We start from the raw sequence: 72,089 nt of genomic DNA on the forward strand, positions 1-72,089 counted from the left end.
AGGGTAATAAAAAGTTATAGGTGTTGCCTGTGTCTTTGATGTTTGATATGGTAAAGAGTTTATGGGGTATTACTGTTCCCTGCTTTGGGGTGACAAAATTAAGTTTTTCTGACATAACCCTATGTTCCCATACAAGTGCAAATATTAGGGAAAACTATCTGTATGTGTAGAAATGAATCAGCATTACTTGCTGATCTGTGGTTTTAACATAGTTTACAGGGGCTAAGGAGTAGATAAGGGTGTCAAATTTTAGGAATTAAAAATGTAATTTCATTTTTGCATTTACCTTAAGCTACCAATTTTAATTTTTGAATTTCACAAGACTGCTGCTTCCCAGGCAGAGAGATATTGGATCGTCGGTGTTTCCGATCACAGGAATGGTATGCAGATCTCTATTTACCTTATGAGGCATGTTGTTTGCCTAACCTGAACCATAGTTGTGTGAGGCTGTCCATCCCTCTGTTGGGCCATGGAGTGCATGATTCCAGGATGTCCTTAGCTAAAACCTGACTGACATAAGCCCTTTTTGACAGAACACCCTTCTGATGCAATGAGCACCAGTTTATTGATTGGGCCTGGTTGATTGACAAGGGATAGCACTAAATCTTTCTGGAGAGAAGGTGGTCCCTGGGGCCTCACTATCCATGGCCTTGGGTGAAATCATAGCACATAAGTATAAGGAGGATAATCCAAAACGTATTTTCCAACTCTTGTTTTTCACCTTGGCACAGAACCTCAGAAGCAGAACCCCAGGGCAAAAAGTTTTAGAGATCCCCCTGACATGTACCCATTGATTTTCATTTCCTGCTCCTGCAACTTCCCTTTCTGCATGGAGATTAACAGATCCTACCTGTTTCCAGAGAAAGAAACCCAGTGTATTTAGGGATAAAGATCTGACTATTGTGGGTTTTCTTTTCCCCCTTTATACATTTCTAACATACATTAGATTGGCTGAGCCTATCAAGGAAGTCTATTTGCAACAGTAAGTGCCTTTTTCATTACTTTCTGCATCATTGTTATGATGAGCGATGCCTAGTCAATTTACAGATGGCTGGATCAACTGCTCCACATTATTGTCCATGCCTTCCTACCTGCTCACCCACATCCCAGCTAGTCCTTAAACTTATGACTGATTTTTCCTTTCAAAGGAAAGTGAGACTATTCTATTTTTCTTCATTTTAGCCCTCATGACTTCCTCTTTTCCAATTCTGGAACATAAGGGATATATCCTTCTCCACCAAACTCCCCTCTCCTTGCCTCTCCTCTGGCCTTACCTGCCACCAGCAGTGGATGAATTTATATTTCTTAGAAACACAATCCACTGACATTAGGGCTTTGCTAGGAGGGTATAGAAAAATGCACCTCTTCCCCAAAGTAAGGGTCTGCTAATGATTCTTTCCCCTAGATATAATTGCTAATATTCCTACAAAGATGCCACAGATATCTGGGGTTCACTTGCATGGACAGATTTCTTACTGTTGACAGCTGGTTATACTTTGAAATATCTTTATATCATAACCTGCTTGTTATCCTCTCTGCCTCCTTGAGCTGCCAGACAGGCCAAGTTTAAAAGATGAAGGATCTGTGTGACATTTTCCACTCCAGCATGATTCTGATTCATTTAGGTATTTAAGCTAACTAGGTTTTTAGATTTATGTGAATGCCATTTCTTTAGCCAATGGTCTAATTAATGAACTGATAAATTAAAACCTCAGGGGAACAGGTTTCAAAATTTAAAAAGGTTTTTGATGCGATTCCAAAGGGTACAATCAATGATATTTGTATAATCACATGGTTGTGTGTTTATCACTTCAATAATTATTAGAGCATTTTCATTATTCCAGAAATTGTAATAATAATAATAAAAGGAAATAATGGGAAAACTCATCACCTCTCAGTCTTTCTATGCTTCCCATGCCATACCTAGGTGCTCTTCTATTTCTGTCTATCCAGTTTATTTATATTTACATTTTGTAAAAAATGGTCTTATACGTGCAATATTACCCATATTCATATTTCACATGAGGTTTTACTATGTTTTATAACCAAATGTTAAATTTTTTTAGCTATCCTCTAGTATTATACATTTTCCTATATTTTACTTTTTGTCCTTTATCTTATCCATATAACTCTGCTAGTTACTAACACTATGATGTGCATTCTCCATTTCTATTCATTTCCAAAAATTTACAAGCACCATTTTTACAATTCTGCCAAGATTAACCATCAACTATTCATTCTGTACTGTCACTCCATTTTCTAATTATTAACTCCATGAATTTGCACAACATAATAGCACAATCATACATTATTTCTCCTGTGTTAACTTCTATAGAAATTTTATAGATTTGTTCTATCTTTGCAATACTGTTTTTAAGACTTTTGCATTCATTGATAGAGATTTATAAACTTATTCACAGGAGACACAACAAATTTTAAATCTATTGCTATCATACATATTTTCCCAAAAAGCTTTTATAAGCTATTTCTGTAATATTGAAAAGCCATTGACTGTTGTATTTATTTGTTTGATAACTGCCTTATCAATTAAATTTCCTATTCACATTTTCTCTTGGATTTCCCATTTGAACCATCTTATCCTCAGCAAAATACTGTGCTCATTGCTCTTTCCATTTTTTATTACCTGTTATTTTATTGCTTTATCTAATAATGAGCAGTTTCCTTCCATTCTTTCAAAGATGTTGCAAGATGCTCCACAGGTCTCCAGGGATCCCCAAACAGAAGCCTTAGATAGTTCTGCGTTATTACTAACTGTTCTGTAGGACAAGCTGACACTTGGAGCTCCTTATTTTGCCACCATATTGCCCTATCTATCCTCCATTCACTTTTATTTCTTTATTTTATTGGATGCTAATAATAAAATCGTGTTATGAAGCAGGGTTCACATAGGTTCATGGATGCTCCCTAATTTGGATATTCTGTCTTTAATCTTTGGACAAACTTCCTCACAAAATGATGTCTCTTTCAGCTGCACCCATTTCTAAAGAACATGCAATTTAAAAATCCTGCTGGTGAGCAAATGAATTTGGATGAGGCAAGGAAATTGGATGCCTGGTTTGACATTATTAACTTTTGGAAATTTCCAGAAGGTTTTGGTCTTAAAGCTAAGGTAGGACAATTTGCCTTAGATGTGTCACAAAATCAACAATATTTTGTATCTGAGGAGATGATAGAGTGGAACGCAGGATTTTCAGAGGTGAGTATGACCAAATCATCATAGTTTATGCATAAAGAAAATCTCTTTATGGGGGGTTACTTCCTCCTTACTGCTCAGTAAATGGCCACATCTGGGTATTCAACAACTTACCTTTCAATTTCAAAATTTTTCTTACCCATTGTCAAATGGATGGAAAAAAACACATTTATTCAAAAATATATTTATGAAATATTATTTATTTCACATGTACAATGAAAATGGTATCCTATCAAATAAACTGATTTATGTATTTAAAATTTTAATTTGTGAATAATTCTATACCCCTAACACTGTAGTTATTGGAGAGTTAAAGTCACAGTTACTAAGACGTATTTGATTTTCTCCCTGGACTCCCCACTCAGAATGCAGTGAGAAGTGTGTTTCTGGATTCATGAAAACCTCTCAGGAGGTAAAGCCTGCCTCCTGCTCTTCGTACTGTGTGCCCAGAGAATGAGATTTCCAATGAGACAGATAAGTTCATGCCCAGAAGAAAGTCCCCACTTCTCCTTTATATCTCCCACTCATACAAGATATTTAAAATTATTTAGGAAACTGCAGAGTCAAAATTCATCCTTCCTTTATTTAGCAATTTAATTTTATAATCAATAGTATTTTCCATTGATATGATACCCCTTCTCTGCACTTATCTAGCTTATTTGATAAGCTTTATACCCATTGCTGGCAAAGTCATCTCTAAGAAACACTTTTCTTGACTCCATAATAGTAAACTATGTTTCATCCTTATATTGTAACTAATACATTGTTACCTGCTTTTCATCCTGTTTGAAAGGATATTTAAATTTTATCAAAAGCTTGGATCTTAACAATTTTCATGACTTACACTGAGATGAAGAACAGATGCTCAGAAAGTTTGTGATGATTTTTAGAAATGTGTATTTCTAAAGTGTGCCACATGAGGACAATATAATGTACCCACAATGAATGGGTTTCAGTTTCTGTTCTCTCATATTTTGCAACTGATTGAGGAGACAAAACATAGGGACACTTTGTATCCATCCTTAAAACTGTAATTTGTGCATGTACAGAAACTTATGGGGCAGCAAATTCATAGGTTTGAGTGGTTCCACAGAGCTTTTCATAGAGACAGTAGCATTAGTATTATGTAAGATGAATGAAAGGCAATAAATTCTTGGCAGAATTATTAATGACAAAAAGTAAATCACCACTGAATGTAGTATTCAGAGATTCAGAGAACTGGAAAACAAAGGTTCACTGTGACTAGCTCACAGAGAATATTGGGAATGGAGACTGAGACATGATATAGAAATGGAAGAGAAAATCTTATGCCATGTTTCTTTCATAATATAATTTCTGAAATTCAACATATTCCTGATACTACATGCATATTCATGATATTACATACTGGAATAACATCTATTGTGGGAAATTTCTTATTTTCATTTCTTGATTAATATGTGGTTTAATTTTCTAAAATACTATTATTTCATTTTTTAAAGATGTGTTGAGATTAATGATATAACCTTGCAGTGAATCAATTTGGGAAAATGATCCATGTACACATTAGTACAAGATAAGTTCAAGTATATGTTCTACATGTGCATATAAAGAATACTGTAACCATGAACTACAGCTCCCACATGCTTGGAGATTAAGAAATATAATTTTCAACAACTTATTGTTTAATTTAGATAATATAAAAGTTTTTATAAAAATCTTTTGAAATTGAAAATGCTACATTTAAAGTCTTATTATGGGATAGAGTTAAGGCTGTCTTTGGAGAAAATATGTATAATCCTAGAATATATAATTTTAAATTATTTAGTACATATATTTAAATGAAAAAGCTGAACTAACTATTCATTGAAAAATTAATAAGAGCAAATAAAACCTAAAGAAAAGAGAAGATAGAAAGTAATAAATATAAGAAAGAAATTTAATAAAGTGCGACAGCTTGCTCGGTCGGTAGAGGTGGGGTCTGGCTGCGGACGAGGGGTCGGTCCAGCTCTGGACGAGGGGTCGGTCCCAATTCGGATGAAGGGTCGGTCCCACTTGGGACGAGGGGTCGGTCCGGCAGCAGACGAGGGATCGGTCTCACAAGGGGTTGCGCGGTTCGGCTGACGGGGTCGCCTGGCAAAGCCGGCGACGAAGGGGTCGCCCGGGGAAGCAGACGACGAACTGGGGACGAGGGAGGCCAGGCCCTTGTCGGGGGCTCTCAGGACTGGAGGGCGCACGGCAGAAGAACTACCGCGGAGACAAGGTAAACACGCAAGTCCACTTTACTGAGGGAGAGGCAACAGTTTTATAGGGACTGGGGAAGGCTGATTGGTCGAAGCCACGCCCTGTTCTGATTGGTTGCCGGCGAAAGGTCAGTGGGCAGTACTGGATGGGGGAGGGGTGGTGGTTAGGGATTGGCTGTTGCTGTTGCTGGGGGAAGGGGCAGGGTTTAGGGATTGGTGGCTGCTGTTGCTGGGGTAGAGGGCAGACTTGAGTTTCCCACCCACACCTGGCTGTTGCTGCTGTCGGGGGAGGGGAAAGGGCAGACTGGATTTTTCCGCCCTGCGCCTGCGCAGGGAGAAAGAAGGCATCGTGCGGCGCTACCCGGGAGGAGGGGCGGCCTCAGAAGCATGGCTGCCGAGAAGGGGAGACCCGAGGACACTCTGCGCCCATGCCGAGCTCCCTTCGGGGGTGGCGGTGAGTCCGACCTGCCACCCTATTATGGGGGCAGCAGCTTGGCCTGCCGCGGCTGCTCCCCGGCCAGACCAGCAAAGCACACTTCAGCCCGAGGGGTGACCGCAATAAAGGACAATACAGGTAGGATAAAAATGTCAAAGTGAACAGCAGATTTAGAAAAAAATATTAATAATCCCTAGAATGGTACATTAAGAATAAACAAAAAATTGCAAAATAAATAATACCAGGACTTAAGAATGTGCCCTCTGTGCAGAATTTTGCACCATAAAACTTAGCATAAATAATTACAGGCCCAAACATTTGAAATTATGAATCATATTCACCTATTCCTAGAAAAATAAAAGTTGCCAAAAAATATGCCCCCAAAATTACAAATCTGAAAAGTTTCGTATCTTATTTAGTTATTAAATCCATAGCTTAAAACATTCTCATAAATTTTCAAATTGACCAATGGCCTTACTGGGGAATTCCACCAAACTTTCAAGGAAAAAAGAATACTTATTTACTCAAACTCTTCCAAGGAATAGGACAAAAATGGGAAAACATCTCTATTCATTTATGATTACGGCTTAACATTTGTATCAAAATCTTATAAGGCCATAAAAAAATAAGAAATTTCAGGTTTCTAGCTTTTTTAAACATAAGCTCATATATAATAAAAAAATAATCTGCACTCTAATTCCAGCAATATTTTATAAAGAGGATTTATCATGACAAAGCAAAGTAATTCAGTATATGTGCCCCCTGAACAGTAGAAACCGTCATCTCAGTGAATGAAGGAAAATATTTAATAAAATTCAATGCCCACCAGTGATTTTAGAACAAACAACAAAAGCATACCTTATCAAGTAGAAATAGAAGAGAACCATCTTCATCTCTTAAAAGATACTTCCTGAAAACTAACATAAATTTCACACCATATTGAAGTATTTCATGACTGGGAGATCAATAATGAAACAAAAATCTTCAATATTAACACATCTAACAATGCACTGGAGATCCTTCCCAATGCAATATTGGCAGGAAAAAGATTGGAAGGAATAATTATTTGGAAGGATAAAGTAAAATTGACATAATTTGGAAAGGATTTTATTGCATAAGTTGAAGATCTGGAAGATTTTATAAACTCAGTTTAATGGTCTGAATACAGGGGTAATATAAAAGCTTCTTAAATATGCAAGTCATAGGGCTTTCTAAAATGAATCTTACAAAGATGATATTTGCAATATCTTGAAAGTATTAAATGCCTGAAAATAATATTTAGGAAAGTTTGGAAAGACTTCTGTATAATAAAGTTATTGAGAAAAATTTAAAGAAAACTAAATAAATGGAGGGATGAACCATGTTCATAGTTGAAAGGACTCAAAATTGTAATGATATCATTATTCTCCAAATTGATTGACTGAGTCAATGCAATTGTTATCACAATCACAACTTTATGGGGCTATGACAACTTATTAAATCATTCCTATGAAATCAAATGCAAAATCTTTGCTAAGACAAACTTCAAGACAGAGAGTGAAATGGGAGTGCATATTCTACTTGTTTTTTTAAGTCACAATAATGTTGTTTCATCATAAGGATAGAAAAGGAAATAAAATGAACCAAATGACATATCTAGAAACAAATTGGTCACATACAAATTCATCAATATCAGGAAAATTGTAATTCTAAATGTAAAAATAAAAACCTTGAAGAAACAAAAAGGAGAAGAATGTTTTCATTTTCAAAGGAGAAAATTTCTTAAATAAGACATATATCATCTTATATCATCAACCTTAAAGGAAAAGTTTAATGAATGTTAATTACACTAATACAGCTATTTTCTGTTAGGCAATGAATGGTCAAGCCACATCTGGAAGAAATTATTTAACAAAGATCTAGTCAATAATGAATTACATCAAGAGTATACAGGGACTGTCTACAGAAACAAGATAAGCAGAAAATCCACCAGAAAAAATACGATGTGTGGACAAGAAAAGATTGGAAGCTCAACAGTAAATAAATTACACTGTTATCAAATTGATGGACTGAATGTTTAAAAGAAAGCCAGAGGTCTAAGAGAAAGTTTAGGGAAAGAAAAGCAAGCACATTAAAGCACATGGTTATTTAAAATCATCACAAGCTGGACAAATTTGGCTGAAATTGTCCAATGTTATTCTTTTGGGTCCAGTGAATAAGTGAGAATTACTGAACATGGCCTGATGACACTTTGCATTTCTCACCAGATGTAGAACACTGTGTGAAGTGTCCAGATCATCAGAATGCAAACAATGAGAGACCTCATTCCCTCCAAAAGACCCTTTGGGGTAGACTCTGGTCTGCACAGCTCTTTGCTTCTCTTTCCTTGCTACTGTTATTCTTGGGGTCTTTGTGAAGCACCAAGACACTCCCATTGTCAAGGCCAATAACAGGATCCTCAGCTACATCCTGCTCATCTCCCTTACCCTGTGTTTCCTATGCTCCTTGCTCTTCATCATTTATCCCAACACAGCCATCTGCATCTTCTGACAAATCACATTTGGAATTGTTTTTGCAGTGGCTGTGCCCACTGTTTTGGCCAAAACAATCACTGTGGTTCTGGAATTCAAGGTCCTTGCTCTAGGGAGAAGGATGTGGCAGAGTTTGGTATCAGGGGCACCTAACTTTGCTATTTCCATTTGCTCCCTAATCCAGATGATACTCTGTGGAATCTGGTACAGAACCTCTCCCCCATTCATTGATAAAGATGCACACAATGAGCATGGTTATATTACCATTGAGTGTCTTAAGGGCTCAGCTACTGCCTTCTACTGTGTCCTGGGATTCCTGGGCTGCTTGGCCCTCTGCAGCTTCAATGTAGCTTTCATGGCCAGGAACCTGCCTGACACCTTTGTTGGTGTTCTGCAGGGTTTGGGTCAGTTTCCTCTCTGTCTACCACAGCACCAAGGGGAAGGTCATGACAGCCATTGAAATCTTCTACAGCTTGGCTTCCAGTGCTGCATTACTAGGCTACATCTTTGCTCCAAGGTGCTATATTATTTTATTAAGACCAGATAGGAACACTCACCGTGGATTATGGTATAGAACATATTCTGTGGACATTAAGACTTCTTAAGTTGTAACTGAATATTGTCCTGCAGTAAATAGAAGGCCTGAAGAAAATCAACACCACGCTTGCATTTTCCTTCACCAATTAAGAAGTGGGTTGGGGGGGGTGGGGTTGAATGGGACCTCATATATATATTTTTAATGTAATATTATTACAAAGTCAATAAAAAAAAAGAAGTGAATCACATTTTTTCTCTAATAATGGCAGGAGAATGACAGTCACATTATCCAACTTTTCAACATTAAATTACATTTTTTGTCCTTTTTCATTACATTATATATAACATTGAATATTCATATTGTAGTTAATTTTATATGTTTGAAATACATTTGAATAGACTTCCACTTTGGTTTTCAGTTTTTTGTTTATAAATTTCCTTTTCCTAATTATCCTGGAAGGCATGATAAAAGTTTCCCTCCTTTCTTCTGTCTGTGGTTATTGCAAAGATCCAACAACATTTTGGCAATATTCCTTATTTTTCCACATATTTGAATTGCTATATTTTGAGGATAATAAATACCTACATATAAGCTCTGTTTCAGGACACATTGTAGCAGTTTGATATTGATTATGAATTCCAAAAATAGATGTTAGATTTTGTCTGTGAACTGGTCAGCTCCTCTGGGCATATTAGATTAAATTAATTCAGAGGTTTCACTTTTACTTGATTGAATAATGAGCAAAGCTTTGATCAGGCCACATCTGTAGGACACTGGGTGTCCATACCTTTGTTTTCTGAGATTCCAGCTTTTGGACTCAGAAACCAATAATTCCACAACATCAGAATAGTTTGCAGTGCAAAAAATGCACAGATGAATACCCTGTTGCCCCTAGCCCTAGAGGTGCTCGCAGTCAAGACATGGAGACCAAGCTGATACGTAAACTTTAACTGACTTCTGTACCAAGAAACACAGCATTTTTCCATCACTAGAGGCTGCAGAAACAATGGCAGGCAGAAACAAGTAGTTCATTGAGGAAATAGCACAGACCAGGTGTGAAAACCACGTGGTGTATGAATGGTGGATTGGACCATTGTATAGCTCTTGTCCAGTCATTTTAGGTATCATATTAATCCATTTTTTGTACCCCTCTCTCACCTGAATGCATTAAAAATGAATATACTTGCTTACTAGAAGTAATAAAGTGGAAGATGAGATCAGATTTTTAATCACTCTACTTCTGAATCACATTTAACCTGTACAATTTATAGTCACTAGTACTGGATTACTGGACATGAATTTACCCCTACATGAAATGGCATTATGAGTTTTACTCTTTAAGTCTTCAAAGGAAATGTTTCCTGTGCACAACACCTTGTGCACACTAGACATCAATATGTTAATTGAATACATTTGCGAATGTATAAAATTGTGATACTATGTGTGTATTTCATTTGTGTGTGTATGTTCATTCATTTAACATGTCTGCATTAATACATCTTAAGTATTTATTCCATGAAGATACAAAATTGAATACCATAGAGCCAGAAACTGTCCTCATTAGTCTAATCGAATAGTTCAATTGTTGGCATTGGACTTTGAAGGGCGATTCAGGATGCAAGGAGAAAATAGAATGGGATGCCCTAATCTGGATATGGCAATAAGAAAAACCCTTCCATGGTAAGGAAATTAGAGAAGATACCTCGAGGAGGAGCAGGAATTGAGATTAGGAAGGGAAAGGGGACATAGATGTAGAAAATGATTTTACAAGAATGGGGACAAGCTGAGCATAGACCCCAAATTTGACAGGTGCATTGAAGAAGACAGAGGCTCTGGATTCCAATAAGGAGGGAGAAGTGAGAATAGATAGGCATGAGTCAGACTGTTTAGAATTTGTAGTTCATTTTAGGGGGAGTATGAACAATTTTATGCTAATTTTATGCTAAAAAACTAGACAATGTAGATAAAATAGAAAAATTCCTAAGAATGTACAACCTACTGATGCTCAAAGAAATAGAAGATTCATTAAACCAATCACAAGTAAAGAGATTGAAACAGTCATTAAAAAGTTCCCCACAATGAAATGCCCTTGACCAGACAGTTTCACAGGTGAGTTCTACCAAGCATTCAAAGAAGATTTAATACCAATGTGACTCAAGCTCTTCCAAAAAATTGAACAAGAAGGAATGCTACAAAACTCATTCTATGAAACCAATATCACGCTCATGCTAAAGCCAAATAAAGCTATTACAGAAAAATAAAGTTATAGACCCATTTCTCTAATGAATACAGATGCAAAAATCCTCAATAAGATACTTGCTAATCAAATCCAACAACACATGAAAAGAATTATCCTTCTTGATCAAGTGGATTGTATACAAGTCATGTAAGGCTGGTTCAACACAAGAAAATCAGCATAATATACCACATTAATAAATCACAGAAGAAAAATCATATGATCTTATCAATGACACAGAAAAGGCATCTGACAAAATACAGTATCCTTTCTTGAGAACAATACTACAAAAAAATAGGAATTGAAGGAAACTTCTCAACATGATAAAAGCCATATAAGAAAAACCCACAGCTAACATTGTATTCAATGGTGAAAGACTGAAAACTTTCTGATTGAGATCAGGGAAAGGACAAGGATGCTTACTAACCCCATTGTTCTTCAATGTAGTGGTAGAGTTTCTAGCTAAAGCAATCAGGCAAGAAAAAGAAATAAAAGGCATCCAAATTGGAAAAGAAGAATTAAAATTTTCACTATTCGCAGATGATGATTATATATCTAGAAAGTCCTGAAAAATCTACAACAAAGCTGCTAGAGCTAATAAATTATTTCAGTAGAGAGTCAGGATATAAGATCAATAAGCAAAAATCAGTAGTGTTTCTTTACATGAATAATGGACAATCTGAGGAGGAAGTCAAGAAAAACACTCTATTTACCATAGCAACAAAAAGAATCAAATATTTAGGAATAAACTTAACCAAGGATGCAAAACACATGTATTCAGAAAACTATAATGCATTGCAAAAAGGAATTTTGAAAGACCTAAATAATTGGAATAACATTTCTTGCTCATGGATTGGAAGACTAAATATCATTAAGATGTCAATTCTACCCAAATTGAGATACAGATTCAATGCAATACAAATACAAATTTCACCAGCATTTTTTTTTAGCAAATGGAAAACACAATTATCAAGTCTATCTGGAAGTGTAAGAGTCTCCAAATGGCCAGAAACATTTTCAAAAGGAAAAGTGAAGTTGGAGGACTCTCACTTTCAGACTTTAAATCATATTACCTAGCTACAGTGGTAAAAACAACATGATATGGTCATAAAGATAGACACATAGACCAATGGAACCAAATTGATGGTTTATAAACAGACACATCTATGGCCAAGTGATTTTTGACAATCCTGTCAAGCCCTCCCAGTTGGGGAAGAAAAGTTTATTCAAAAATTTTTGTTGGGAGAACAGGATATCCATAGCCAAAAGAAAGAAGACCCCTATCTCACATATTATACAAAAATAAACTCAAAGTGGATCAAAGACCTGAATATAAAAGGAAGTACAATAAAGCTTCTAGAAGAATATGTAGGGAAACATCTTCAAGATCTGGTGGTAGGTGATGGATTCATAAACCTTACACCAAAATCACGAGCAACAAAAAACCATGGGTAAATGGGACCTTCTTAAACTTAAACATTTCTATGATTCAAAGAACTTCATCAAGAAGGTGAAAAGGCACCAAGTCAGTGGGAGAAAATATTTGGAAACCAGTTATCTGATAAGGGTTTGATTTCCATGCTACATAAAGAGATCATACAACACAACAATAAAAACCAAGCAATAAATTTAAAAATGGACCAAGGATTTAAATAGACATTTCTCCAAAGAGGAAATACAAATGGCCAAAAAGCACATGAATAAATGTTTCATATCACTAGCTATTAGGGAAATGCAAATTAAAACAACAATATATCATCTACCACCACATAGAATGGCCATTATTAAAATAAAAAAACAACAGACAACAATATGTGCTGGAGAGGATGTGGAGAAACAGGAACATTCCTGCACTGTTGGTGGGAGTGTAAAATGGTGCAGCCTTCATGGAATACAGTTTGGAGGTTCCTGAGGAAGATAAATATAGAACTGTCACATGATCCAGCAATTCCTCTACAGGGAATATATCCAGAAGAACTAAAAACTAGGCCATGAACAGACATCTGCACACCAATGTTCATAGCGAAGTTGTTCACAATTGCCAAAAGATGGAAACAACTCAAGTGTCCCTTCATGATTGAATGGATAAACAAATGTGGTCTATACAAACAATGGAATATTATGCTGCAGTAAGAAGAAATGAAATTGGGACATATGTGATAACATGGATGAGTCTTGAAGAAATTATACTAAGTGAAGTAAGCCAGACACAAAAGGACAAATATTGCATGGACTCATTAATATAAACTAAATACAAATAATAAACACATGGAATTGTATATGTTATTAGGAGATAAAAGGAGTTTTGAGAAGAAATATAGATGCTTAATAAATGTAGAAGTTTTTTTTCTTTATTTTCTTTTAAATGTTACATTAAAAAAATAACAGGTCCCTATATACCTCCCACCACCCTCACCCCACTCCTCCCACAACAACAACCTCTTGCATCATCGTGGCACATTCACTGCACCTGGTGAATACATTTTGGAGCACTGCAGCACCACATGAATAGTGGTCTACATAGTAGTCTACACTCCTCCAGTCCACCCAGTGGGCCATGGCAGGACACACAATGTCCAGCGTCTGTCCCTGCAGCATCACCCAGGACAACTCCAAATCCTGAAAATGCACCCACATCATATCATTTCTTCCTTTTCCCTAACATCAGCAGCTACCGTGACCACTTTCTTCACATCACTACTACAATTTCTTCCCTTACTTATCACAATAGTTCCCCGGTAGAACACCAGTAAGTCAACTCTAATCTATATCCTATTCCTCCATCCTGTAGACCCTGGGAAGGTTCTGTCCAGTCCACATCTACATCAAGAAGGGGCTTACATTCCACAAGGATGATGGATGCAATTCTCCTGCTTGCAATTGTAGGCACTCGTGGCTCCCGGGTGTGGTGGTTAACCTTCTTCACCTCCTTGTTAGCGGCCAGGATAAGAGCAATAAACCAGAGGGTAGGAGTTGCAAGCCTGCTGAGGCTCAGGGCCTGACTGCCACATAGACAGTCCAGAGATTCAGGTCAACTGAGTATACCCGAAACCCAAAGCCAACTACAGGTCTGGTAAAAGTAACAGAAGAGGCATGTGTAGAAAGATCACATCTGAGTCCATCTCCATCTCACTCAGCAACAGAAACTCAAAGTAGGGCCAACTGACATGGCACTGAATTCCAGAGCCATCTGCTATGAACATAGCGTCTCTGCAGCCCTCGGGAGAACCAGTACCTGGGTTTCTATCTACTTTGGCTGTCTCTGGGACCCTGCTGAGATGTGCATAAACGTTACTGCTCTGATGACGTCCCAACTGTTTTTGGAGACTCATAGCCATACAAACTCATTTGTCCTTTCCATTTCCCCCTTTTATCCAAAGACAAAAAGCAGTTGTTAACACTTGATATTACATGTAGGCTGAGATATTCTGCTGGTATGAGCTGACCCTTTTATTCAAGGTCTTTTTCTAGTTACGTCATCAACTGGTGCTTGGTAGAAATCCCTTGGCACCAGGGAGGTTCATCCTCAGAAGTCATGTTCCATGCTGGGGGGAAGGTAATGCACTAAATGCTGAATCTGGCTTAATGACCACATTTGAGCAAAATGGAGGCCCTCAGGAGGTAACTCTTTGGCACCCTGAAGCTCTACACCTAGTTCATATCTCAGGCACACAAGCTCATAATTGTAGCCATCAGTATCAAGGGCTCATTTCTGGGCCGTCCATCTTTATTGGTCTTTGACATTGCACTTGGAGTATTGTTGCTGTTTCATTGGGGATGTGATAGAGCTCCCCTGGATAGGAACTAACATTCCCTCAGTTGTCATTTTTAACTGAAACCACTATGAAAATATCCAAACATTTTCATGTACCCTGTGTACACACCCTGGAGTACTCTCTCCCAACCATGTGCTCCCTTTCAATAACACACCACACCAGTGTTCCTCCCCTGACATAGTTGAACCCTTCTGTAGTCCAAAACTTCTTTAAAAAGGAAGACTAATATTTTGCCAGATTACATAAATAGCAAAATGGAATATAATGATGGGTTTAAAGGTCAGATATAGAATATATACTAATTTAGAAAAATTAAATAAAGGAAGAATAAATTGGAGTATCAAAAAATGAAAAACTGAAAAAGTTTTGTTTTGACATTTTGCTTTTCATCACTGCTGTATGTGATGCCCTGTATGTACCGTGGCCAGGCAATTTCTTCAATTTCTTCCTCAATGTCTACATACTTTCTTTTTCTTTTTCTTCCAATTATTAAGTTTCTTTTCACATAAGTTTTACATTACAGTAATTCACATACACAATATATGATACTCCCACATATCCAACATCAAACCCTTTCTCCCTTCACAATGATCTTTTTACATGTTCATATTCTATTTGCTGCAGCTCATGTACAGATATTGAAACAATAGCTTACAAACATGATTCCATTTGAGTTTCCATTATGGCTTATATTTTAGACTATACAGTTTTCTAAATTTTTAGTTATATTATGTTTTACATTATCATTTATATTTTAGCCTTTAGACTTTAATACATTTTTGGTGTAATTTAACATATCCTATATCCATCATTGCATGATCTTGAGGAATACTTCCATTGACCCACAGTTACACAGATTCCATCTATTCAACACCTTTTTCCCCATCCCCTCAGGGCCCACTGTGACAATCAATCTTCATTAAATGAAGGACCATATTCAGAGATACTTGCAACAGTGTTGAGAGCTTGATATACTCGAGTGCCCTAACCCACTGGGAGCCACCAATTCTCTCAAGAGATAAAATTTCCTCTATTTGGGAACATCAGTTCTCCCCAGGATGTGGGTATACGTTCACCCTCATTGTATGGGTGTCCACCCAATAGTATAAACCATTATTACAAAATGAACCCTCACACTCTCCCTAGAAGATTTCCATGTGTCAGAATCACCCCCCCTTTAAGCATCCTGAACAGATAACCTTTTATAGTATATTTTCTAAAGAGTTTTCTCTAATTTGTAATTTCAACCACATACCTGACAGTCTCCTATGTTCAAATGTTCTGCCTACCGTCCCCCCCAAAAATTGGGCCATCTAATCGATCCTTTCATCTCCAGGCCCCTCATGCCCACAAAGCCCTGCCCCAAGGTATACTTATGCCCCCATTTTATCCCTCCTCTGTAGAGATACTTATCTCCAGCTTATCATAGATTTCACCCATGTAGGTGTCAGCTTGCAGCCTTTCTCTACTCCCCAACTACCTTTAAGCATATCATCCAGTCTTTAGCTCTCTGAAACATCTTGGTTTACTTATTTCTTATCAGAGAGGTCATGTTGTATTTATCCTTCAATGCCTGGGTTGCTTCACTCAACATAAGGTTCTCAAGATTCATCCATGTTATCACATGTGTTTGTAGTGTATTTGTTCTTAGAGCTGAGTAGTATTCCATTGTATGTATACACCACATTTTATTTATCCATTCATCACTTGATGGCATTTGGATTGATTCCAACTTTTGCCAACTGTGGATAGTGCTGCTATGAACATCGGTGTGCATATATCAGTTTGTGTCCTTGTTTTCAGATCTTCCGGGTATATACCCAGCAGTGGAATTGCTGGTTCATATGGTAAATCTGTATCTAGTTTTTTGAGAAACTACCAAACTGTCCTCCAGAATGGCTGGGTCCTTCTGCATTCCCACCAGCAGTGGATGAGAGTTCCCATTCCTCCACATTCTATCCAGCATCTGTAGCCTTCTGATTTTTTGATAGCTGCCAGTCTTATGGGAGTAGGATGGTATCTCATTGTGTTTTGACTTGCATTTCCCTAGTAGCTAGTGATTTTGAGCATTTTTTCATGTGCCTTTTAGCTATTTGTATAACTTCTTTTGAGAAGTGTCTGTTCAAATCTTTTTCCCATTTTTTAAATGATTTGCTTGTCTTTTTATTTTCAAGATATAGGAATTCTTTATAAATGCAGGATATTTCTCCTATAAGATATATGGTTACCAAATAATTTCTCCCTATATGTAGACTCTTTTTTCATTTTCTTGACAAAATTCTTTGAGGTGCAGAAGGCTTTAATTTTGAGGAAGTCCCATTTATCTATTTGTTCTTTGGCTGCTCATGCTTTGGGTGTGAAGTTCATGAAGCCGTTTCCTATTACAAGGTCCTGTAGATGCTTCCCTACATTACTTTCCAAAGTTTTTATGGTCTTGGCTCTTATATTTAGGTCTTTGTTCCATCTTGAGCTGATTTTTGTATAAGGTGTGAGTTGGTAATCCTCTTTCATTCTTTTAAATATGGATATCCAGTTCTCCAGGCACCATTTGCTGAAGAGGCCATTCTCTCCCAGTTGAGATGTTTTGGTGGTCTTGTTGAATACCATATGGCTGTTTATTTGAGAATCTATATCAGAACCCTCATTTCAAATCCATTGGTCAGTGTGTCTATCCTTGGGCCAAAACCATGCCATTTTCACTACTGTAAGTTTGTAGTACGTTTTGGAGTCAGGTAGTGTGATTCCTCCAATTTCGTTTTTCTTTTTCAATATGTCTTTGGCTATATGGGACCTCTTTCCTTTCCAAATAAATATCATAGTTAGTTTATCTAGTTCATTAAAGAATGCTGTGTGGATTTTTATTGGGATTGCATTGAATCCATAGATCAGTTTTGGTAGGATAGACATTTTAATGATATTTAGTCTTCCTATCCATGAGCAGGGAATATTCTTCCATTTATTTAGGTCTTCTTTGATTTCCTTGAGCAGTGTTTGTAGTTTTCTGTGTATAAGTCCTTTACATCCTTAGTTAAATTTATTCCTAGGTATTTTATTTTTTTATTTACTATTGTAAATGTTATTTGGTTCCTGATTTCATCCTCAGATTGATCATTATTGGTGTACAGAAATAGTGTTGATTATTGTGTATTGATTTTGTAACCTGTGACTTTACAGAACTCATTTATGAATTCTAGAACCTTTTCTTGTAGACTTCCCAGGGTTTTCTATGTATATGATCATATCGTCTGCAAATAGTGAAATTTTCACTTCTTCCTTTCCAATTTGGGTGGCTCTTATGTCTGTTTCTTCCCTCAGTGCTTGAGCATGTACTTCTAAGACAATGTTAAATAGAAGGGCTGATAGTGGGCATCCTTGGTTTTTTTTTTTTTGATCTTAGAGGGAAAGATTTCAGATTTTCACCATTGTAAATGATGTTAGCTGTGGGTTTTTCATATATGCTCTTTATCATTTTGAGAAAGTTTCCTTCTATTCTGATCTTTTGCATTGTTTTTATTAGGAAAGTGTGCTGTATTTTGTCAAATGCTTTTTCTGCATCTATAGATATGATAATGTGATTCTTTTAACTTCAGTCTGTTTATATGGTGTATTACATTAATTGATTTTCCTATGTTGAACCATCCTTGCATACCTGGAATGATTCTCACTTGGTCATGGTGTATAATTTATTTAATGTATTGTTGAATATGATTAAGAAGTATTTTTTTGAGGATTTTCATGTCTAAGTTCATTAGAGGGATTGGTCTGTAATTTTCCCTTCTTGTGGCATTGCTATTAGAGTAATGTTGGCATCAAAGAATGAGTTAGGCAATGTTCTTTGTGTTTCGATTTTTTGGAAGAGTTTAAGCATGTTTGGTGTTAGTTTTTTCCAGAATGCTTGGTAGAATTCACCTGTGAAGCTGTCTTGCCCAGGGCTCTTCTTAGGTGAGAGGTTTTTAATGACTGATTCTCTCTTTACTTGTGATTGGATTGTTGAGATGACAGTTTCTTCTTTCATTAATGTAGGCTGCTCATGTGTTTCTAGGAATTTGTCCATTTCCTCTAAATTGTCCTTTTTCTTGGAATATAGTTTTTCAAAGTATCCTTTTATACTAGTCTTTATTTCTGTGGGGACAATGATGATATCTCCTTTCTCATTTCTTATTTTCCTTATTTGCATCTTCTTTTTTTCTTTGTTAGTCTAGGTAATGGTTTGTCAATTTTATTGATCTTCTCAAAAAACCAGCACTTGATTTTGTTCATTTTTTCAAGTGCTTTCTTTTTTTCTATTTCTTTTACTTCTTCACTGATCTTTGTTATTTCTTTCTTCCTTCTTCCTTTGTATTTAGTTAGCTTTTTTAATAATTCCTCCAATTGTGCAATTAGTTATTCAATTTTAGCTCTTTCTTCTTTTTTGATGTATGAATTTATGTCTATAACCTTCCCTCTCAGTACTGCTTTTGCTGCATCCCATAAGTTTGGATATGTTTTGTTATAATTTTCATTAGTTTTAAGGTAGTTACTAATTTCTTTTGTTATTTCCTCCTTGACCCACTGTTTTTCTAAGAGTGCTGTTTAACTTCCAAATCTTGGTGCCAAATCTCAGTCTCTGTCCCTTGCAAATTTCCAGCTTCATTCTACTGTGGTCAGAGAAATTATTTTGTATGATTTCAGTCTTTCTGAATTCATTGAGATTTTTTCTGTGGCCTAGCATGTAATTGGACAAGTATATGTCTTGGGGTAGGCCTGTTGGAATTTATGCTGTTTGGAGTGCATTGTGCTTCCTGGACATGTACATCCATCTCCCTCAGTAGATTTGGGAAGTTTTCAGCCATTATTTCCTCCAACACTCCTTCTGTCCCCTTCTCTTCTCCTTCTGGGATGCCTGTAATGCATATGTTTGTGTGTTTTGCATTGTCATTCCGGTCCCTAAGTCCCTGTTGGAAGTTTTCTTTCTTTTTATTGATCAGTTCTACTATCTGTTTGATTTCAGATATACTGTCTTCCACACCACTATTTCTTTTCTGTGCCTCTTCGAGTCTGCTGTTATTTGTCGAGAGTGTATTTTTGATTTCTAGAATTGTGCTGTTCATCACCATCACATCTGTTATCTTTTTGTGTATGATTGCAATTTCTTCTGTATTCTCTCTAAGTGTTTTCTTCATATTCTTAATCTCTTCCTCCACCTCATCAAATTTGTCCCTAATATATGTTTTGAGAGCTTTAATTACTTGTTTGATGTTCTGTTACTCTTCCTGGTTTTAGTTTGTTCACTGGATTGGAGCATGTTTTCCGGATTATTATTTTTGTTTGTAATTTTTTGTTGCATCATTTTATCTTTTTTTTTTATTGACTTTGTAATAATATTACATTAAAAATATATATGTGAGGTCCCATTCAACCCCACCCCCCACCCCCCCTCTCCCCCCCCAACAACACTCGTTCCCATCATCATGACACATCCATTGGATTTGGTAAGTACATCTTTGGGCACCTCTGCACCTCATAGACAATGGTCCACATCATGGCCCATACTCTCCTCCATTCCATCCAGTGGGCCCTGTGAGGATTGCATCATTTTATCTTGATGGTTTTAATCAGTTGCTTATCTTCTTTGTCTAGTTTGGGGTTTAATTAGTTTTTTTGCATGTGTTTTAATTCTTCTCTTTGTCACTTTGTTCTTCTTATTCTATTTCCTTGTTGTTGGTTAAGTTCAGTTGAAGGAAAATATAAGGGCAGGGAAAGCCAAAGAAGTAAGAGAAGAAAAATGAACAATAGTAGCATTGATAATAAATATTAAGAGGAACCATGTGTGATCTAGGAGAATGGATATTTGGCTCATGTAAGGTATGTATACTTACAACAGTGCGAAAAGTAGTGTATGTATAATGAGACAGTAACTAAATATGGGGAGGAATATAGTGTTAATTAAAAGGCCAGTGTGTTCAGGAGAGAGGGAAAGAGAAAATAAAGGACAATAATATAAATAGTGAATATAAGACAGAAAACAGAGCAAAGGTATTAGAAATAAATTCAGAAAAATAGGGGGGCAAACAAAGAGATGTGTAATGTAAGAGAAACAATAAATGATGGAGGATAGAAAGATGTAGAGGAAATGGGATAGTGTTGGTGGCCCAAATCAATATACACACAAAAGTGGAATGGAGGATGAGGAAATACAGCAAATGTGAATAACTCCCTGCAGCACCTAATATAAAGAAAATAAAAAAAGAAGGCAATGAAAGAAAGAAAAGGGAAAAAAGGAACAAAAAGGAGGGCATAAGTAAGCAAGAAAAAGAAAAAGAGAAAAAAAGAAAAAAGAAAGAAAAAAGATCCTTGGGGGATAAAGAGAAAGCAAAAACAAAAACAAGAAGACAACCCAATAAAATGCCAGACAAAGTTTTAAGCAAGGTATCTCTTTGCAGTCAAATAAAATGCTTAGGGATTTGACATATCCCCTTTTTCCCCTCTTTACTTCCCTGTCTCCCAGGGCAGCAAGAAAGCTGCCTGAGAGGTCCAGTAGGAGATTCAAGTGGGTCCTTGTTGAACCAGCTCTACAAAGAAAACAGTGACTTTTATTTCCAGAGAGAGCACCCACAGCTCACCAGGAACCCCAAGTATGCTACTGGAAGCTTGGAAAGGACCTCCTACAGTCCCTCTCCTTTAGGTGTGCTATGAGAGGGCTAGTTGATTTTCTGACTCCACCTTCTCCCAGACCAAGTTTCATATCACAGGGTATTTAGGTGAATTGGGTTTTGTCAGCAGATTCACCACTCCTTTCTTCCCAGGCTCTCCCCAAGCCAGCTGGTATGCTCCTCGAAGTACAAATATACAGAAAATGGAGGGAGGGAGAACCAGAAAATTGAACCTGCACTCACTTGGTCCCTTTGCTGTACCTCCTACCGAATCCCTCCCACTCACAGAGTCAGTCCAAAACCGGAGGGCTCAGGCAATCCCAGACCTCCAGAAGTGCTGGACTTGGGAAAGGGAAGCCCGGGACACTGCAGACTCAGAGTATGTAGGCGTGTGGAATGCGGAATATGGGGGCTGAGTGGACACAGACCTGGAGACCACGTATCTGGGGATCATGGTGCCCAGGAACACCACCACACAACTGACAGTTCTCAGGGAACACTGTGGCCGCCAGCCGTAAGTGGAAGGGTCCCGCCTCCCCACAGCTTCCAACTTCTGTGCTTGTAACCCACAATTTAACCTTTAGCAAGCACTACTTCTGTCACTGTCTCTAAAAAATAGACGTCCATACACCTCCTGCCTTGCAAGCCCCTGAAACAATCCGCTCCGGGAAGTCTCCAACACCACGTGGCTGCTTCTTTGCAGGAGAGACTGTGAGCTGCACTCACTCAGACACCATCTTGCCCTGCCTCCTCCTGTAGAAGTTTTAATTAACTCAACTTAAAAGTGTGGAGACGGATAGAGTTGATAATAACACATTATAGGGAGTAGTAACTGGATTATAAATGGGATTGTGGCTGAAAGAAAACTAAAGAATAACCAAGGGGGAAGGAGACTTGGCCCAGTGGATAGGGCATCAATCCACCACATAGAACATCTGCAGTTCAAACACCAGGCCTCCTTGACCTGTGTGGGGCTGGCCTTTGTGCAGTGCTAATGCATGCAAGGAGTGCCCTGCCACACAGGGGTGTCCCCACATCGGGGAGCTCCATGCACAAGGAGCCCCATAAGGAGAGCTATCCAGTGCAAAAGAAATTTCAGCCTGCCCAGGAATGGCATGGCAACACACAGCAAGATGACGGAACAAAAAGAAACACAGATTCCCATGCCACTGACAACAACAGAAGTGGACAAAGAAGAACACACGGGAGATAGACACAGAGAACAGACAACTGGGGCAGAGTGGGGGAGAGAAATAAATAAATAAATCTTTAAAGAAAAAAAAGAATACCCGAGGGACTGAAATACACAGTTGAGAGGCAGTTGAGAATTGTGGTTAAGGGTACAAATGCAAGCAAGTTCTTCTGTGAGCTAGAGCAGATGTATATCACTATTGTATATACATGGAAAACTACAGTTGGCGTGACCTATAGACTGTGGTTAACAGCAATACTATAATATTCTTGCATAAATGTCAAGCTGTACTGTGTTGATAATAGAGGTGTATGGAAAAAATGTGTCAAATGTATGCTATGGGCGATGGACTTGGCCCAGTGGTTAGGGTGCCTGTCTACTACATGGGAGGTCTGCAGTTCAAACCCCGGGCCTCCTTGACCCGTGTGCAGCTGGCCCATGTGCAGTACTGATGGATGCAAGGAGTGCCCTGCCATGCAGGGGTGTTCCCCGTGTAGGGGAGCCCCATGCACAAGGAGTGTACCCCGTAAGGAGAGCCACCCAGTGTGAAAGAAAGTGCAGCCTGCCCAGGAATGGTGCCACACACACGGAGAGGTGACACAACAAGATGACACAATAAAAAGAAACACAGATTCCTGTGCCGCTGACAACAAGAGAAGCGGACAAAGAAGAAGATACAGCAAATAGACACAGAGAACAGACAACTGGGGTCGGGGGCGGGGGGAAGGGTAGTGAAATAAATAAATAAATCTTTTTTTAAACAAAGAAAGATAAAGGTTTGCATGACCCTAAAAAAAAAGTATGCTATGGACCATGATTGGTGGTAATAGTCTGGTCATATTGTCTCATAATCTGTAATAAATGTTCCACCAGAGTGTGGAGTTGTATGGGAAATTTACACATTTATATGATTGTTTTGCAAGTTCACAATATTTGTAATAAAAATATTATAAAAAAATAGTATGAGTTGGGGAAAAAATACACCAAGTGTAATATAGGATCTATAGTTGATAGTAATATTGTGATGACGTTCATGTACAGTTTGTAGCAAATGTTTCACAATGCAAAGAGTTGGTGGAAGGGTGTTGTATGAGACCCCTGTGTGATGTTATGTATGTATATTTTGTAAGATCACAATCTTTAGTGTGCATGTTTATGTATGAATGATATACTTTCATAAAATATAAAAAGATTTTTAAGAATAGAGTGTTCAGAGATGATGAAGAAAGAGTTGGCCTTGCTGATTCTGAAACTTCAAGATTCAGAGAGCCACTTACGCACACATTGTTGTGACTGGCAATGGAAGAAATTGAGCATTGATGTGGAGTAAGTGGCCACAGTAGTTGCTGAGGGCAGGGAGAGGGAAGAAAAGAGGTGATGTGGGGACAATTTGGGGACTTGGAGTTGTCCTAAATGATATTGCAAGGACAGATGCTGGACATTATATATCCTGCCATAACCTACTGAATGGACTGGGGGAGAGTGTAAACTAAAATGTAAACTATAATCCACGTGGTGCAGCAGCACTCCAAAATGTATCCACCAAATGCAACAAATGAACCACAATGATGAATGAGGTTGTTCATGTGGGAAGAGTGGGGTAGGGGGTTTATGGGAACCTCTTATTTTTTTAATGTAATTTGTTTGTGATATATGTATCATCAAAAAATACGATTAAAAATGATACAGTTGGGAGTGGGGAGTGGGGTGTAAAGGAACTTCTTATACTTTTCAGTGTAACATTTTGGAAAAAATCTACTCATTCCCTATAAATGTGTATTATTTTCATAATTAATTATCTTTAAAGACATTTTCAATGATATGTTTTAAACTTTAAAAAAAGAAGTAATATTGGATATGAATGGACTCTGTAAAATAAAGCCAAAAGAAACTATGAAGTACAGTATTCTAATTAACAATGTACCAACCCACAATGTATGGATTAACAATTCTAATGCTTCTATGCATTTGCACTGGAATCAAGTTTCATAGATAGTTGACAGATGAGGGAATATTTTTCACACTGTGAAATAGGTGATTACAGATAAGCAAGGGAGGAGGCTAGAATGTTCTATATGTTAATAGTTTAGAATTATTAACTCATGTATAGGTAAATATAGATAGTGTTGTATGTAGACATATTTATAAATGTGTATATACACACATATGTCTCCTCACACTCTCTTCAGAGAAGCCTTAGCAGGCACAGTACCATTATCCAATAAGTGTCTTCTTGGAGAAATTATTGACTCTAGGAGAGAAACATGCAAGAAATGACTGGCACAATTTATAGTATCATAGAGTAAATATGTGCTAAAATAAAACTCTCAATGATGGGGTTATACTACAGATAAAGAGTACAGTTGACATTTCACCCCCATGGCCAAAAGTGGAACAAATTAAACAACAAGAAAAGTAGTATTGTATCACAACTAAAAGTATCATATAAATTTCATGAGTTCATCCTGATAGTAATAAATAATTGATTAAATAAAAAAGAAAAGACAAATCTCTCTTGCAGGAAAAAAATCAATAATTTATGTAGATCTTTCTCTTTCAAGGCCATGGAGAAAAATCCCACTCTTGAAATACGGGTTTCACTTAGTGACTTCTTCCCAAAGGAGATATAAGGAAGGTTAGAGAAATGAGGAACTTTATGCTGGGGAACCACAAAACATTGCTGAAAGAAGTCAATATCAACAATGATAAGTCAAGTTGATAAGATGCACCCTGGTTATGATGTGATGAAAATGATACTTTATCTCTGGTGTATTCTTCCAAAAACCCATAAACTCAATCTAATCATGAGAAGAACATCAGAAAATTCAAACTGAGGGAAACTTTACAATATACCTTACCTACACTCCTCGAAAGTATCCAGGTTATCAAAACCAAGAAGAGTTTGAGAAGCTGCCACAATCACAAAGTGACTAAGAAGTTATGACAAATAAATATAAGGTGTTATTTTGGATGGCAGATGGTACGAACAGGGGAAAGGGGGTAAGAGCTTCTTGGAAACTATCTATTACATCCTTACAGGATTTCTGCAACTCTAAAACTGTTCTAAATATTAAGTTTATTAAGAAGTAAAATTTTTAGTGAAATGCAAATTCCTAGGATCATAAAACTCCAAGATTCAATCCGACACAATTACATGCATTGGAAAATTACTCTGATTTCATAGAGTAATTGGAATAACTAAATAAAATGATGAACATGAAATGACTGACATTATGCCAAGCATTAATAGTGAATACTTTATGATTCAACCCCACATATACTAACTCACCACACCTCCTTCCCTGCATCCACCATTCTATTTTCATCCCTCATCATCTGTCCAAAGTTTTTACAACAGATAGATTCATATTAACCCAGAGAAATCTTTCTACTTGGCAAGGGTTTTCATGAACATCACTGTCTCTAAACTCTACACAGACTCCAACAACCTGAAACATAAATATCCAATTTGTGGACAGAATGCAAGGCTCTCTGTTACAAGGCTCATTTTCCACTTTTCATGAATGCCCATCATTGTTCATCAGATATTTAGAACTATTTTTAAAACTGTACCACATCCTATGATTATACTGAACTCACATTTGTGTCCCTCCTACCACTTTTTGTTGTGCTTCTACCTCCACATCCTCATGGAATTATTGCAATTCCTCCTTTAAGGCTCAGTTCAATCATGAGGTCCCACATGATGCCTTCACTAACTCACACAGCACGGGATGAGTCCAAAGTTCTAGACCCTCTTCACCAGGAATTCAGAGCCAGCTCAGGATATGGCATGTACTCATTTCTATGTCTCTTAACCTGTTTAGATATAATCTTATTGTAAAAGAAACAATGTGTCATTCACTTCTTCATTCCCAAATTCATATTTAGTTCTTCATATTGTTTGATGACTAAATGTCAGTTGAATTACTAAAAGAAAAAATGGATGAATGTGTTGAACTGGATTCTTCCCAAAATTTTAGAAAAAGAAAAAGCAGTGAAACAAAAATCTCTATCTATGAAATTGTGTTCCACTGTGTGTCTTCTCCTGCGTGTCTTCATGAGTGAGTGTTCATTTATATAGGACTCCAAGGGAGCAGGGACTCAACCCTGAGTACCACTAATGATATTCTCAAATCAAAGCTCTAACCTTGATTTAATCAAGTAAATGTAAAAAAAATGAATTTAAATCAATCAAAGGGTACCATATACAGAGGAACAGACCAGTTTACAAACATAATCTAAATCTCTTCTTGGAATTCATAAATAGTATCAACCTGCCACAGAGATCTTTAGGGATTTCATTTGCATGAAACTCATTAATGAGTTATTCTTTTATCTCTCTTCTTGATAAGATATATACTTCTCTGGAGGTAAGAAAGAAAACCACAAAGCAAACTCGTGCCAGTTTTGACACTCAGAAGACAGATATGGAGAACCATGTCCATCTCTTATCCCACTGAACACCTTCCTTCCCTGTAGAAAGTCACCTTTCTTTAGATGTGAACTCTAATATTACAAGGTTTCCCAAAATAGTTTCTCTATCACTGATAGTAAAAAAGATTCTGGGTACACTAAAATATCTTGTTTCAAATCTGTCTCCTTTGGAGTCATGAGACTTCCCTCTGTTAACAAGATTTCCTTTTCTCTCACTTCTTCTCCATTCTCCCCAAAACTTAGCAATATATGTGCAACTCACTCAATCATTTATTTCTTAATCATTTAACAAATATTTATTCAACATTACTGTATGGTAAATAGTAAGTTATGTTCTGGGAATGAATAGAAGAGTGAGATATTTTGCTTCTGCTCAAACAGCTCACAGACTTTAGAAGGCATGAGATAAGCAAATAAGTAAATGCAACATAATAAGATGGTACTGGAGTCCTCCTGGAGTGTATTTCCATATAAATCAGGATCAGCTTTTCCATTTCTGCTAAAAAGGCTCTTAGGACTTAGATGGGAATTACATAGAAGCTGTAGATAACTTTGGGTAGTACTGACATCTTAACAATATTAATTACCCCTATTCATTAACACAGAATACCTTGCCATTTACTTAGTTCTTTTATTATTTCATTCAACTTTTTTTTGAAGTTTTCATTGTGCATCCTGTTTAGTTAAAATTATTCCTATGCATTTTCTTCTTTTAGATGCTATGGTGAATGGATTTTTTTTATTGTCCATTTAAGAATATTCTTTCTGTTGTATAAAATAAACTTTTTTTTTCATGTAAACCTGATAGGTTTCATTTGGTTGAATTCATTTATGAGCTCTACGGTTTTTTTGGGGGCAGCTTGTCATGATGTAGATAAGGATAATCACATCTCTTTAAACATGATTTTACTTTTTCTTTCTAAATTGGGTAGCCTTTATTTACTTTTATGGCCTAATTTCTTAACTTCCACTATAATACTGAATAGCAATATTGAAAGCAGTCATCCTTGTTTTGTTCCAGATCTCAAAGAGATAACTTCCACTCTTTCAGGATTGAGGATAAGATTACCTGTGTTTTCTTATATATTTTGTTTATTCTGTTTAGGGAGTTATTTATATTCTTATTTTTCTAAGTATTTTTATCATGAAAAGGTGTTGGAATTTATCATTCACATTTTCTGCATCAATTGAGATTTTCATGTGATTTCCTTTTCATTGGGTTAATGGGTATATTACATTGATTTTCTTAAGTTGAACATTCATTTTGAATCCCATTTTGTCTTGGTGGGTAATTCTTGTAATATTCTCTTGGATTTGACATGCTAGTATTTGTTAAGTGTTTTGCATCTATATTTATGAGAGAAATTGCTCCTTGCTTTACTTTCTTTGATATGCTTTATGTAGTTTTGGCATCAAAATAACTTTAGTCTCATAGAATGAGTTTGGAGGCTATATGTATCAACTTCAAGATGAAAGATTATGAAAAATATTGTCATTAATTCTTCTTTGAATATTTCGTAGATTTCATTTTGGAAGATGTCTGATCCTAGACTTCTAGTTTTGAGAAGTTGTTGATAACTAATTGAATTTCTTTACTCATTATGTTTTTGTTGAGATCTATTTCTTTCCAGTCAATTTAGATAACTTGCATGTTTTTAGGAATTGGTCCATTTCTTCTATTTTCTAGATTTCTGATAGACAATTGTTCATAGATTTAATTCATAATCCCTTTAATGTCAGCAATATCTAGCAACATCCCTGATTACATTTTTTATTTTGGCAATTTGCATCCTCTTTCTTGTTTCTTTTTCAATCTAAAAGAACCTTTTCTATTTTATTGATCTTTTCCAAGAACCAATTTCATTGGTTCACACAATTGTATTTTCTATAGTCTAGTTCATTTCTCTTCACTTAAATCTATATTATTTTTCTCCTTCTTCTAGATTTAGGTACAGTTTGCCCTTCTTTTTCTATTTCCCACAAATCTGTAGTTAGGCTTTTTAAAAAAATTTTTCTTTCCCCTTCTCCCTCCCCCCCAGTTGTCTGTTCTCTGTGTCTATTTGATGCATGTTCTTCTTTGTCTGCTTCTGTTGTTGTCAGCAGCACAGGAATCTGTGTTTCTTTTCTGTTGTGTCATCTTGCTGCGTCAGCTCTCCATGTGTGCGGTGCCATTCCTGGGCAGGCTGAACTGTCTTTTGCAATGGGTGGCTCTCTTTATGGGGTGCACTCCTTGCACATGGGGCTCCCCTATGCAGGGACACCCCTGCGTGGCATGGTACTCCTTGCACGCAATAGCACTGTGCATGGCCAGCTGGACACGGGTCAAGGAGGCCCTGAGTTTGAACCGCAGACCTCCCATGTGGACCTCCCATGTGGTAGACAGATGCCCTATCCACTGGACCAAGTCTGCTTCCCTGTAGATAGGCTTTTGATGTGTTATTTTTTAAAATGAGGATTCACACCTATAAATTTCCCTGAATATTTTAAATTCATCCCAAATCTGGCCTAACAGAATGAATTAGTTTAGCCACAAAATAATAAAACGACTGTGATGTGTAGTGGATTTCAAATGCCAGCTGCAGTTTTGAGAAACTATCCACATTCAGGAATTTGAGATTCCATATTACTAAATATGTTCCATATGAAAATCAATTTAAAAATTCTCCTAAGTGGAAACTCTGGTAAGAGATTCCGGTAAAAGATGGATCCTTAGAATTATAGTTGCATTGTAAAGGTTAACAAAGTATAAATACAGTAATCAATTATGTGTATGAAGAGACACACTTCTCCTGACCATGGTGCTACAAGTGCCAAAGCTCTCTGAATGAGATGTGATCTCTTTTCACAAGCATTTCATGCTGCTTTACTGGAATTGTCGTTGATGCTGAGGTTTAAGGTATATCTAGGGGATTTGAATCTCTGAACTGACAATATGATAGCCAGGACCTGAGCCTCAACTGACTTCTGCTCCTACGCTCTGATTTATTGGACTTACCCCACTCAGCTAACATGGAGTTGAAGAAGGTCAACCACCATACCATGGAGCCTAGAGTGCCTACAACTGAAAGCAGGAGCATTGCATCCAGTATCCATTTGGAATCTAAGCCCGCTCTTGACATAGTTGTGGAATGGACACAACCAAGCCAAGGTCCACAGGAAGGAGGAATACAGTGAAGATTAGAGTGGACTTAATGATATTCTATTCATGAACTATTGTGGTTAATAATCGAGAAAATGTAACATTGATGTGGAAAAGGTTTCCATGGTGGCTGCTGGGTGGGGAATGGGAGGAAGAGATGAGATGTGGAGGCATTTTTGGGACTTGGAGTTGTCCTGGGTGGTGTGGCAGGGACAATTACCAGACATTGTATGTCCTCTCATGGCCCACTGGATGGAATGTGGGAGAGTGTGGGGTATGGTGTGGACTACAGGCCATGGGGTGAAGTAATGCCCAGAGATGTATTCACCAGATGCAATGGATGTGTCATGATGATGGGGGAGAGTGTTACTGTGGGGGGAATGGTGGGGTGGGGGAGGTGGGGTGAATGGGGACCTCATATTTTTTGAATGCAATATATTTTTAAAAAATGAATAAATAAAATAAAAAAAATTAAAGATTTTAACTCTAAAAAAAAAAAGCTCTCTGAATGAGGATCCAGTATGCAATCCGAAATCAAGGAACCTATGTGACCTTAAAGGTGCACAACCTAACATTAAATTGTTTTAGCTTGCTAATTTCCAAATAATGTAAAATGTGAATCCTCTCTTTTCCACTGAGACCTCCAAGAATTCACACAAATATGTGCTCAAATTAAACAGAGCACAATTTTAAAACAATATGTCAATGGGTAAATTCTTCCATTGCTAGAATCACAATAAGTTCATAGTAAGATACCAGTAAGCCTACTTTAGTCCAAATTTCATTCCCCAAACAAGAGGATTCTGGGATGATGATGTCTACTCCACATCTAATAGAGAAGGGCTGTGATCCATTAGAGCTGATGGATGGGACTCTTTTGTTTGCAGTTGTAGGTTTTCTCAGTTACTTGGTATGGTAATTGTCCATCATCACCCCCTTGTCTGTTGTCTTGGGGGAAACCAATGAACTGGAGAGAAGTGTTGCAAATCTATTGAGATTCAGGGCCCAGCTGGCACATGGACAGCCCCAAATTTAAGTCTCTTGTACATAAACCTACCAACTCTAGTACTAGTTACAGTTTCAAATGAAAGGACAGAAAAGCCACATGTAAGGAATGTGAAGATCGTGGTCACTGGAGGTTCTGAGGGCAGAAAACAGGAAAAACAGGTGTAATACAGGGGCGTTTTTTTGGAATTGGGAATTGTCCTAAAAGACATTGCAATGACAGATGCAAACCATTATATATCTTGCCATAACTTATGGAATTGTGTTGAAGAGAGTATAAACTGCAATGTAAACATTTGTCTATGCTTAGGGGCAATGCTTCAGAATGTGTTCATCAATTGCAATGAATGTACTTCACTAATGAAAGATGTTGTTAATGTGGGAAAATGTGGGAGGTGTGGGGAGTGGGGCATATTGGAATCCCCTATCTTTTTTATGTGTCATTTGTGTAATCTACGCATCTTTTTAATAATTCAAAAATTTAAACAGACCCTAAGAAAGCAAGTTATCATAACAAAAAGACAGAAAAAAGACAGGCAATAGGAATAAAAGCCTTTAAGTGTTTCAGATTTTGAAAATATTCAGAGAATATGAAACAACACTTTTAAATGAGTTTTAGAAGATTAAAAAGAATATTGCAATTATATAAAATGGTATATTTCAATAATGAAATAAATAGAACCTATGAAACTAAAATATACAATGATGAAAATTTAGAATTTCCAAGTAATGGAAATGGGAGAAAATTATCTACAGTGGGAATCAAAGATCCACAAAGATCCAAAGATCCATGAAGCAGAAATGGAAAATAAATCAAATTTATATCTGTGGACCTCCTACACTTGACATTTTCTCTGTGTCCCTCCATTTACTGCCAGTAAAACATTACCTCTCATATTTTCTTCACAGTGAAACAGATCTACAGGTTGATTTCAGTGATTTATTGTTCCACTGATGGTTTCCTTCTTGGATAATAAATAAATACAAAATATTTTCATTCAGGAAACTTCAGGAAATGAAACATATATATAACCACACTTAGGATGATGTATCTCAGAGCTATTAATATGCAGGTGCTTCCGGTTCTTCTGAGAGGGGTGATCTGGAAATGAGGAGAAATGGGAAGTGTGGCATTGGAGAAAGACATTAGGATGTGACATCCAGGACCTTCTCATTCAATACTGTTACTCTAGAATTTGCTTCTCTTGTAAACTCAGTTCTTGGCTGTGGAGGAAGGAGTAATTGTTCCCATGTTTGAAATATACTCAAACACAGGCTACCTTATTGCAATACATTTTAACAGGTAAGGGCTCTGCTACAGTTTTCTACTTTCTTTTGGTTTAAATGATGTTCCTTGGACCTGGGTGTGTTTATTCTCACTTCCCCACTCTGGACAGGAAATCTTCAGTTGACAGTATTCATCTTTTCTAAATTTCTCATGATAGGGTCCCAAAGTATTTATTCTACTCACACAACATTTAATTAAACAGAACAGAGCTCACTCAAAATGTATCTTGCCCTCCTTCTATGTAACATACATTTCATGGTTTTCAGACAGAAAATAAATCCCCCACTTCTCCAGGAAAAATACTAGTTTTCCCCTCTGTAACTTGTTGTTTATTCCTCACCAAATTTATGGAACTGTCTTTAGATGAAATTTATATTTTAGGGACTCTCTTCAAGGTTTCCCTTTAAAAAAAACACCCTAACTGTACTTAAGTTTCACTGATAACAGACAATATGATGCTTCCCCCCTCCCCCACCCTTAGAGCCATTAATAGACTCTTAAGGAATAAACTTAGTTTTACATGAGAACAAATTTATACCTTCAGTTTAGAGTGAATCATTGTTTCCACATATTTTAGGATCCTGGAGAAGAATAAAATTCTACTGACAAAACCAGGAATACATTTTTTTGAAAGAAAAAGAGAAGATGCAGGAATGGGGAAATAAGAAATGATCTCAGTAATAACATAAGTTCTAGGAGAATATAATAGAGTTGAAAATGTCTCCATTACTCACATATGATATTTGCTTAACAAAAATATTACCTTATGAATCAGTGCACCAGCTAAATATTTAGGAAAGCAATAGGAAGTTTCTTAGGGGATTTTGAAAGATACACAATCACCCTCTCTTCATAAATACACTCAAAGTGTAAGTAAGTTTGGCATCCACAACTGAGTCTTCTTAGGGTGTGAGATCAGTAAGGTACGTGATTCTTAGCAGTCTTTTCTCCCTCTTTCTGGCTTGTATTCCTGTCCTCCAGATGGGGAAACGGCAGGAGGTGGTGATTATTTAATCAATACTAAAGACATGAGCCTCTTTCTCCCTGACTGCAGAAAGGGGGCATATTTGTGTGGTCAATAATTCCAGTGGAGTCTTCTTGATTATACAATGTTCCTAATTATAACATAAATATTGCCTTTCTTAGCTGGACTGTTTTTCACTGTTTTCTATACTTAATTATTGAAAGACATAACTCTAGTTTCTTCAATAAGATGAGTGTTCATGCTTACCATGTTTTTTCTCAAGATTCTTTTTCAAAATTTTCTTGACTTTTTTTATTTTTAAAGAAGCTTTAGATTATATAAATGTTACATTAAAAATTTAGGAGATTCCCATATGCTCTAGCCCTTCACCATCCCACACTTTACATTAACAACTTGTTTCATTAGAGTTGTACATTTGTTAACATTGAAAGACACATATTGAAGAATTGCTACTAACCATGGACTATATTTTAGATTATAGTTTACTCTCAATCTCACACAATTTTATAGGCTGTGACAAAATGTATATTGCCCCTGTTTCCATCATTGCAAGGTCATGTAGGAGAATTCCCATTTCTCCAATATGTCTCCATAGTACACCTATTCTTCTCTTCTTTCCCCTCAAAACCTCTGGTGGCCAATGCCTTTATAGCAATGATAAAATTCTTCAATTACAATAATATGTCTACAATAGAATAATAATAATTCTACTTATTATAATGTACAATGGACTAAAGTCAAAATTCTTAAAAACTTTTATGTGGGAAGAGATTTCTGCTTGAAAATAAGCCTTTCATGTAAACTATTTTGTACAAGAACTGATAACAAAATAACAGTCTTGCAGGGTAGCAATTGGGAACTGATACATCACATTGTTGGGAGTGATAAGACCACTGATACTATTTCCATGTGATAAATGTACATAATTGCTCTTGTATAGCTTGGAAAAATGATTCACAATATATTGTTTACAGTAATATTTAAAGAATGCACCTAGGAAAGGTATTGACAAACTCGTTTATGTGATAAATGATTTTACTGAGAATCCTAATTCAAGTAATGTGGAATAAGGTGGAGCTCTTACTTGCATTGGAGAGAATTCCAGAAAAAAATGACAAAGTGAGGATTTTTAATTTTCAGATTATGGTGCAATAAAAAAACACAGACATTTTATAAAAGTGCATGAATGATATATCTTTCCGTGAAAATTGCAGCCCTGATGAGTGTATGACTCACATCAGAGACTGAACCTGTGTGTTAATAAATTATAACTGAAAATGAATTCACAGCTTTACCAAAGAATATGAAGTGAATACAAATATGTAAGCAATTATTAACATTTTCAAAAATGACCATTAGCTCAGAGAAATCACTAATTCCAAAATGCCACTCTGGCATGCCATTTGTAGTGATGGCAAGGAAATCAGTTGATAAATGAAGCATTCATCTTAGTCTACCTCAGAAGAAAACAGCAAGCCTACATAAAAGTCTGAAATTATGTCCTAATATCTGGGTTTAATAGTAAAATAAGATATAGTATGAAATGCAGAAAAACACATATTTGCTTTTTATCACCCATAAATGGGGACTATTATTGTAGGTAGTGCTGAAAGAAATTTCCAGATAATATCCTTCAATATGGAAATATTTTTTGAAGGGCAAACTTATGTCACTGGAAGAATGATAAAATTATTGAAATCATCATTGTTTGAAGAAGCATAGATTGTGTTGTTGATTACAAACTCCCTTGAATTATGATTTTGAAGGCACAGGAGAAAGGCACATATTGGAGACGGAATGTGGATTACTATAAAGCAGTCAGATAACATCTCCAGTGTAGGATGTGACCTCTTTCAGGAATTAATGAACAAACCTTGGTAGCTGGTAGGGAGCATTTGCTAGGAGAGCTTATTTTTCACTAACACCATAAAACACAATCAGTTTCTTTCTCTGGGAGTGACTGCAATACACTTTCATCCCTCCAGCACCTGCTGTAATTTTATATATACAGAATAAACTGAATAAAATATTTTACTGCTGAAAATCGAGGCAACAGTTTCTATCTTCAATCCTGATTCCAGGAATACAATGAGATAGCACATGATGTAAAACAATACAAAAGAAGTAGGAATCCATGATATACAAAAATGAAACAAATATAAGTTTTTATTGGGTGAATGACAGATTATCTCTCTATACACTTATAAAGTACCTAGATTAAGATCTCCTCTAATCCATATTTTATTCCTCCACCTTGTGTACCCTGGGATGGTGATGTCCACTCCACCTCTAAATTGAGAGTTGGCTTAAATCCCACATGGCTGATGGATGGAATTCTCCTACTTGCTCTTGAAGACTCTCTCGGTTCCCTGGTATGGTGGTTGACAGTCCTCCCTCCCTGTTAGCTGACAGGGAAAGCCAATGAATTGGAGAGCAGGTGTTGCAACTTTGCTGAGGCTCATTCAAGTCTCCTGGCCATACAAAAACCCCAGCACAAACAACAGGTTGAGTAAAAGTGACAGAAGAGGAATGTGTAGAAAGAGCACATCTGAGTCCAACTCCATCACACTTCAGAGCACAAATTCCAAAGTAAGGCCTACTGGCAAAGCACAGAACTCCAGAGCCATCTGCCGTGACTGTAGGAATGAGGTATCTCTGTAGTCCTCAGGAGAACCACTGCTTGGGGTAGTATCTACTTAGGCTGTCTCTGAGATCCTGCTGAAAGGTGCATATGCCTAACCCATCTGATGACCTCCTGACTCATTTTGAAGTCTCTTAGATGTATGAACTCCTTTGTCTTTCCCATTTCCCCTTTTTATTCAAGGTATTTTTCTAATTGTGTCACCAGCTGGTGCTTGGTAGTAATTCCTCAGCACCAGAGATTCTCAACCCAGGGGACATGTCTCATGCTTGAGGGAAGTTAATGTTGAGTTGACTTAGGGAGTGGTCACATTTGAGCAACATGGAGGCTCTCAGGAGGTTATTCTTAGGCACCCTGCAGCTCTAGACCTAGTTGAAATTTCAAGCTCAAAGCTCCTAAGCATAGTCATCAGTATCATGTGCAATCATTGAACCATCCTTCTTCACTGGTCTTTGTTCTTGCACTTGGGGGATAGTGGCTCCTCAATTGAGGAATGCAACATAGTTTCCCAGAACAGGAATTCAGCACTCCCTCAGTTGTCATGTGAATCACTACCTACTATGAAAATAACCAATTAATATCCAAATATATTTATATACCCTGTATGAATGTCCTGGAGAACTGCCTCCCACCCATACATCCCCCATTAATGACATCCCACACCAGTGCTCCAGCTCTGCAATTGTGTAACCACTCCGTGATCCAAAACTTCTTCAAAATTATATGTTAATACATTTCCAAACTCAATTAATAGGAAAATGAAATAGTAGCAATAGGTTTAAAGATTAAAAATAGAATATTTTTATTCTATATTTAAGAAAAACTAAAATAAAGTTAAAAAATAAATTGGGGTATTAAAAATGCAAAATATCATAAAATATAGTTGACATTTTGCCTTCCTTTCGTCACTGTAATAGGTGTTGCCCTGTATGTACAGTAGTAAAGCTATCTCCTCCATTCATTTCTTAGGGTCTTCATCCTTTGTTTTAAAAAAAATTTATTATGTCTTCAAAAAAGTTTTAGATCACAATGAAGTCACATATAAAATATAGGGGAATCTGATATGCCAACATCAAACACTTTTCTACCTTCCCCAGCAATTATCTTTTTAAGGTGCATATATTTGCTATAGTTGTTGTACAGATATTGAAACAAAGATAAAAACCATGTTTCCACTATGGTTTACATTATGGTTTATATTTTAGATTGTACAATTTTATAAAAATTTGGTTGTGTTATGGTTTACATTTAATTTTTTGGTGAAATTTAACAAGGCCTATATCCATCACTGCATGATCTTGTGGAACACTTCCATTGCCCCCAGTTGCCCTCTCTTCCTTCTATTCTATTCTTCTTTCCCCCACTCCTTGGGGTCCACAGTGACAACTAAGCTTCACTGCTTGAAGGACAAGACTCACAGATACTTGCAACAATGCTGAGGATTTGCCACACTAGTCTGTCTGGAGACAGTGGCCATGGGAGTTGCTGAGTGATGGAAGAAGGAAGATGTGTGATATGGAGGCATTTTCAGGACTTGAAGTTGTCCTGAATGATATAGCAGGGACACATGAAGGACATTACATATCCTGCCATAAGCCACTGACTGGACTGTGGGAGAGTGTAAACTACAATGCAAATGATAATCCACACAATCAGAGGTTGTTGATGTGAGAGGAGGAGGGTGGGGTGGGGAGTGGTATATATGGGAACCTTGTATTTTTAATGTTACATTTTGTGTGATCTATGTATCTTTTAAAAAAGACAACAAAATATTTCATTTTCAAAAAGAATCTTCTAGTGTTTGATCTCTGTTAATCATGAGCACTTTTGTAAACTTGAGACAAAGTATCCTTTAATAGACAGAATGTTTCCCAGCTTTTTAAAGGCCTGCTTTATGTCCTTGTTTCTAAGACTGTAAATAAAGGGGTTCAAAATGGGTGTGACCACTGTATACATCACTGAGGCTATTGCATTTGCCCTTGAGTTTTGGGTAGCAGTAGAGCTAAGATACACTCCAAGACCTGTACCATAAAACAAGGTCACTACTGAGAGGTGAGACCCACAAGTAGAAAATGCTTTATATTTACCATGAGCTGTTGAGATTCTCAAAATTGAGGATACAATTTTATAGTAAGAGAAAAAGATCCCAGTGAATGGTATAATCCCCAGAAGTCCACCTGCAAAATACATCACAAGGTCATTGAGGAAGGTGTCAGAACAAGCATGTCTGACTACCTGATTAAGTTCACAGAAAAAGTGGGGCATTTCCGTCTCTGTACAAAAAGACAATTGCAAAACCATTAAGTCATGCAAAAGAGAGTCCAAAACACTCAATAACCAGGATGCTAACAGCAGGAGGCCACAGAGCCAGGGGTTCATGATGACTGTGTAGTGCAGGGGGTGACAGATGGCCAGAAAGTGGTCATAGGCCATTGCAGTCAAGAAGGAGTTATCTAGTTGTATAAAAAGCATGAAAAAATACATCTGGGTGAAACAGTTTTCAAAAGTAATGATTTTGTTGCCTGTCTGGATGTTCAGCAGCATCTTTGGTACCATTGTGGAGGTGAAATAGATATCAGTAAGAGACAGGTTGGCGAGGAAGAAGTACATGGGTGTGTGGAGAAGGGAGTCCAAGATGATGGCCAGGATGATGAGCAGGTTGCCAATGAAGGTGACCAGGTACATGGACAGGAACATCCCAAAGAGGAGGGGCTGCACCTCTGTATTTTCTGAGAGCCCCAGGAGGATGAATTCTAAACCACATGTTTGGTTTTCTGTTTCCATGTGGATGATGAATTTCCTGAGGAGATATTCAAAGCAGTGCAATTTAGCCTCAAGGAGTAATCAGAAAAATATCATAAATGGTACTGTTTGTATTGTAATTACATTAAGTTAATATTTTTATGGATTTTATAGAGATCTAGTACCCTTTTCTGAAAATGTCAGGGAAAACATATGTTCCTGCTTCTTCTTAATAGTTGTGATGGCTAGAAACCCTGGGCCATAATAGAATACACTTTGCCAAGGCAATAATTTCCATGATAAATTCTCTCAGACTTTATTTTAAGCAACAAACATTATGACGAGTTTTTTTGTACCCTGTAACAAAATAGAAAAGAAGAACAATATTGTAGGAATCATATTATTTGGTTGTAAGAGTTACTATAAAAACACAATAATTTAAAAAATTCTGTTGGTGAAATGGACAAATGACCCCACATAAATGGATTCCACTGATGTTTCACAGAGGACAAGGGTAATTCAATGTAGAAAGTATGATCTTTTCAAGAAGTGGTGGTGGAACAAAAGTGAAGCAGGCTAGTAAGATAGGGAATAGATGGATCTGGAACCTGACAGAGAGTCCACATGGACATCAAAAACCCCCAAGATGGCTGCTGGAGGAATCTCTCCCCTGGGATTCTGCTACCCAGGACAAAGACTCCTTCCTGAAAATATGAAAAAGCCCGGATGTTCCCGGGGAACTTTATCATTGGGTCATCACTAAGGAATTTATGGGCAGGGTAATCAATCCAAACAGCAAACAACTGGAACCTCCTTCCCTGTCATTAGCAAAGGAGTGGAATAATTAGTTTAAGAGCAAACCATGAGGCTTGAGCTTGCTCTTGCCTAGCTTTTTGCCTGTGGACCCATCTTGCCCTCTGCGTGTTGATTTCATCATTTTTCCTCTGCCATGTGACCATGCAAGTTACTCTGGGGACTTATAATCTATAATGGAGAATTGTAGTTTCTAAATCAGCCCTCTTCATCACTTTTTATCCCCTTCCTCACCACCTCGGACCATGTTCTGTTATTTTCTCCCATTTCTCTTCCCTTCCTACCTGAATAAATTACTGGCCTAACTCACCTGGCATTCTCTTGAAATTCACGTCTGCAGCATAGCCAAGAACTTAGTTAGAATCTGGTAACAATAGGATGCACTCATGCCAAACAAAAAAGGAACTTAGGTACTGATTGAATTCATTTCACAAAAATTAAATCAAAATGAATCATACCACTTTAAAGTAAAATACATTGTAAAAGTGCTAGACTAAAATGTGAAGAAAATCTAAGGGCCCATAGGTTGGAAATGAGTTTTTAGATATAGTAATGGAAGCATGATCCATGAGAGATTAAAATTTATAAGTCGGTTTTTATTCAAATGTAAAATATCTACTCTGTGAAAGACATTGATAACGAGTTGTAAGAAAACATACAGATTTGGAAAAATACTTACCAAACACATCTGATAAATGATTTGTATACAAATGTAGAAATTAATATTAACACCACAAAATAAGAAAGCATATGCTGAATTTAAAAATCTGCAAAAGATATAAACAGAATCCTAACATAGGAAGAAATTCAAAATACAAATACAAAATACAAAATATTAAAAAAAAATTCAACTTCACTGGCACCTAAGTATTATTACCAAATGCCAGCTAGCAATGTATCTGAAAAAGACCTTGACCAAAAAGGGGAAATATTCAGTGCAGATGAGATTTTATGGTTAAGAGATTTGAAAGTGAGTTTGGAGGTCATTACAGAGGTTATGCTTATGCTCATCTCAGCAGAATCTCACTATCTGTTACAGTATACAGAGCCTCAAACAGTAGGGATCCTGATGGTTCTAGAGATAAGTAGTGCAGGAATCTCAGGAATTTGGCACCCTGTCAGTAGACCTTACTTTGGAATTTATGCTCCCCAGTGTAAAAGAGTTAGTCTCATTTGTAGATTCCCAACATATGGCTCTTCTCTACATATTATTTACATAAAGCCATGTGTTGGCACTATCCTTGTTAAATACATGAGCCAGAGCATTATGTTCTTGGTCTGTTCATGTGCCATTTGAACTCTTAATCTAAGCAGAGTTTCAACACTTACTCTCCAGTTCATTGGACCTATGTAGAACAACTAATAAGGAGATGGTAATGGACAACACCTATCCCAAGGAGCAAAGAATGTCCGCACCTCTAGGCAAGATAGTTCCACCCATATATCCCATGTAATCTAATCCCTCTCTCAATTAGAAAGAGTGGGCATCGCCATCACAAAATCCTGAAGATTGGAGAATGAACAATGGACTAAAGTAGACATTATTTTTATATTATAGACTTATTATTCTAGCAATGGAAGAATGTTTATCATTGATATAAAGGCCAGGGCCACCAGAGATTCTGAGAGGAGGGAGCAGGCAGAATAGGTATAATATCAGGGCATTTTCAGGACATTGGGATAGTTCTGCGTGACATTGCAATGATGGCTACAGGCCATTATATGTTTTATCAATACCTAAAATTGTGCAGGACAGGCTATTAACTATAATATAAGCTATAATTCATTGTTAACAGCATTGTTTCTATATGCGTTCATCAATTGTAGCAAATGTACTATACTAATGAAAGGTGTTGTTACTATGGGAAAGAGTGGGAGGATGAAGGGGTAGGACATATGGGTCCCCTCTATATTTTATGTAACATTTATGTAATCTAAACCTACTTTAAAATTTTAAAAATTTAAATAAATAAATGAATAAATAAACTAATTAAAATCTTTTAAAAATTAAACATCATCTGTCATTAGGGAATTGGAAGACTATGAACACAGTGATATATGAACACATGCTTATTAGAAGAGATAAAAATCTAAAAACTGAGAATACCAATTGCTGTTGAGTATATGGAGCAATACATCTCTCAATCACTGCTAGTGAGAACACAAAATGGTTCGGCCAGAAGACAGTTTAGGTGTTTCTTGTAAAACTAAACATTGTCTTACCATACAATCCAGCAGTTTTGCTTTTATATATATATGATATGAAAATTAGAGTCCACACAAAAGTCCACACATGAACATTTACAGCAGCTATATTTGTAATCTCCAAATCTGAAAACAAACAAAATGTTGGTCAACCACCACAACAGGGAACAGAGACAGTCCACAACTGCAAGCAGAATTCCATCCATCAGACATGTGGGATCTAAGGCCCCTCTTGATTTAGAGGTGGAGTGGTCATCACCATCCTCAGGATAGAGAATAAAATAAGAAGTAGAGTGGACTGAATGGTATTCTACTATAGACTCATTGTGACTCTAGCAATGGAAGAAATTGTGTCATTGTTGTGGAGACAGTGACCATTGGAGTTGTTGAATGCAGGGAGAGGGAAGAAGAGGGTATGATATGGTGGCTTTTATGGGGACTTGCAGTTCTCCTGAATGATATCACAGGGACAGATGCAGGATATTATATATCCTACCATATCACACTGAATGGACTGGGAGAGAGTGTAAACTAACATGTAAACAATAATCCAAGCTTTGTAGCAATGATCCAAAATGTATTCATCAAATAAAAGGAATGTGCCACACTGATGAAAGAGGTTGTTATTGTGGGAGGATGGGGAATTTAGGGAGTGGGGTAAATGGGAACGTCATATTTTTTAAAGTAAAATTTAGTGTGATCTATGTATCTTTAAAAAAGAAGACCATAAAAAATTTTGCTAAAGAAATCTCATAGCCCATTTATAAAAAAAAAAAAAGAACAAGAAAAATATTTACCTCTCAGAGAACATACTCTAATAATGACTGAAGTAATAAATGAACAATTATGTCATTATGGCAACTACAACAAATTTTACATGTCACAGGAATTGTATGCTTTTAAATATGTATCAATAAAGTTGATTTCTTTTTTAAAAAGAACTATTTTTAAAACCTCACCACACCATATAATTATATTGAGTCCATATTTGTGTCCATGTCATCTCTTCTTCATGTACTTCTATCCTTTTCTCCTTCTGAAATTATTCTAAATCCTCCTTCAAGCCTTATTACAATTAAAATCTCCCTTGTGATGCCTTTACTAACCTCCCCAAGATGAGTCTGTAATTTTTGATCCACTTCACCAGTATTCCAGAGCCACATATATTGAATGACTAAAAGAAAAAAATGAATAAACACAGGTAAACAGATAATTTCTACAAGTGTAGAGAAAGAAGAATGAGTGAAACAAGTAAACAATGCTGCTGAGAGAGGGAAGACCCAAGAGTAAGAGATCAGAGGAAACAGATTGGGAAAAAAAATCTCTTTTAGTTTATCTGCTATTTCCAAGCAGGCTTTTTAATAAGACAGAACTTTGTGTTTTAAGCTTTCTCTATGGTCATAATCTGTTGATTTCCTTAAAGCTTCTACCAATAAAAGGTGCCCATGGAGCCAAAAATACATTCTGCCAGTACCTGTGAAGATTCTGTAAGTCGCTCTGAAATTATCAAGGCAGGGTCTAAGTTCACCAATGCAGGTTCTTCCTTGAATGATGAAAGAAGTTGGAAGCTCTGCTCGCAAGAAGTAAAGTGAGATGGAACGAGTCATAAGGTCTGTAGAAGACACATTGTGTTTTCTTTGATATAGTGAAGGAGAAGCACATAGAGTATCCCAGCAATTAGGGATTTCATTCCCATGAACCACATTAATGAAGTATTCTTCTGTCTCAATCTCCCTGAGATAATTATTTCTCTGGAGATAAGAAAGGAAAACACAATGCAAATTTGAGCCAGTTTTGTCTCTTGTGACAGCTTTGGAGCTCCGTGATCATCACTTATCCCTGTGGACACCTAACTCCCAGGAGGAGGTCACCCTTAATAAGGTGTGGGCTCTAGTCTTGTCAGGTTTCCCATACTGATTTCCCTCTTGCTGTTTCTGGAGAAAGATTCTGAATACACTAAACTATCTTATTTCCCAATTTTTCTCCACTGGTGTTGGCTGTCATGAATCATGAATGGAGACACCCATTCGCAAGTTAATTTCCTCTTGTCTCACTGCTTCTCCTTTCTCCCCCATAATTAGCAATGCAATATCTGTTCAACCCACACAACCATTTGGTTTCTCAGTCATTCAACAATATTTATTCATCAATACTGTATGGTAAATCCTAAAGTACATTCTGGGAATGAAGAGAAGTCAAATGTACTGTGTTTCCAAACAAACTGTTCACAGTTTTAAAAAGCCAAGAAATGAGCACTCACACAATCCCTAGAAGCCTGCCCCTGGTGCAACTTGTGCCAGATGTCCACCATCCAATACCCTAAAACAATAACCCTTCCTCATTATATTCTATACAGTGTTTTCTCAAGGATGGATATAAGACATGTTAAATTACACCAAAAATATATAGGGGCTGATAGCCTAAAATGTAAATCATAATGAAAAACATAAGATAACTAAAAATTTAGAAAATTGTATAGTCTAAAATATCAACCACAATGTAAACACAAATGTTACCTTGTTTGAAAGCTATTGTCTCAATAATTGTACATCAGTTTTATTAAATATGGTATGAATATGTTAAAAGATTATTGCCGTGGAAGGGAAAAGGTTTAATGGTGGATGTGTGGGAGTACTGTATATTGTATATATGAATTACTGTGATCTAAAACTCTTGTGAAGATAAGCTTAATAATTACAAAGAAGAAAAGAAAAACATAGGATGTAGAATTTTTCCAAATTAGTATGTATTCTATATCTAACCTTTAAACTCACCGCTATGTTCCATTTTACTATTAAGGGAACCTGGCAATACATTATTGGGCTTCACTTTTCAGGAAGTTTTGGATCACAGAAAGGTTAAAAAATGGCAGTGGAGGAATACTAGTGTGAGTTGTAATGGGCAGGGGACACATGGTTGGAAGGGAGTTCTACCCGGCATATACCCAAGGTACATAAAAATGTTTGGATATTTTCATAGTGGCAACAATTAAAAACAACAACTGAGGGAGTGCTGAGTTCCTAGCCAGGGGAGCTCTATCACAGTCCTGAAAGGAACAGCAACAATTCCCCAAGTGCAACAACAAGGACTGAAAAAGAAGGAAGGTCCAACAATGAGCCCCTGATACTAATGATATGTTTGTGAGCCTGTGCACCTGAAATAAGAACAAGGCCTAGAGCAGCAGTGTGTATAAGAGTTACCTCCTGAGAGCCTCCGTGTTTCTCAAATGTGGCCAGTCTTGAAGCCAAACGCAGCATGTAAATATGTTGCCTTCCCCCCAGCGTGGGACATGACTCCCAGGGATAAGTCCCTGGTGCCGAGGGATTACTATCAAGTACCAGCTGATGATGTAACCAGAAAATGACCTTGAATAAAAGGTTCAACTCAGACCAGCAGAATATCTCTGTCTACATATAACAACAGGAGTTAAAATGTTTTTTAACCTAAATCAAGGGGGAAATGGAAAGGACAAATGAGTTTATATGGCTATGAGTCTAAAAAAGAGCTGGGAGGTTATCAGAGGGTTTGCTGTTATGCACACCTGAGCAGAGTCCCAGAGGCAGATAAAGTATATACAACCCCAGGTATTGGTTCTTCTGAGGGATACAGAGACCCACAGGTATTATGGTCATGGCAGATGGAATTCACTGCCATGTCAGTTGGCCTTTCTTTGGAGTTTGTGTTTCTGTGTGATGGAGCTGGACTCAGATGTGACCTCTTTTCACAAGCCTTTCCTGTTACTTTACCAGAATTGTAGTTGGTGCTGGGGTTTAATATATACCCAGGGGATCTGAATCTCTGGACTGATCATATGATAGCCAGGCCCTGAGCCTGAACAGACTTCAGTTCCTACACTCTGGCTTTTTAGACTTACCCCACTCAGCTAACATGGAGTTGAAGAATGTCAACCACCACACCATGGAGCCAAGAGTGCCTACAACTGAAAGCAGGAGAATTGCATCCAGCATCCATGTGGAACCTAAGCCCCCTGTTGGCATAGATGTGGAATGGACAAAACCAATCCAAGGTCCACAGGATGGAGGAATAGAATATGGATTAGAGTGGACTTACTGATATTCTATTCATGAACTATTGTGAATAGTAATCAAAGAAAATGTGGCATTGGTGTGGAGAAATTGGCCATGGTGGCAGCTGGGTGTGGGGAATGGGGTGAAGAGATGAGATTTGGAGATGTTTTCGGGACTTGGAGTTGTCCTGGGTGGTGCTGCAGAGACAATTACCAGACATTGTGGGCCCTCCCATGGCCCACTGGATGGAACATGGGAGAGTGTGGGGTATGATGTGGACTACTGACCATGAGGTGCAGCGATGCTCAGAGATGTATTCACCAAATGCAATGGATGACTCATGATGATGGAGGAGAATGTTGCTATGGGGGGAGGAGTGGTGTGAGGGGGTATATGGGGACCTCATATTTTTTCAATGTAATATGAAAAAAATGAATAAAGACATAAAAAATGAATATAAAATAAATAAAGATGAAGAATCAGGATTATAGTAAAAAATAAATAAAGTGTTTTCTCAACATTGTACTTTCAAACACATACCCATCAATCCTGCGTGTTCACCTTTTCCACCCCCAACATACCCACAATTCCATGGACCATCTGACCCAGTGTGTTATTTTTGTGGGTGTAGACCAATACAATGAGAAGGAATTGTTGTACACCGATAATGGAGAGGAAACATAGATGTTCTCAAATAGAGGGGAGAGTGTCTCTCAAGAGCAAGCCTGGCTCCTAATGGGAGAGGACAGACCAGTGTGTCAAGTCCTCAGCATTGTTGCAAGTATCTATGAATCTTGACCTTCAAGCAATGAAGCTTGGTTGCCAATGTGGGCCCCAAGGAGAGGGAGAGAGAGAGCGAGAATAGATGGAAGAGGGGGTAACTGGGGGTCAATGGAAGTGTTCTGTATGATCTTGCAATATGGATACAGGCCATGATAAATTTCAACAAAAAATTATAAAAGTGTATGGTCTAAAATATAATCCATATTGTGGACTACTGAGCATGGTTGGTAGCTATGTCCCAATATTTGTACATCAGTTGTAGCAAATGTAACATCCACATGTAAAAACATCATTGGTGAGGTAGAGGATGTTGGGTATATGGGAGATACCTATATTCTGTGTATGACTTTACTGTGACCTTAAAATTTTGAAGACATAATGAAAAATAAAAGAAGTAAGACACTGAGGAAGAAATAGAAAAGATTGCCTTGCCACTATACATACAGAACAACACCTATTAGAAAGATGAAAGGCAAAACCTTAAAAAAAAATCATAAAAAGTTCATTTTTGTTTTCTTTATCTGAGGTCCTCATATACCCCCTCTATATGAAGTCCCCATATAACCCCCACCCCCCTTACCTCACTCCTCCCCCCATAACAACAACCTCCTCCATCATCATGAGACATTCATTGCATATGGTGAATACATCTCTGAGCACCGCTGCACCTCATGGTCAGTGGTCCACACCATAGAGCACACTCCCACATTCCACCCAGTGGGCCATGGGAGGACATACAATGTCTGGTAACTGTCCCTGCAGCACCACCCAGGACAACTCCAAGTCCCAAAATCACCCCCACATCTCATCTCCTCCCACTCCCTATCCCCAGCAGCCACAATGGCCCCTTTCTCCACACCAATGCCATATTTTCTTCGATTACTAATCACAATAGTTCATGAACAGAATATCAGTAAGTCCACTCTAATCCATACTCTATTCCTCCATCCTGTGGACCTTAGAATGGTTGTGTCCACTCCACATCTATATCAAGAGGGGACTTAGATTCCACATAGATGCTGGATGCACTTCTCCTTTCAGTTGTAGGCTCTCTTGGCTCCCTGGTGTGGGGGTTGACCTTCTTGACCTAGATGTTAGCTGAGTGGGGTAAGTCCAATAAACCAGAGTGTAGGGGTTGCAAGTCTTTTGAGGCTCAGGACCTGGCTATCAGATGCTCAGTCCAGAGATTCAGGTCCCCTGGGTATACACTAAACTCCAGCACCAACTACAGATCCTGTAAAAGTAACAGGAGAGGCTTGTGGACAAAGAGCATATCTGAGTCCAGCTCCATTACACAGAAACACAAACTCCAAAGTAGGGCCATCTAATATGGCACTGAACTCCATCTGCCTTTACCATAGATCCTGTAGGTCTCTGTATCCCTCAGAAGAACCAATACCTGGGGTTCTATCTACTTTATTTGTCTCTGGGACTCTGCTGAGGTGTCCGTAAGGGCAACCCCTCTGATAACCTCCCAGCTCTTTTTTAGACTCATAGCCATATAAACTCATTTGTCCTTTTTTTTTTTATTGATTTTGTAAAAATATTACATTAAAAAAATATGAGGTCCCATTCGACCCCACCACCCCCATCACACCCCCCCCCCCAAGCAACACTCAATCCCATCATCATGACACATCCATTGCATTTGGTAAGTACATCTCTGGGTATCTCTGCACCTCATGGTCATTGGTCCACATCATGGCCCACACTCTCCCCCATTCCGTCCAGTGAGCCCTGGGAGGATTTAAAATGTCCGGTGATTGCCCCTGAAGCACCATCCAGGGCAACTCCAAGTCCCAAAGGTGCCTCCACATCTCATCTCTTCCTGCCATTCCCCATACCCATCAGCCACCATGTCCACTTTTCCCACTCCATTGCCACCTTTTCTCTGAAGTCCTTGGATTGGTTGTGTCCGTTGCACCTCTATGTCAAGAGGAGGCTCAGATTCCACATGGTTACTGGATGCAATCCTCCTGCTTTCAGTTGTAGGCACTCTAGGCTCCATGGTGTGGTGGTTGCCCTTCTTCAACTCCATCTTAGCTGAGTGAGGTGAGTCCAATAATTCAGATTGTAGGAGCTGGAGTCTGTTGAGGCTCAGGGCCTGGCTATCATATTGTCAGTAAAAAGATTCAATCCCCTAAATATATCTGAAACCCCAATACCAACTACAATTCCAGTAAAGTAGCATGATAGTCTTATGAAAAGAGATCCCCTCTGGGTTCAGTTTCATCACGCAGAAACACCAGCTCCATAGAAGGGCCATCTGACATGGCAGTGAACCCTATCTGCCATGACCGTAGAACCTGTGGATCCCTTTAGCCCTCAAAGGAACCAATACCTGGGGATTGTATCTACTTTATCTGTCTCTTAGACTCTGCTCAGTTGTGCATAAGGGAAATCCTTCTGACAGCCTCCAGACTCATTTTTTTTAGAGACTCATAGCCATATAAACTCATTTCTCCTTTCTATTTCCCCCTTACATTAGATCAAACAGCATTTTAAAGTCATATTATTCTATGTAGACAGGGATAGTCTACTGATCCGCATTGAACCTTCAATTCAAGGTCATTTTCCAGTTGCATTATCAGTTGTTAGTTGATAGTGATCCCTCGGTGCCAGGGAGGCTCATCCCCAGGTGTCATGTCCCACGCTGGGGGGAAGGCATTGCATTTAGATGCTGAGTTAGGCTTCGAGACTGGCCACATTTGAGTAACATAAAGGCTGTCAGGAGGAAATTCCCAGGCACCGTGCTGCTCTAGGCCTTGTTCTTATTTCAGGTCTATAGGCTCACAAGCATAGTCATTAGTATCAGAGGCTTACTGTTGGACCTTCATTCCTTCTCGGACCTTGCTGCTGCACTTTGGGGACTGCTGCTGCTCCCCTAGGGACCACGGCACAGCACCCCCGGCCAGGGACCCAGTACCCCCCCAGCTTTAGTTTTTAATTGTCATTTGTCCTTTCCATTTCCCCCTTTTATTCAGGTCAAAAAACATTTTTAACTCCTGGTATTCTATGTAGACTGAGATATTCTGCTGGTCTGAATCGACCCTTTTATTCAGGGTCATTTTCTTGTTACATCATCAGCTGGTACCTGGTAGTAATCCCTCAGTGCCAGGAAGGCTCATCCCCCGGATTCATGCTAAGTTTGGCTTTGAGACTGGCCACATTTGAGCAACAAGGAGGCTCTCAGGAGGTAACTCTTAGGCACCCTGCAGCTCTAGGCCTTGTTCTTATTTCAGGTGCACAGGCTTACTAACATAGTCATTAGTATCAAAGGCTCATTGTTGGACCTTCCTTCTTTTTTGGTCTTTGTTGTTGCAGTGGGGGGATTGTTGCTGTTCCTTTCAGGACTGTGATAGAGGTCCCCTGGCTCGGAACTCAGCACTCCCTCAGTTGTTTTTAATTATTTCCACTATGAAAATATCCAAACATTGTTATGTACCCTGGATATATGCCCTGGAGAACTCCCTCCCCAATGTGCATCCCCTGCCCATAACGTCCCCGACCAGTATTCCTCCCCTGCCATTGTTGAGCCTCTCTGTGATCCAAAACTTCTTCAAAAATGAAGCCCAATATATTGCCATGTTCCATTAACAGTCAAATGGAACATAGTGATGAGTTTAAAAGTTAGATATAAAATACATATTAATTTAGAAAAAATAAGGTAAAAATAAATTGGGGAATCAAAAAATTAAAAAATGCAAAAGCTTTGTTTTTGATTCTCTGTCTTCCATCTCTGCAATACGTGTTGCCCTGTATGCAAATTGGCAAGGCAACTTCTTCCGTCTTTTCCTCAGTGTCTATGTCCTTTCTTTTTCTTTTTTTCCTAATTATTAAGCTTATCTTCACAAAAGTTTTAGAGCACAGTAATTCACAAATACAATATACAGTACTCTCACATATCCAACATTAAACTCTTTTCCCTTCCACAGCAATAATTTTTTTCACATGTTCATACTATATTTACTGAAACTGATGTACAGATATTGAGATGATAGTTCTCAAAAAAGGTAACAGTTGGGTTTACATTGTGTTTTATATTTTAGACTATACAATTTTCTAAATTTTTAGTTATTTTATGTTTTACATTATGATTTACATTTTAGCCTATCAGCCCCTATACATTTTTGGTGTAATTTAACATGTCTTATATCCATCCTTGCGTAATCTTGTGGAACACTTCTATTGCCCACACAATTATAATGGTTCCATCTATTCAATACTTCTTTCCCCCTCCCATTAGGGCCCACAGTGACAGTCAATCTTCATTGCTTAAGGGTCATGTACAGAGATATTTGCAACAGTGTTGAGGGCTTGACATGCTCAACTGCCCTAATGCATTGGGAGCCACCATTTCTCTCAAGAGATATAATTTCCTCTATTTGAGAACATCAGTCCTCCCCAGGATGTGGGTATACCTTCACTCTCTTTATATGGGTCTCTACCCAATGGTATAACCCACTATGGCAAAGTGAGCACTCACACACTGCCTAGAAGCCTGTCCTGCATCAGATTATCACCTTTGAGCATCTTAAATAGGTAACTTTCCTTATCATATTTTTGAAAAAGTTTTCTCAGCATTATATTCTCAACCAAATACCTGACAATCTCCTATGTTCCTATGTTCCCCCACCGTCTCCCTAATTTCTTGGGCAATATTACCCATCCTCCCATCCCTAGCCCTCCTGAAGTCCACAAAGCCCTACCCAAAGTTAACCCTATGCCCCATTTTACCCCTTCCTTGTACAAATACCGCCAGCTTATATAGATTTCTCCCATGTAGGTGTCAGCTTACATCCTTCCTCTACCCCCCAATAACCTTTAAGCCTATCATCCAGTTTCAAGCTCTCTGAGGCAGCTTGGTTTACTTATTTCATATCGAGATCATGTAGTATTTGTCCTTCAATGCTTGGGTTGTTTCACTCAGGCTAATGTTCTCAAGATTCATCCATGTTATCACTTGTGTTTTCAGTGTATTCATTCCTAAAGCTGAGTAGTATTCCATTGTATGGATATACCACATTTTGTTTATTTATTTATTTATCCATTCATCTGTTGGTGGGCATTTGGGTTGATTCCAACTTTTGGCAATAGGAAACAATGCTGCTATGAACATTGGTGTGCATATATCGATTTGTGTCCTTGTTTTCAGTTCTCCTGGGTATATACCCAGCAGTGGAATTGCTGGGTCATATGGCAAATCTATAGCTAGTTTTTTGAGAAACTGCCAAACTGTCCTCCGGAATGGCTGGATCCTTCTGTATTTCCACCAGCAATGGCTGAGTGTTCTCATTCCTCCACATCCTCTCCAGCACTTGTAGTCTGTGTTTTTGATAGCTGTCAGTTTCATGGGAGTAAGATGGTATCTCATTGTAATTTTGATTTGCGTTTCCCTAACATCTAGTGGTTTTGAGTATTTTTCATGTGCTTTTTAGCCATTTGTATTTCTTATTTGGAGAGGTGTCTGTTTAAGTCTTGCCACTTACTAAGATGGATATGTTGTCTTTTTATTTTTTGAGATATAGGAGTTCTTTATATTTGAAGGATATTAGTCTCCTATCATATACATGGTTACCAAATATTTTTTCCCATTGGGTAGGCTCTCTTTTCATTTTCTTGACAAAGTCCTTTGAGCTGCAAAAGGCTTTAATTTTGAAGAAGTCTCATTTATCTATTTGTTCTTTTGCTGCTCGCGTTTTGGGTGTGAAGTTCATGAAGACATTTCCTATTACAAGGTCCTGTAGATGTTTCCCTAAATTGCTTCTAAGGTCCTTGAAGTCTTGGCTCTTATATTTAGGTCTTTGATCGATCTTGAGTTGGTTTTTGTGTAAGGTGTGAGCTGGTAATTCCCTTTCAGTGTGTTTGGTTTCCTTGGGAATATCATATGTCTGTATCTATAAGGTTCTATATCAGAATTTTCAAATTGGTTCTATTGATCAGTGTGCCTCTCCTTGTGCCAATACCATGCTGTTTTCACTAGTGTACTATGTTTTGAAGTCAGGTAGTGTGTTTCCTCCAATTTCATTTTTCTTTTTCAATATGTATTTGGGTATTCGTGGCCTCTTTCCTTTCCAAATAAATTTCATAACTAGTTTTTTCTAGTTCCTTAAAGAATGCTGTGTTGATTTTTATTGGAACTGCATTGAATGTGTAGATCCGTTTTGGTAAGCTAGACATCATAAGAATATTTAGCCTTCCTATCCATGAACAGGGAGTATTCTTCCATTTGTTTAAGTTTTCTTTGATTTCTTTGAACAGTGTTGTGTAGTTCTCTGTGTATAATTTTTTTTACATCTTTAGTTAAATTTACTCCTAGGTATTTGATTTTTTAATTTACTATTGTAAATGGTATTTTTTCTTGATTTCCTCCTCACATTTTTCATTATAGCTGTACTGATTTTTGCGCATCGATTTTATAACCTTCAACATTACTGAACTCATTTATAAGTTCTAGAAGTTACGTTGTAGACTTCTCAGGGTTTTCTATGTGTAGGATCATATCATCTGCAAATAGTAAATTTTGACTTCTTCCTTTCCAATTTGAATGCCTTTTATGTTTGATTCTTGCCTCAATGCTCATGTAAGTACTTCTAACACAATATTAAAAAGAAGGGGTGATAATGGGCATCCTTGCCTTGTTCCTGATCTTAGAGGGAAAGATTTTCAGATTTCAAAATTGTAAATGATGTTAACTGGGGGTTTTTCATATATATCTTTTATCATGTTCAGAAAGCTTCCCTCTACTCCAATCTTTCGAAGTGTTTTTATTAAGAAATAGTGCTGTATTTTGTCAAATGCTTTTTCTGCATCTATAGATATGATCATATGATTTTTTTCCTTCAATCTGTTTATGTGATTTTTACATTAATGTATTTTCTTATGTTGAACCATCCTTGCATACCAAGAATGAATTCCACCTGGTCATGGAGTATAACTAATTTATTGTGCTGTTGAACATGATTAGTAAGTATTTTGTTGAGGATTTCCACATCTATGTTCATTAGAGAGATTGGTCTGTAATTTTCCTTTCCTGTGGTGTCTTTATTTGGCTTTCATATTAGGGTAATGTTGGCATCGTAGATGAGTTATGCAATGTTCTTCTGTTTCAAATTTTTGGAAGAGTTTCAGCAAGATTGGTGTTAGTTTTTTATGGAAATTTTGGTAGAATTCACCTTTGAAACCATTTGGCCCTGGGCTCTTCTTAGTTGGGAGGTTTTTAATGACTGATTCTATCTCTTTACTTGTGATTAGTTTGTTGAGACCATCAATTTCTTCTTTCATCAATACAGGGTGGTTATGTGTTTCTAGGAATTTGTCCATTTCCTCTGAATTGTCATTTTTGTTGGAATATAGTTTTTCAAAGTATCCACTTATGATAGTCTTTATTTCTGTGGGGTTAGTGGTGATATCTCCTTTGTCATTTCTTATTTTGTGTATATGCACCTTCTTTCTTTTTTTCTTTGTTAGTCTAGCTAAGGGTTTGTCAATTTTATTGACTTTCTCAGAGACTCAGCTCTTGGTCTTGTTTATCTTTTCAAGTGCTTTCTTATTTTCTATTTCATTTAGTTCTCCTCTTATCTTTGTTGTTTCCTTCCTTCTTCTTCCTGTGGAATTACTTTGTTGTTTTTTTACTAATTCCTCCAAATATGCAGTTAGTTCTTCAATTTTTGCTCTTCTTTTTTGATGCATGAATTTATGGCTATAAATTTCCCTCTCAGTACTGCTTTTGCTGCATCACATAAGTTTTGGTATGTTGTGTTATAATTTTCATTAGTTTCAAGGTAGTTATTAATTTCTTTTGAGATTTCCTCTTTGACCCACTGTATTTCAAAGAGTGTGCCGTTTAATTTCCATATGTGGTGAAATCTGGGCCTCTGGCCCTTGCAGATTTCCAGGTGATAGTGGTGTATTAAAGCCCCCCACTGTAATTGTAGAAGCATCTATTCCTTCCCTTAGTTTCTCCAGTGTTTGCCTCAGATATTTGGATGTATTCTTGTTAGGAGCATAAATGTTTATAACTGTTCTTTCTTTTTGAATGATTATCCTTTTCACTAATATGTAGTGTCCATATTTGTCTCTCATAATTGTTTTGCATTTAAAGTCTATTTTGTCTGATATTAACATAGTTACTCCTGCCATTTTTGGTTATTATTTGCCTGTAAGATTGTTTTCCAGCCATTCACTTTCAACCTCCTTGAATCCCTGGGTCTAAGATGTTTTTCATGTAGACAACATATAGATGGATCATACTTTCTTATCCAATTTTCCAGTCTGAGTCTCTTGAGAGGTGAGTTTAATCCACTGAATTCACCATTATCATTTTCAAGGAATTATTTATATTAGCCATGTTTTCTTTGGATTTGTGTTTGTTATATTTTGTTTGGTTTTTACTTTTTTTGTCTTTTTAGTTGTTCTTACACTCTCCTACAACTCTGTCTCTCCTGTTTTTTTCTTTCCTCCTATACAACTTCCTTTAGTATTTCTTGAAGGCAGGATTCTTGTTGGCATACTCTACTAATTTCTGTTTATCTGTGAGTATTTGAACTCTCTATCATATTTGAATGTTAATTTAGCTGGATAGAGTATTCTTTCTTGGAATTTTTTTTTTTTTAGTACCTTGACCTTGTCATACCACTGCCTTCTTGCCTCTATGGTTTCAGATGAGAAATCAGCACTCAATCTTATGAAGCCTCCTTTGTGTGTATGGTTATTTTCTCTTGCTGCTTTTAGAATTTTCTCTTTGTCTTGAGCATTGGATAATTTGACAGGTATATGTCTTTGGGTAGGCCTGTTGGGATTTATGCTATTTAGGGTGCATTGTGCTTCCTGGATGTGAATGTTCATCTCCCTCAATAGGTTTGGGAAGTTTTTATCCATTGTTTCCTCCAACACCCTTTCTGTTCCCTTTCCCTTCTCTTCTTTTTCTGGGATGCCTATAATGCCTATGTTTTCACATTTTGCATTGTCATTCCAGTCCCAAAGTCCCTGTTGAATTTTTTCCCTCTTTTTATCTATCAATTCTACTATCTGTTTGATTTCAGATGTACTGTCTTCCACAGTTCCTCTCCCTCATAAAATGTGCTGTTATTTGCTGAGAGTGTGTTTTTGATTTCTTGGATTGTGCTGTTCCTCCCCATCAAATCTGTTGTCTTTTTTTTTTTTTTTTTGCATGATTGCAATTTCTTCTGTATGCTCCCCAAGTGTTTTCTTCCTATTATTATCTCTTCTTTCACCTCATTAAATTGGCCCCTATTAAATGTTTTGAGAGCTTTAATTACTTGTTAGATATTCTACTCTTCTTCCTATTTTTTAGTTTGTTCATTGGATTGGGTCATGTTTTCCTGATTATTGGTTTGGTTTGTAGTTTTTTGTTGCTGTCTGGTCATCATTTTATCTTGCTAGTTTGATTAACTTCTTTGTCTAGTCTCAGGGATAATTAGTTGTTGTTTTTGCATACATGTTAAGTCTTCTCTTTGCCATTTTGTTCTTCTTATTCTATTTCCTTGCTGTTGGCTCAGTTCACTTGAAGGAAAATATTAGGGCAAGTGAAAGCAAAACAAGTAAGAAAAGAAAAAAGTAGAATAGTAGTATTGATAGTAAATGTTAGCAGAAGAACCTTGTAAGATCTAGGAGAATGGGTATTAGACTCATGTAAGCTGTGTAGAGTTAGAACAGTAAGAAAAATGGAGTATCTATAATGAGACAGTAAACTAAATATGGGGAGGAATATAGTATGAATTAAAAGACCAGTGTCGTCAGGAAAGTGGGAAAGAGAAAGGAAAGGACAATAATATAGAGAGTGAATAAAAGACAAAACAGCAGAAAGATATTAGAAATAAAAATTGAGGGCTAAATTAAGAGCAGTGGAATGTAAGAGAAACACTTAATGATGGAGGATAAAAAGATGTAGAGGAAAGGGGTTAGCATTGGAGGCCAAAGTCAGTACACACAGAAAAGAGGAAATCGAGGATGAGGAAACACAGCAAATGTGAATCAATTCCTGCCACACCTAATATAAAAAAAGAAGAGAAAGGTAAAAAAGGGGGGAAGGGGGAAAATGGGGGGTAGAAATGCAAGCAAGAAAAACAGGAAGATGAAGAAGAAGAAGAGGAGGAGGAGGAGGAGGAAGGGGAGGAGGAGGAGGAGCAGGAGGAGGAAAGGGCTGTAGGGGTATAAAGAGGAAGGAAAAAACGAGAAAATAAACCAATAAAAAAGACCAAAGTTTCAAGCAAGGAATCCTTTTTGCATTTAAATAAAATGCTTAGGATTCTGACCTTCCCCCTTTCTCCCTTTCTCACTTCCCTCTCTCCCAGGGCAGCAGTGAAGCTGTTTGAGGTGTCCAGTAGGAGATTCAAGTGGGTCCTTGGTTAAACAAATCACCAGAGAAAACAAAATGTCTTAATTTCGAAAGACAGAGTGCCCACACCTCACCAGGAAACCCAAATATGCTAATGGAAGTTTTCAAAACACATCTTACAGTCCATCTCCCTTAGGTGTGCTATATGAGGGCTAGTTGATTTTCTGACTCCACCTTCTTCCAGACCAAGTTTCCTATTCCAGCACTTTTAGGTAAATTGGGCTTTCTCAGCAGATTTGTCTCTCCTTTCTTCCCCAGCTTTCCCCAAGCCAGCTGGTATGCTCCTCCAAGCTCAAAGAAAAAGGGGGGGCAGGACCTGAAAATTAAAACCACACTCATTTTTCTCCTCTGCACCTCCCACTCAAACCATCCAACTTACAGTGTCAGTCCAAAACTGAAGGGCTAGTGTATTCCCTCACCACAGGGAGCCCTGGATTTGGGAGTGGGAAGTCTGGAATATTGCAGACTTGGGGTCTGTGGGTCTGTGGAATGTGGGCTGTGGTGGCTTAGGGGTCACAAACCTGGTGACCATGCTTCTGGGGAACACAGGGCTTGGGAATGTCACCACACTACTGACAGTCCAGGGAACGCCTTAGGGGGAAGAATCCCACCTCTCCACAACTTCTGACCTCAGTGCCAGAAACCTACATTTCTACCTTAGCGAGCATAATTTCTGTCTCTCCAAATCGATGTCCAAACCCCTCCTGCCTTGCAAGTCCCCAAAACAGCCCACTGCAGCAAGATTCCAACCCTACTCAGCTGCTCTTTTGTGGGAGCAATTATGAAGTGCATTCACTCAGATGCCATCTTGCCCCACCCATCAGCTATCATCTTTTAATATCTCCATTTGTTCACCCCAGCTTGTGCTTAAAGGGAAAGTACATGTCCCTTATTATTTAATAGAAGATGAAGAAATGCAAATGCTGGCTGTTCTTTAATCCTCCCCTTGTTAGCCATGTATATCACTCTGGCTGCTTAGTTCCACCCGACAGTGAACTCAGACACTTGTTCTTGCTGGATTTGGGAAGTATCAGGTCTCAAACCTAATGCCAAGTTGCCTAAGTTTGTTTTTGCATTACTTTTTTCCTCTGCGTAGTAACCCTAGGAAGCATTTCTACCAAATGCAAGGCACAAGGTAGAAAGTACAGTTAAAATAATGCAGCACTTATGCAGAGTATGTTGGAAAACCCAGTAATCCCCATGCTCACTGACTCCAGGAACACAGACTGGGTGAAAGCAGCTTCAATTGATCCTCTACAAACCTGTCACACATCTTCCATCTTGTGACACCTGGTCATTCTGGGAGAGGTGTGAAGGTAAGTCAGCCTGGTTGTTGTCCACAGTCACCCTGCTAAGGCCAACAAGGCAATCCTTAGTACTGTCTTAAAGTTCTTGAGAATACCAGGGGTGCCATACTGAAGGAACTTGTCTCACAGCTGCTGGAAATCCTGGTGTGCCTGTGCTCCAAGTCACTTTACAGGATGGGGAGGACAGAAAACCTCCCAGCATGGGCTCAGGGCTCATGCTCCCACACCACCGCTGGCCAGAACAAGCCCACCATATTTCAGCTTCCTCCCACTGCTGCCTTCAAGCTTGTCCACTTCTGGTGTGGGTCCACTGTGGCCTTCACTTCTGCAGAAAGCATCACCTCTAGTATGGCTCCTACACTCCGAGGTTAGCAAGAAGTCCAAACCATGGCCAGTGATAAAGCTTTCAGTGTTTGATACTGTGAAAACTGGATAGCTCTTTGGGTTAAAAATAAACTTGTATCTTCCCACTTCATTGTAGACAAAAGAAAATTCTGGATGGATTTTAAAAGGTAAGTGAAAAAAAATCTCTAAGGGCCTTCTAATCATCAAAGCAATAGGGAGAAATCACGAAGAAAATATCAACCACTTTGACTATATGTATTAGTCAACAAAAGGGGTACTGATGCAAAGTACCAGAAATCTGTTGGCATTTACAAAGGGGATTTATTTTGGGTAGACGCTTATAGTCACAAGGTCATAAAATGTAAGTTACTTCCCTCATCAAAGTCTGTTGCCACATGTTGGAGCAAGATGGCTGCTGGTCTCTTTGAGGTTTCAGCCTTCTTCTTCAGACTCCATGGTTCCAGCTTTTTCTGGTCTCAGCTGTAGGCTGGCATAAGGCTTGTCTCTGTGTCTGGGGCTTGTTTCTTTATGGGCTTGGCTGCTCTGGTGTCTCCACAAGGTCAGCTGTAGACCATCAGGTTCTCTCTCTTCCCAGGCCTCTGACATGTCTATGGAGCCATCTCTATTCCTCTGTGTTCTCTCCTGTGTGTTTACTTCCCCAGGTTCCAGCATCAAAACTCCAACTACTTCCTTTGCCATGTCTTTTTCTCGGTGAGTCCCTGCCCATCAAAAGGGGAAGAATCGATGTCCTACTGATATGGGCCATTCGAACCCCTGATCATAATTTAATAAAGTAAAAGTGAAACCTCTGAAATTAATACAATCTATTATGCCAAGAGGAAGAGATCAGTTTACAAACATAATCCAATATCTATGTTTGGAATTCATAAACAATATCAAATGGCTACACTATATAAAAATTGAAGATATTTGAATTAAATCAAATAAAATCCAACATTTTGAAAAATGCATTACAACATGGAGAGATCATATTATCTTTAACATACATAACGTAGGATGTTGATTGGCTGAGAGTCTCCTCTAGGTGACAGTGTTATGTCCCCTTGAAGGAAACTTTGTAGGCAAACTCCCAGACCAGAAGGCCCTTCAGGAATCCAAGGAAGCCCAAGTGTCCCACACACTCTCCTGGGATGATGGAAGGTCAATTCTCCAAAGGAGGAACTTGGTCTCCTGTCAGGGAAAGTTCTGGAATCCAGAGGTTCAGAGTTACTGCCCAGCCCACTTGAGGACAGCTGGCAAGAAAGAAAGATAACATGAACCCCTGAAAAAATGGCAGTGATATCATCCAGTGCTCTGGAGGATCTTAGAAGCTGGACAAAGACTCCATCAACATTGAATTGAAGAAAGAGGAAAATACCAGGTAAGACACAGGAGTGGCATGTAACTCTTGTGTTATTTAAGATTGGGATACAAGAAGAAAAAATTTGAACTCAAGGTGTCTTTTTCCAGACAGCTTTCTTCTTCTGTTTGTGTGGATTTGAATGAAAATCCAGAGGAAGATAGATTGCAGCTGAGGTATTGACAATGGAATCACAGGAGTTAATTACCTTCAAAGATGTAGCTGTAGACTTTACCCAGGAAGAGTAGGACATGCTAGATTCCTCCCAGAGAAAGCTATTCAGAGAAGTGATGCTGGAGAATATCAATCACCTGGTCTCAGCAGGTAGCAAAAGTGTCTCTAAAAAATGGGAAATGATAGAAATGATATTCAACCCACCTATCTGTGAGAAAGATACTTCTGAAATCATGTCATTGAGATCTAACATTAAAAGGAATTCCTTCAAATACAATTATTTGAAAGAAGATACCACTGACAGATCCACAGTGACACAATATGCTTTAATTTGCAAGACACAGAAACCATATTTAAGGAGTTCGATGGCAAAATTACACAGGGACCTCTCAGTTATTAGTCAGCATAAGCAGATTCATGAATGTCACTATTCTCATTTTAGAGAAGATTAAAGAACTCATACTGTCCAGAAACACTACTTATGCCATCTTTGGGGGAAATATTTTGTTCATTGCTCTTACCTTAAATGACATGAGGAGACTCACTCTGGAGAGAAACCCCATGAATGTCTTCTATGTGGGAAATGTTTCAGTCAACATTCTTCCCTTAAACAACATGTGAGAACTCACACTGGTGAGAAATCTTATCAATGTCATCTATGTGGCAAAGGCTTCCATCAATATTCTAACCTTAAACAACATGTGAGGACTCACACTGGTGAGAAACCCTATGCATGTTCTCTATGTGGGAAATGTTTCATTGATTACTCTTCCCTTAAACAACATGAGAGGATTCACACTGGAGAGAAACCCTATGAATGTCATCTTTTTGGGAAATGCTTCACTAATTGCTCTTCCTTTAAAAAACATAAGAGAACTCACACTGGAGAGAAACCCCATGAATGTCATCTATGTGGCAGATGTTTCAGTCAACATTCTCACCTTAAACAACATATGTTAACTCACACTGGACAGAAACCTCATCAATGTCATCTATGTGACAAAGGATTCAGTGGACATTCTGAACTTAAATGACATGTAAGAACTCATATCGGTGAGAAACCCTATGCATGTCATCTATGGGGGAACAAGGAAATCAAAGAAGACGTAAATAATTGGACGAATATTCCCTATTCATGGATAGGAAGACTAAATATTATTAAGATGTCTATCCTACCAAAACTGATCTACACATTCAATGCAATCCCAATAAAAACCAACACAGCCTTCTTTAAGGAACTAGAAAAACTATCAAATTTATTTGGAAAGGAAAGAGGCCCTGAATAGCCAAAGACATACTGTAAAAGAAAAAGGAAATTGGAGGAATCACACTACCTGACTTCAAAACATACTACAAAGCAACAGTAGTGAAAACAGCATGGTATTGGCATAAGGAGAGACACACAGACCAATGGAATTGAATTGAAAGTTCTGATATAGAACCTCATATATAGAGCCATATAATATTCAATAAAGCCACCAAATCCTCTCAACTGGGAGAGAATGGCCTATTCAACAAATGGTGCCTCTAGAAATGGATATCCATATATAGAAGAATGAAAGAGGATTACCATCTCACACCTTATACAAAGATCAACTCAAGATGGATCAAAGACCTAAATATAAGAGCTAAGACCATAAAGACCTTGGAAAGCAGTGTAGGGAAACATCTACAAACCTTGTAATAGGAAATGGCTTCATGAACATCACACCAAAAGCACGAGAGGCAAAAGAACCAATAGATAAATGGGACTTCCTCAAAATTAAAGCCTTCTGCACCTCATAGGAGTTTGTCAAGAAAGTAAAAAGGGAACCAACACAATGGGAGAAAATATTTGGCTACCATATATCCGATAAGAGACTTATAACTTGCATATATAAAGAACACCTATATCTTGAAAATAAAAAGATAAGCAACCCATTTAAAAAATGGGAAAAAGATTTAAACAGACACTTCTCCAAAGAAGAAATACAAACGGCTAAAAAGCACATGGAAAAATGCTCCAAATCTTTAGCTATCAGGGAAATGCAAATCAAAACTACAGTGAGATAACATCTCACCCCCATAAGATTGGCAGCTATGAAAAAAAAAACAGAAGAATACAAATGCTGGAGAGGATGTGAAGAAATGGGAACACTCATCCACTGCTGGTAGGAATGCAGAAGGATCCAACCATTCTGGAGGACAGTTTGGCAGTTTCTCAAAAAACTAACCATAGATTTGCCATATGAACCAGCAATACCACTGCTGGGTATATACCATCAGAACTGAAAACAAGGACACAAACCGATATATGCACACCAATGTTCATAGCAGCATTGTTTACTATTGCCAAAAGTTGGAATCAACCCAAATGCCCATCAACGATGAGTGGATCAGTAAAATGTGGTATATACATACAATGGAATACTACTCGGCTGTAAGAACAAATACACTACAAACACACATGATAACATAGATGAATCTTGAGAACCTTATGTTGAGTGAAGCAACCCAGGCATTGAAGGACAAATACTACATGACCTCAATGATATGAAATAAGCAAGTTGCCTCAGAGAGCTAGAGACTGGAAGATAGGCTCACAGGAAATCGGGGTGTAGAGGAAGGATGTAAGCTGACATCTACATGGGCGAAATCTATGATAAGCTGGTGGTAAGTATGTGCACAAGGAAGAGATAAAATGGGGGCATAGGTTACCTTTGGGTGGGGTTTGCGGGTTTGAGGGGGGCTAGGGATGAGCAGATGGGTAATATTGCCCAAGAAATTGGGGAGAGGGAGGGGCAACATACAAATATAGGAGATTGTCAGGTGTTGGTTGAAAGTAAAATGCTGAGAAAACCTTTTCAAATAGAATTAGGAAAGTTACCTGTTTAAGATACTCAAAGGGGATAATTTGACACAGGACAGACTCCTAGAGAATATCTGAATGCTCATTTTGCCAGAGTGGCTTATACCATTGGGTAGAAACCCATATAATGAGAGTGAAGGTAGACCCACATCCTGGGGAGGACTAATGCCATCAAATAGAGGGAACTGTATCTCTCAAGAGAAAGGGTGGCTCCCAGGGCATTAGGGCAGTTGAGCAAGTCAAGCCCTCAAAACTGTTGCAAGTATCTCTGAACATGGCTCGTTAAGAAACAAAGATTGACTATCACTGTGGGGCCCAAGGGGAGGGGGAAATAGATATTGAATAGATGGAACCAAAGTAAATGTGAGGGCAAAAGAAGTGTTTCACAAGAGTTCACAAGGATGGATATAAAACATGCAATATTTCACCAAAAACATATAGCGGATGACAGACTAATAATGTAAACCATAATGTAAAACATAGGATAACTAAAAAAATTAGAAAACTGTATAGCCTAATGTATAAACCACAATGTAAACAAAAATGTTACCTTGTTTGAAAGCTATTGTCTCAATATCTGTACATCAGTTTCAGTAAATATGACATGAATAAGTTAAAAGATTATTGTTGTGGAAGGGAAAAGGTTTTATAATGGATATGTGGGAGTACTGTATATTGTATAGATGAATTATTGTGATGTAAGGCTCTTGTGAAGAGAAGCTCAATAATTAGCCAAAAAGAAAAGAAAAAGATAGGATGTAGAATTTTTCCAAATCAATATGTATTCTATATCTAACCTTTAAACTCATTGCTATATTCCATTTTACTATTAAGGGAATGTGACATTATACTGGGCTTCACTTTTCAGGAAGTTTTGGATCACAGAGTGGTTCAACAATGGCAGCAGAGGAATACTGGTATGGGATGTTATTGACAGGCGATATATGGTTGACAGGGAGTTATACAGGGCATGTGTCCAGGGTGCATGGAAATGTTTGGATATACTCATAGTGGAAACAATTAAAGACAACAGTGGGGGTGTACTGGGTTCCTGGCCTGCGGGGGCTCTATCTTGGTCCCTAGGGGAGCAGCAGCAGTCTCCCAGGTGCAATGCTAAGGACCAGGAAAGAATGAGGGTCCAACAGTGAGCCCCTGATACTAATAACTATGCTTGTGAGCCTATACACCTGAAATAAGAACAAGGCCTAGAGCAGCACTGTGCCTAAGAGTTCCCTCCTGACAGCCTCCGTGTTACTCAAATGTGGCCAGTCTCGAAGCCAAACTCAGCATGTAAATGCACTGCCTTCCCCCCAGTGTGGACATGACACCCAAGGATGAGCCTCCCTGGCACTGAGGGATCACTACCAAGTACCAGCTGATGACATAACTAGAAAATGACCTTGAATTAAAGGTTCAACGTGAACCAGCAGAATATCCCTGTCTACATATAATAACAGGAGCTAAAAATGCTGTTTGACCTAAAGTAAGGAGGAAATGGAAAGGACAAATGAGTTCATATGGCTATGAGTCTCTAAAAAAGAGTCTGGAGATTATCAGAAGGATTGCCCTTATGCACACCTGAGCAGAGTCTCAGAGACAGACAAAGTAGATACAACCCCAGGTTTTGGTTCTTTTGAGGGCTAAAGACACCCACAGGTTCTATGATCATTGCAGATGGGGTTCACTGCCATGTTAGTTGGCCCTTCTTTGGAGCTGGTGTTTCTGTGTGATGGAGCTGGACTCAGATGGGATCTCTTTTCACAAGCCTTTCATGCTACTTTACTGGAATTGTAGTTGGTTCTGGGGTTTAAGATACATCTAGGGGATTTGAATTCTGGACTGACAAAATGATAGCCAGGCCCTGAGCCTCAACAGACTGCAGCTCCTACACTCTGATTTATTGGACTTACCCCACTCAGCTAACAGAGTTGAAGAATATCAACCACCATGCCATGGAGCCTAGAGTGCCTACAACTGAAAGCAGGAGGATTGCATCCAGTATCCATGTGGAATCTAAGCCCTCTCTTGACATAGATGTGGAATGGACACAACCAAGCCAAGGTCCACTGGAAGGAGGAATACAGTAAGGATTAGAGTGGACCTAATGATATTCTATTCATGAACTATTGTGGTTAATAATCGAGAAAATGTGTCATTGGTGTGGAAAAAGTCGCTATGGTGGCTGCTGGGGGCAGGGAATGGTAGGAAGAGATGAGATGTGGAGGCATTTTCGAACCTTGGAGTTGTCCTGGGTGGTGCTGCAGGGACAATTACCTGACATTTTATGTCCTCCCATGGCCCACTGGATGGAACGTGGGAGAGTGTGGGCTATGGTGTGGACCACTGGCCATGAGGTGCAGCGATGCCCAGAGATGTACTCACAAGATGCAATGGATGTGTCATGATTATGGGGGAGAGTGTTACTTGGGGGGGAGTCGTGGGGTGGGGGCGGTGGGGGTGAATGGGGACCTCATATTTTTTTAATGTAATATTTTCTTAAAAAATGAGTAAATTGAGTAGAATTTGGAAAAAAAAATAAAAGATAACATGCTCACCATCACTCAAACCACCTCCGTATGCCCAGTAAATTAAGGACTTAGAAGGAAGCTGGGCTTCTGGTCGTTCTGTGGTTTAATTCCCACCTGGCCAGCCCACCAGTGGAACACATGTGTGGCTGGAGAAGAGCCACAGGGTTCAACACATAGACCAGGCCTCCAGACACCTAGTGGAGAGGTGGGAGGCACCATCCTCTCTCACACCTGAAAGGCTGGTACCAAAGTGGATAGGACAGCAAGTCAGCCAGCAGGGGGCAGCGCTAACAGCAGGAGAACAGGGAAACAGAAGATCCTCATGGAAAAGGCTAGACTTGGATTTCCTCTGACCCTTCTGAGCTGAGTAAGTCCCTAGAGTTCTTATTCTGAGGGGAAGATACTTAAGGGGAAGACGGACTCAAGAACAGAACATGCAACCACCCTGCACTGAATGTGAGAGCAAATGGCAATTTATTTTGTTCCCTAAGCTGGAGAAAACCAGAATAGAGTATGATATGCATAAAGACAGAAAAATGCTCATTTCTCGTCCTTCTAATCAGTTTTAAAACTCGCTTTAAAGTAAGAATGATGAGAAAGCAGCAATGTCTGCCTCCCAAGCCCTGGATTAGTTACCAGGAGCCTATCATAGCTCAGAATAACCTTCCTTAGCAATGTTGGTGGATGTTATCAGAATCTCAGACAGCTTTTCTTTGTAGGGATTTCACACATTCAGAACTTCTGCAGAACAAAATGAATTTTTTTATCACAGAAAAATAAAGAAAATAATATTCATCACCAGCCAGCCTCAGTTAGTAACATGGTTATCCATTTCCAACAACTAATCAAACTGAAAAATCTGCTTTTCCTTGATTTGTTTCATCAGTTTTTCTTCTTTCCTTTTTTTCTTTCACTACTTTATGGATTGAAGCAGAATGTCGTTAATAAAACCAATCCAGATTTAGATGCTACCACAAAACGGAGCTTCTGGGTTTATTGGTATTTCATTATTACCATTTCTCAAGGGATTTCTTGTTTCACACAGAATGTTGCTTTTTTTTATTGACTTTATAATAATATTACATTAAAAAAACATATATATGAGGTCCCATTCAACCCCACCACCCCCACCCTACCTCTCCCCCCCCCCCCCAAGCAACACTCATTCCCATCATCATGACACATCCATTGCATTTGGTAAGTACATCTTTGGGCACCTCTGCACCCCATGGTCAATGGTCCATATCATGGCCCATACTCTCCCCCATTCCATCCAGTGGGCCCTGTGAGGATTTACAATGTCCGGTGATTGCCCCTGAAGCACCATCCAGGGCAGCTCCATGTCCCAAAGATGCCTCCACCTCTCATCTCTTCCTGCCTTTCCCCATACCCATCGTCCACCATGTCCACTTTTCCCAATCCAATGCCACCTCTTCTATGTGGACATTGGATTGGTTGTGTCCATTGCACCTCTATGTAAAGACGAGGCTCATATTCCACATAGATACTGGATGCAATCCTCCCACTTTCAGTTGTAATGACTCTAGGCTCCATGGTGTGGTGGTTGTCCTTCTTCAACTCCATCTTAGCTGAGTGTGGCGAGTCCAATAAATCAGATTGCAGGTGCTGGAGTCTGTTGAGGCTCAGAACCTGGCTATCACATTGTCAGTCCAGAGATTCAAATCCCCTAAATATCTCTTAAACCCCAACACTAACTGCAACTCCAGCACATTAGCATGAAAGTCTTATGAAGAGAGATCCCATCTGAGTCCAGATTCATCACACATAAACACCAGTTCCAAAGAGGAGCCATCTGACCTGGTAGTTAACCCCATCTGCCATAACCATAACTCCCATGGGTCTCTTTAGCCCTCAAAGGAACCAATATCTGGGGGTTGTATCTGCTTTATCTGTCTCTCAGACTCTGCTCAGTTGTGCATAAGGGCAATCCTTCTGACAGCCTCCAGACTCTTTTTTAGAGACTCGTAGCCATACAAACTCTTTTCTCCTTTCCCCCTTACATTAGGTCAAACAGCGTTTTAAAGTCATGTTATTTTATGTAGACAGGGATATTCTGCTGATCCACATTGAACTTTCCATATAAGGTCATTTTCCAGTTGCATCATCAGTTGGTAGTTTATAGTGGTCCCTCGGTGCCAGGGAGGCTAATCCCCGGGTGTCATGTCCCACGCTGGGGGGAAGGCATTGCATTTACATGCTGAGTTTGGCTTCGAGACTGGCCACATTTGAGTAACATGAAGGCTGACAGGAGGAAATTCCCAGGCAGAATGCTGCTCTAGGCCTTGTTCTTATTTTAGGCTTATCAGCTCACAAGCATAGTCATTAGGGTCAGGGGCTCACTGTTGAACCCTCACTCCCTCCCGGTCCCCGCTGCTGCACCTGGGAGACTGTCGCTGCTCCCTTAGGGACTACGACAGAGCACCACTGGCCAGGAACCCAGTACCCACCCTGCTGTGGTTTTTAATTGTTGTCACTATGAGTATATCCAAACATTACCATGCACCCTGGACATATGTTCTGTACAGCTCCCTGTCAGCCATATATATATATATATATATATATATATATAGGATGTTGCTTTTAAAACACAAAGCAAAGCAAACCCCATTTACCTTTCTCTCTTGATGTCCATTTGGCCCTTTGTGTTTTGGGTATTGTTGGAATTCAGTGTTTCCTGATACTGGTTTGGCTCTTGTTGCCTACCATCAGTTTTCTCTCATGAAATAGCTGATGTGTGAACAAAGAGGATGGTGACACAGAAATAGGGTTGTTTTGGTTGGTGGGGCTGCGGATAGGAAATGGACGTGACATTGGAGGAGACCTTGCTCCTGCCGGTAGAGCTGCTGGCTGAGAAATGGCACTTGGTAAGAGAAGCAAGGGCTTTCCAACAGTGGGAAATGGATCCAGAGGCCCAACCCCAGAGGGCTCTTCAGGATCAGCTGAGTGGTAGACGGCACCAATAGCCAATTCTCCTCCACTCTTAGCCACCCACAGGAGTAACTGTCCCTGCTCCTCTGCTAGGTGCTTGCATGTGACCAAAGAGCCATGTGTGACTCTTCAGGCAGAAGCATGTAAGCACCCATGGCCAGGAGCTCCAGAGACTTCACACTGAAAGGACAACAGCCTGAGTGGTGGCCCTCCCTCCACCTCGGCTCCTGAGACTGGACTGAGCAGAACCTCCCTGCCACACACACACACACACACACACACACACACACACACACCCCTTGGGACAGGAAGTCTATCTTTACTTTTAGCCACTGTCTCATTTTGCCAGGGCTGGTCTGACAATGCCCCAGAAATGCTCATTTAAGCCCCCAGGTTGAAGGTTCTATCATGTGCATCTCTGACAGTGACCAGATCAGGAATGAAAGGCTTGGCCCTGTGGACCCAATCCTTAGCAAAGGGGCACTGACCATCACTAGCCAAAGCCAATTACAGTCTATGGGGTGCAGCAGTGCCCCAAAATGTATTCACCAAATACAATAAATGTGGCACACTAATGAAAGAGGTTGTTGATATGGGAGGAGTGGAGTGAGGGGGGTGGGGATATATGGGAAACTCGTATATTTTTTGAATGTAACATTTTTTGTGATCTATGTATCTTCAAAAAATACAACTAAAAAATGATTGGGGTGGGTGGTGGGGAGTGGGGTATATGGGAACCTCTTATGTTTTTTAATGTAATGTTTTGTGTGATCTATTAAATTTAAAAAAAGGTAATTAAAAAATTAAAAAATAAAAACAAAACAATAATTAGAGCTCCACTGACCCAGGGCTTACTGTGAGCCACTGTATGCACACTAATTACATTCATTCTCATAAGTGGTCCATTAGGTCGGTTCTGTTTGATCTGTCCTAGAATGGCAAAGTGAGATGGAGAGGCTGTGACTTGTGAAGGCTCCACAGCTAGTCACCACAGAGCTGCTACTTCCACCTGGGACTCCTCACCCAGGGCTGCTAACCAACACACTGACTACTGTTAACTGTGCTCCAAAGAAATTGACTTAAGAAGTAATTTGATCAGTTTTGGTAGGGCCTGAAATAACTTGCAGTGAATTTTGGGGCAGTTCAGTCCTTCAGCAAACCTGTAGTACGGAATTCACCCTCTTTATGACCAATGATCCCAAGTTCAGAGGAACTTCTCCTGGAGCCCTGGAGTTGATCAGATACCAGTGCCCATAATCCCAATATTATGGTGTGAACATTGGTTCAAATAGACTTTGAAATGCTTTTTGCTGTTCTTGCTGCTTTTAATGCTCTTTTCTTTAGTTTTTAATTAATATTTATTTCGGTTGCATCATTTCCTTTTGGCATGTACAAAGCCCCAGGACTTGAATTTGCCTGTAACCTCAGCTAATCAAAACGGCCCTGAAATGCTTTAAACACAAAATCCCATTTGAATGAATGTATTCAAAAGACAATTCCCATTTTCCAGGGGGCAGTAAGGCATTTGAGCAGGAGCCAGCGACTTTCTCTGTAAAGGGCCAGGTGGGAACTCTCCTGCCCCAGGGGCTCTGTCACTATCACTCAACCCCAACATCCTAGACAGAGACGATAGAGAAATGAATGGGTGTGGCTGTGTTCTAATAAAACTTTGTCAAAACAGGCAGGGGCCAGGTCTTAGTTTGCCAACCCTGTCATATAGAAAGGCATGCTTATGGCTCATTCCTGATTTTCCTCCAAGGGACAGAGCCCCAGTCACTTCCTACCTCGGGGCCCCTATCCGGCCCTTGTTCAGTCAGCCATGGAAGGCTGCCAAATTCAGACCACCAAATTCAGGAAGGAGAAACTGAGTCTTCAGGCTCACTCTGCCCTTCTCCCTCTTGGGCCTGGCCCACAGGGGGCAGGGGTTCTGCTCTGCTTTTCCACCACATTCGAGCTTCAGAAGCCACAAGCCCCACTGTGCAGTCCTCAGTGGTATCTTCCATCAGTGGCACCCCATCGAGGAGCAGTCTACAGTCCACCTTAGGGTGCTGTGGAAAGGGACTACTCAAAGGTACAAACAAAACGGTGTAGCGTGAACTCTCTTTGTTATTCTGAGAATCCAGATGAATTTTATATTCTCTCGATAAAGAAGCATTGAACAACTTCATACACCAAGATCCTGGCTTTTTGACTATTATCTCATGATGATCATCAACTCACTGGCAGTGTCATAGGTACCGTAGACTCAAAATGTAAACCCCACTTAATAAGTGAAACTATTTACAGTTGTTCAAAACCTATTGCTCACAGGAAGAAAACAGATGAGGTGTATGTTGGCAGAAGGTTGGGAACCCTTCCGTTCCACCTCCCTCCTGTTTTAATGGCCAGCAGAGTCAGGTACCTTGTCAGATGGCCCCGGAAATCCCCTTCCTCCATCCAGTCCTTCCACACACTAGAAGCCAGGCAGAGGGGTACCTCAGATGCAAGAGACATCCCGGGGGACAGGCTGAGGGCCATGGTTGCTTCAACTGGAAAGTATGCTTCTGTGTGTGAAGTGAAGCTCATGAGACTCAAGAGGCCTCCCACCAGTACTCCAGCGAGAGTTGACCTGAACTGGGGACTTACCTAGGCACCACTAATTGTGGGTGGCTATGAGAAGAGGAAGGAGGCATTTTGTGGGATTATTTTATACACCATTAACTTCCTTTCCAAGGGAATCTGTGTTCCACGTTATGGGTTGAGCTGTGTACCCAAAAAAGATACCCTGAAGTCCTAATCCCAGGTACCTGGGAACACAAACTTTTTGCAAAAGTGTCATTGCAAGCAGAATCATTTAAACTGAATGAGGCCGACTGCAGTGGGTGGACCCTTAGTCCAGGATGCCTTGTGTCTTTAGAAGGGGGGTGTGGGCACAGACAGAAGGGGAGGGCGCCATGGGAAGAGAGACAGAGCAGGCCATAGGGTGGCTGAGGAGACACGGAAAACCCAAGGCTTGCTGGCCAAGGGAGAGGCGCCCCAGGGGCCAGGACTGACCTACCAGCACAGCCCATGCACTTGTGGCTTCAGCCTGCAGGGCTGAGAGAGCAGTTCCTGGTGGTTTTTAGCCACCTAGTTCATGGCACTTGTGACAGCAGCCTGAGAAAAGTGAGGTGTCCCTCTTCTGGCAGTCCCATTCCTCCAGGAGGGCTGAGGGATAGTCCAGGTGCCCAGCTGTCCTCCAGGCTGAGGGTCCCCAAGGAAGGCTTTTATCTAATCAGATGCTCTGTGGAACACCCTGGGGACTGACAGAAACAATTTTGAAAAGAAAGTAATGGGTGACCTGGACAACTCTGGACACCCTTCTCTTCCTTCCTTCCGCCTTCTCTTGGGGCCTTCAGCTGCTCAGACCCTCCAGCT

The 72,089-nt window shown here is 38.7% G+C and overlaps 1 protein-coding gene across 1 annotated transcript; it reads right to left on the reverse strand.

Annotated features, from left to right (window-relative positions):
* Positions 1 to 5,912: 5,912 nt before the first annotated feature.
* LOC139438505 (olfactory receptor 7A10-like) lies at positions 5,913 to 38,915 on the reverse strand (the record flags this gene model as incomplete). The annotated part of the gene is made up of 2 exons (XM_071213586.1): positions 5,913 to 6,065; positions 38,139 to 38,915. Coding segments are annotated over 2 exons (930 nt in total), but the record flags the coding sequence as incomplete, so codon positions are not given.
* Between the last annotated feature and the right edge of the window lie 33,174 nt (positions 38,916 to 72,089).

This window comes from Dasypus novemcinctus, unplaced genomic scaffold (genome assembly GCF_030445035.2).
Source record: "Dasypus novemcinctus isolate mDasNov1 unplaced genomic scaffold, mDasNov1.1.hap2 scaffold_108, whole genome shotgun sequence".
Classification (NCBI taxonomy): Eukaryota; Metazoa; Chordata; class Mammalia; order Cingulata; family Dasypodidae; genus Dasypus; species Dasypus novemcinctus.